Source organism: Hermetia illucens, chromosome 2 (genome assembly GCF_905115235.1).
Source record: "Hermetia illucens chromosome 2, iHerIll2.2.curated.20191125, whole genome shotgun sequence".
Taxonomy (NCBI): domain Eukaryota; kingdom Metazoa; phylum Arthropoda; class Insecta; order Diptera; family Stratiomyidae; genus Hermetia; species Hermetia illucens.
In genome coordinates this window covers 30721721-30793221 of record NC_051850.1, presented here as the reverse complement: position 1 = coordinate 30793221, position 71501 = coordinate 30721721, and the positions used below count along the sequence as shown (strand labels likewise).

The window sequence follows — 71501 nt, the reverse complement described above, 5'->3', positions numbered from 1 at the left end:
TGGACCTCATTCAATGGTGCAACAGGACGTCTTCAAAATCCCATGGTTAATTACCGAGGAGGAACTACGGGAGTTCTTTGGACGAATTGGGAATAATAAAGCTCCGGGATTGGATGGGATTCCGAACAAAGCCTTTTAGTTGGTAGCTAAAATCAGGCCCGCATGGTTCATAAGCACATTTGAGTGTATGAGGAGTGTGTGGAAAGGCAGAGGTGTGTTCTGCTATCGAAGCTCCAAAAACCACCTGGCGCATCCTGATCATATCGTTCTATTTGTCTTTTAGACACTATGGTGGTGTATACAAAAGGCTGTATGTATGGTGGTATACAAAAAGCTGCTTCCGTTCGTCGAGCTAGCGGGTGGTCTATCGGAGCGACAGTATGGTTATCGCAGAGCACGATCCAGTCGATGCCATTGCAACGGTCGTAGACATAACTCGGAAGGCATCGGCCGCTGGTAAGTGTTGCGCGGTGGTGACCCTGGATATCAAGAATGCTATTGTTTTGATCTGTAAGGGCAAATATGATGATACCCTATGTGACAGAATTCAAACCGAACTGCGAATCACTATTAATTGGTGCATTTAGTAGGAAGCATAAGCTTAATTCCCTGAGAGTCATGAGATAACATGGCATGAAGGTGAAACGATTAACAGAGTCAAATATTTGGGAATAACACTATAATGAAATCTACTCTGGAAAACACATGTTGAAAATCTATGCCGAGAAGCCACAAGAGCTCTGATGACTTGCAGGTCCATAGCAGGGAAAAAATGGGGATGTACTCCGAAAATGTTGGATATATATGAAAATGAATTCCGTCGTATAATTCGCACTCATGTCGTGTTTGCGATCATATATGGAGCGATTACCACCTGTCACCACTATCGGTCACGAGTTGCCTCTTCCTGGACGAAACCGACAGTCAAGATTTTTTCTTTTTTTTAACTTTAACCCAAAAAGAGAAGTCCGTGGATCATAAGAGAGGAAGAAAGTTGCTTCCGTAGTGGTATGGTCCGTTATTAAGTGTATACGGACCTAGAACTCCCAGCATCCTCAACAAAAAATGGGGTAATGAGAACATGCCCAGCGGTATCCTTAGAGGTCCTTCTGGGAGTAACTCCTCTCCATTTGCACGTACAAATGCAGGCAAAAAGAGGCGGGGAGCTAAATCCGGAAGGAGGGGGAAGAGCGATACTAAAGGATAACATGACAGCGAGGTTCCACTTCGATAAGAAGTTTGAAACACGTTAGAGCAGCACAGCAAGTTGAGAGAACATGGCAGTGACATTGACGGCTTAAACAAGCAACTAATTCCTTGATACACTGACGGATCCCTTACGACAGAGGGAGCAGCCGCTGGGGTACGTGGTCCAAGGAAAATGTACTTTAAACCAATGGATAAGCATACCAGTATATTTCCGGCAGAATACGCCATAGATAGATGTTTCTCCTTCAACCCCGGAAGGAAGTATAACGGGAAGAATATTGCTATTCGAACCAACAGACAAGCGGCTATTAAGGCACTTAAGTCCTACCAGGTAAACTGATATGGGAATGCCTTAACAAAGTGAACACGCTCGGCTCAATAAGGTCTGGATACTCTGGGTTCCAGGCCACATTGGGTTAGAAAGCAATGAGCAGCGGACGAGCTGGCCAGAAAATGAGCAACGACACCGCTGTACGCCGCATAGCCATTCTGTGGAATCGGAAATGGGCTCATGGCTACGACATTGATAAATAAAGAGGAACGGCTGAGAGAACTTTATTGGGCGAGCTTACCAGGAATGGAACAGTCCAGGGTGCTCATGGGGGGGATACGAACTCAAGCGCTCGAAAGATTGTTTAAACCTCACCAAGAAGAGCCTTTGGATCATAGTGGAAATACTCACTGGTCACTGTGCGCCAAACTATCGTCATCAGAAGTTAGGGATATCAACCTGTCTGTAGATTCTCTGAGGAGATTGATGAAACCTTCACACATGTTCTGGGACAGTGCCAGGTTAAAACACTTGGAAGTTGGGAACATAATAAAGCTTCTGCCGGTTATAGGTTTGAACAACATACGACATTATAGGCATGCTATAACCAGTTAAGGGGCACAATAGTTCTTTTAGGATGTAGTACGACATACGTTGAATATTATTACTAATATGTCTCGGTAGTCCCGAGAAAATAGAAGAAGCACAAGAGGAAAGTCGAGGTGCTTTTAGTGAATGTGAATCCCCTAAGTGACCTGCAGCAACAACGTCTTTCTAAAAATACCCTTCCTTCTAAAAAGAACACTTACATAGCATAACCACCGTCAGAAATCCTTTGGAAAATAGGAAACGGCAACCAGTCTACCGCGGGATTGAAAAAAAGGAAAATTAGTTTTTTCTCTCGCGCTTTCCAGCTCTATCGAAATTGGGTAAAAAATCTTTCGGCAAACTTTTTCAGCTCCGTTCTTGACCATATTAGATGGCTGCAATTTTTTTCTGTCCTTGAATCTAACTTCAGTTATTAATATATATATTAAAGAGATTTGCTATCAAAGCGGTACTCAATCAAGTTTTTGGTATTTTACCTGGAATGGCGTCAATCATCAATTTAAAAAATTGATTTAAATTCTCCTAAAATTGCCTTCCAATGCTACTTTTGGTTAAATATAGTAAATTCCTTAGCTATGACTATCTAAAGATATGCACCCCCGGCAGGCGCAACGGAAAGCTCCATCAAATCTGGTTGAATCTAATTCAATAGTTAATGTATTAGAGATAATTTTTTTTATACCGGTCCGTCTGATGGTCGCTTATCTTAAAACGTAAACCCGTGGTACTCCAAACACCTGTACGCTCTGAGCGGTTCCATTCGGCCTTAAACCAACTAATCTGTCCACCTATCACTAAATGGCATAACATTTCACCAAACTATCTGAATCTTAGAAACGATTCGTATGCGATAACTGGGGACCATATCGGTCCCCGATAGCAATGGTCAGAGACGCTGAATCTTAATGGTCTCACCTTGTTTGGGAGGCTCAGCCCCATAATCGCATCTATCAAACACCTTGTCGCAGCCTTGGTTTTTTTTCCCACGTCGGTGATGCTTAGATGAAAAGTGCAGTGTATCTTCCGAGGAAGCAGATTGAAGATAGTAGAAAGTGATAAGATAGTTTGGGTCCAGCGTTCGCGACCGATATTTCCTTAATCGGTTTCAAGCTAAGGCTCGTATTGGAACGTGTTTGTCGTTTCTTTGAGTTTTTGCGACCAGCCTCAATGATCCATTGAATTTCTGGGCGCATCTTATAATTTGATGAAACTATGCCGGAGATAAAAAAAATTGAATAATTTATGTATGTGAAATAAATTCATTTGGCCTTTTTTTCCTCGGGTGCGTCGCCCAGGCCATTTTCCGATTTTTTCTAGTTATCGAAGATGAAAAAAGTGCTCGTCTCTTGTAACATTTTTATAGATTTCGGTGGCATTTCGTAATTCCGTGATATAAAAGCAAAGATATGTGACATTATCTCCCAGTTGATTATATGATTTACACCTGGGACTGACATAGACGTGGTTTCCGCTAAGATGATTTTGAGAGTGTTTGTAAGTGTTCCTCCTATTTTCAATTCGTGTCCTTCCGACGAGACGCGCGGATAATTGTCTGATGTGTTTGATCCTTAGTTTGATTGTTTGTTGTTCCTTTCAGTGTTTTTGTTGTTTTTATTTAAAGTTAAATTACTACCCAAAGGCTAATCAGTGCGAATCTATATATTGCAGTTATTAATATTTGTGATCCGTTCGGTTCAGTTGGCTCCTGCCAAGCACATATACGAGGGTGCTGGACAATTCAGGCGAATACAATTGAGGAATGGTCGTCAAGCTGTTTCCCTTAATGGATTTGGACATGGTACACTTGGTGCAGCTGGAGGACAATTAGGATACCAACAGCAAGCCTTGGCGGGTCAACAAGCCTTAGCAGGGCAACAAGTGCTAGCAGGCCAACAAGCCTACTCCCAACAGTATCCTGGTGCTGGAGGATCGTTTGCTGGTTTTGCCGCCAATGGATTTGGGCAAGCACAAGGCATCCAATCTGGTCTTTTGCAAGGACAAAATTTAGGATTTGGACAATCTCTTGGTTTGGCTAATGGCTACGGCGCCCAAGCTCCGAATATCGGGTTCGGACCAAGTGCTGTTCAAGATCAAGGCCTAGCTCAGCTCCAAGCTTTGCAACTTGCACAAGCTCAAAGTGCTGCCGCTCAAGGTGCTGCCTTACCCCAAGGATTTGATCAAAGCCAGGCCTTAGGACAGGGGCAAGCTGCAGCTGGTCTCAATCAAGGATTTGATCAAAACCAAGCTTTGGCTCAAGGATTAGGACAAGCCGCCCCAGCCTTTAATCAAGGATTTCCCCAAGACGGTCAAGGTGTTAACCAAGGATTCGCCCAAGATAACCAAGGGCTTATTCAAGGTTTTGCCCAAGGCACCCAAGGTCTAAATCAAGGATTTGCACAGGACAACCAAGGCGTCCAAGGTCTAAATCAAGGATTTGCACAGGACAACCAAGGCCTTGCTCAAGGATTCGACCAAAACGGACAAGGACTTAACCAAGGTCTAGGTTTAGCTCAAGGTTTCAACCAACAACCCTTGGATGCTGGCGTCGCTCTACAAAACAGTCCTCCTCCTGCTCCGCAACCATCTTTCGCTGATTCAGGTGCTGCTCAACAACAACAATTTCCACCATTAGGAGCAGGCGCTGCCAACCCACCTAACCAAGATCTTATCAACTCATTCGGCGGTCCTAACGATAGCCAAGAAAAACCTGTGGAAATCGGCGGAAAAGTCATCAAAAACCAACAACAACAATTCACCTCACCTGATTTGTCTGCCGCGAACAATGAGGATTCTGAAGCTCCAATCATTACTAAAGATTTCTTCTTGCATGCCGCACCCGATGATCTTGAAGATGATGAGCTTGAGCTCAAGAAGCTCAAGTTGGGACCATCAAGAAAGCATTTCAACGTTGTTTTCATTAAGGCTCCTGCACTATCATCCAAATCGGCTGCAATCAAATTGTTACAGGCCAAGAACGAAGAGAAGACTGTTATCTATGTGTTGAGCAAACAACTTGACCCATCTGAAATTCGCTCACAGATCAAATCACTTCCTAGTCACGTTAGCAAACCTGAAGTATTCTTTATTAAGTATAGAACACCTGAGGAAGCTCAATTTGCTCAGCAAAAAATTCAAGGTAAGCATCCATGAGGCCTGAATGCCACTTGGGCTCTTCAACAAAATTTAATAGTATTTTATTCAGCAACTATAAGAATGTATTTTTTAATGAGATTGAAATTCTAAATTTGGAAACGAACAACTGAATTTCTAAGAAATAGGTCATTCTGACTGAGAGCCAAATTAACGCACTTTTCTTACAACTTTCAGCCCAATTTGATTCCCTTGGAGGAACAACACGTGTATCAGATGAAGGTCTTTCGCCAATTACATCTGTTGTCGGAGCTTTGAATGGTGACGGCCCAGATCAGCAACAAATCCCAGACGGAGGACAACAACAGTTTGCCGGTGACCAAAATCAACAATTCAATAATGGACAACAACAACAGCAACAACCACTTGATAATGGAAATGGTCAACAGCAACAATTCCAAAATGGTCAAGATCAGTTCCAACAAGGACTGAACGGCAATCAACAGATTAATGCCGGAGAGGGAATAATTGAACCTCGCATAGGCGGAGGTGATAAGCCTGTTTTAGATGGAGAAGCCATTGGTAAAGTACAAAACTTCGGAGCTGCCGGACAGGTGGATTCATCACTTTTGAATAGGAGGCTAGCACCACCTTTGAATAAGCCACGCCATTAAGTTATTTGGAGACTTGTGTTTCTCAGAGTATTAGATTTTAATTTTAGTAAGAATTTTTTAATGCATTAGACTCTATTTATATGAAAAAATAACAATCGCCCATTGTCGTCTTCTTATTTAATTGGATTTCCGCCCTCCTAATGCTTTTGCTCTCTGAAGCACACTGTGTCCAATCGGAACTACCTTTGATAAATTGTTGATCCCTACGGATCCCCAACCTGGTAATCTTATGCGCATAAAATGTCATTGACTCTGCTTGAACTAAAACTATATAACTGCAGTTGACAGGTGGTTAGTAACAAGCAGAACGGTTGGATCTGGGATGAGGTCCATGCACATCAACACCAAGAGCAACCTTCGTTTTCGGAAAAACTCATATGTTCGAGAGTCTTCATCAAGTCTGCCATCTTCGAACCAAGAAAACAAGAGGATTTTTGTTAACACACAATATTAATCTTGGGGTGTCTTCATTTTCGATTTTAAACAAAAATGCGACGGTAGATTTATCACCGCTAACACATCAGATGAGATCGAGGTCGACGTCTCCGTCATCACAAACAAGATTTTCAAGATATGCAAATAGTTCGATGCCATCAATGTGCAGCTCCTTAATGCTTTATAGAACAATAGAGTCATAATTTTTTGAAATTCTTCACTTTCTCCAGCGTGAAGGACGTCGCCAATTTCAAAAAGAAACAGTTTTGGTGAGAAAATGCAGCCCTGGCAGACACTGCAACTACAAATTCATCTGAGAGTTTTGCCTAGAAGCTATATTTTATGCCACAATATATAACGCTTTATTGTCGCAGTAGAAATCATTCTCTCTCATCAATGAAGAGCAGATGATACGGATATCTAAATTCCGCGTATTACTACTATGATTCGAAGTTTGCATTGATGCGTTCAGTAAGCAAAGGCCACCAACTTTTGGAGGTCTCACCAGATTTATATTTCTCTATGAAGGAAGAGGGGAAGAAAGGGGGCTGTGGATGTGGGCGTAATATATATAATGCCGGTATGTGACAATAGAGCCATTCGGGCCGGACACATGAACGTAGGAAGGCTCCCAACCAATGGTAGAGGAAACCACTACAAAAGAAGGCGAAACTCCATGGGACATAAATGTGACTGCACCACCAATGATGACAGAGTGTTCAGAGAAATCGGACTCAAAGTAGCGGAATCTTCGGCAGAAGGCGGGAGCTAGCTGATAACCCCTATGACACCTAGAATTGAGGCAGCAGATTCTTCAGTCAACGGAAGGGCGTACAAAAAACGCAAGACCAACTCAACTATGGTGGACAACATTTCATTTCACTTCGCTCTAGGACCTATTATCACGATTTCCACAGCAAGTGCTACGAACAATTTGTCGGGCGACGATAAAATCAACGAGAGAGACCTCAACCAAGCTGGCCCCGCCCAAGTGAAATAGAAGAGAACGTATGCACAAGTACAAATCTCCTTTCTGACGAGGGTGTTTCATCCAAGGACAACAAAATGTCAGAGGGACAATTTGTTATCCTGCGGAAATGCCTATAGAATAAATGGCGGAACCTCGGCAGAAGCCAAGGTTTAATAATCGAGGTTTTCGTGTTCAGCTCCCCCATGGAGCCAACTTAAGCTGGCTCTAGCAGACAGAGCTGTTAGTTCTGGGGGTCGGCCCAAATTAACTATCGTTATCACCGAGCTGAACACCACAAATCATGTCATTTTGGATGCCCGACTCTCCAAGGAAGGCACCGGACATAATTCGTACTCGTATCCGGAAATTGATTGGTGCTGCCTAGAAAGGGAAGTCCGTAAATGTAAAAAATTTCAGCTTGGTGTTCGAGCTGGACCAACAGATTTTGAAAGTGGCCGAAGAAAGTCACCACATATTCAAAAAAAAAGTGAAATTCAATTTTATCTGGAAAGTATAGAGCATCACTTTTATTTCGAAAGTGAGGAACGATGATGATCTTTGACTCATATAAAATAAGTAATTTTCAGCATCTTGACCGCGCTTCTCCACAATACATCCACTGGCGAAAGCCCCGTATGAGGACTCGAACTAACCAAAGAACTACAGGGCAGATCCTACTTGTTAGTACCTTCTCCTATCCCTTCAACGAAACGGAAGACTCATCAACACCCTCGAATTCTTGACCAGGTCGCTCATCAGAATGTTCTCTAGAGCTATGTCTAGTACTTCTACTTGGATGCTGATCACGAATGTTGGTATCTTCCCTACATTATGCATTTTCAACTCATTATTAACTATGAATTCACTTACCTTTGCGTTTGAAGTCGTCGCTTGCTCAGACCTCATGACTAGTTAGTTTCATGACTAATTCCGGTGACGTATTGTCTCCTGGGAAGTATTCTGCTACTACGACTGCCTCTGGGGTTCTGCGACCGACTTCTAGTGAGGCTTGGACAACCCCAAGGACTCCAGTTAAAAATTCTGAAGGACATATGTATTTTAAGTTTTGGTTGGTTTTTCACAAGATGGATCACAAATGACCGGCATGCTTCTTCCTTGCAGACTGCAAATCTGCCCCCGGTACGACCAGGGTTCTTGGCCCAGCTCTATTCCAATGTTATCCTTAGAACTTTCCCTTGAAATTACTGCAAGTCCAGCTTGCGAATGCTGGTGGAGGTTTACCTAGCCTATTTTAGCGTTGGCCATCGGCTGACGGATCATTATCCTCATTCTCCGACGTGACACTTCCTTGCGTTTCGCTGCGCGACTTGAGATCTTAGGCCGAGGTCGTCCAATGGCCTTCGAAATTTCTTCAATAGGCTTTCCGCCCTGCCTGCTCCGAAGTATCCTTCCTTGTATCCTGCCTGTGCACGTGCACAAGTATGCTACCAAATCTGTGATTAATGAACGAGTTACGAAATTCAATTGCTTCCAGGAATCGGTTATCCTCCCCAATAGTAAGGTGTCCGCCTTTGCCATCCTCCTTGCTTCTAAAATCTCTCCATAACCACGTGTGCAGATCCATGTTTTAAGTGATGAGGAAGCGTGGAACCTTTCCCGCCTCAATCGATGCGGTTTTTGGGAAGGTAGACCGTCGCAGATGTCGGCAGTTCCATTCCCTTCCATCCTGTCTCCTGACCCCTGCGTTCACCCCTGACCTCTCTGAACTTTATCCCTTCTTGAGCCCGTGTTTAGGTTTCTTGGCAACATTACCCTCTTGCAGGCTAATTTCCGCTGCTCTTTACTACCTTGGCTCTGGAGCTGAAAGCTTAAGTCTGTCCTGTCCTTCTTAAAGACCTTCTCTGATTTTAGGCCTTCCTTCAGATAGCGATACCATTTCCTGACGTCTGATATGGTGACCTCAGACGAACTTTTGCTCGTCCCTGGTTCGCAATAGGTCAATGTTGACCTTGCCTCCATTGCTTTACTCCCCAACTTCTACCTTTTTGGGGGTAATCACTTGGATCTAAGTGCTATGGAGATGTGCCTCTCCCTGTGGGGCAGTTTGTATGCGGTAAGTGGTCCCGTTTGTTTGCTGTTCAATTTTTTAACCTTTTTAAGGTTTTGTTTGTAAAACAAAACCTTATTAAAATCGGTTTACTGTCTGTCTGTCTGTCCGTCTGTCTGTCTGTCTGTCTGTCTGTCCGTCACACGCATTTTTCTCGGAGACGGTTGTAGCGATTGACACCAAATTTGGTGGAAAGGTGGAAACTGTGAACGCTCACGCATATAGTGAGTTACATCCTCTTACGACGAATTTAAGGGGGGGTCCCCATACATGCAAAAGGGGGGTGTAAATTTTTTTTTCATCAAATATAGTCATGTGGGGTATCAAATTAAAGGTCTCCGTTAGCACTTTTCGAAGCCGGTATTAGTTTTGACTTTTGCTGAAAAGGTGGGGAGTGCAGGGGGTTGAAAGTGGTAATTTTTTTAACGAACCCATTCTCAGGAACTACCCTACCGATCTGGAAAAAATCAGAGGACTGCCACTATATGGTGCCTAGGCTCCGAAATACCCTCCATATCGATACCTGTTCAAATAAAGTTAATAATAGTATATTACTCTATTTTCAGTAATTGACAGGAAAACCCCCCTTAAGTTCACCCTAAAATCACAAAATTTTGCAGCAATGTAGGCTACAGTATAGATCATGATCCTGCCTGGTAAAAATCGCACTATTACTAACAAAGTTATACTAGGTCAAATCTGCGCTCCTCTGCAAATTCAAGACTGTGAATGTCAATATTACTTGAAAGTGGCTATTTTCACATAATATATGCATATTTTACGTGCTACATGCTAATGGGACAAATGCACACCTAAATCTCTTTATAAAAGAAATACACAAAACCTTTCATACCTGAAGCGTCTAGCTTCCGGTTTGCCGACTTGTTCTTTATTACCAGTGTACTCATTTGAATCGCACGAATATGGTGATTAGGGGGTCTGTCGTTCCCCCATGATAGTAAGCGGCTACTGGAGGGTAAAGTCCATTATTGCCTAGAAGGATAAGTCCATAAATGTAGAAGATTTCAGCTTAGTGTTCAAGCTGGAAGACAGACACCACATATTCCCAAAAAAAATAAATTCAATCATATCAGGAAAGTGTAGAGCATCACTTTTACTTGGAAAATGAGGAACGATGATGATCTTTGACTCATATAAAATAAGTAATTTTCAGCATCTTCAGCGCGCTTTTCCACAATGCATCCAATGCATGAGGGCTCAAATTGACCAAGGAACTACAGGACAGATCCTACTTATTAGTTCCTTCTCCTACACCTTCGACGAGACGAACGAATGAAATGGAGGGTGGAGACGTGAACGGAACTGTCTCGATGTTAGCTTCTTGAATCAGGTCGATGCTAACCAGAGACCACCAACCAGAGAAGGCGTTACATTGAAAACTGAAGAATACTTTGTGTTTGGAGACGAGACATTACTGCTGCACCAAATATAACTATTCCCAGCGAGAGAAATCATGAGGGAAGCAAATCTTTGACGATAATAATGATTGATCGTCTTCTTCTTTTGCCTTTGTTCCGCTTAAAAGCAGTGTTGCTTCGTCTGAATTGACTGTACAGTTTAACGCGATCATAGTCATCAACTTTCATGCTTAGGCCGATCTTATCTCAGCCAAGATGCCCCTTTCATAATTTTTCCACGATGGGTGCAATCCCATATTCTCTAAAATTCGGCCCATCCAGATAAATCGTCAGGGTGCTCCTCACTCTCTGCCACTTTCTTGGGATTAAGACATCTCGCATCTCTGTGTGTAATGTATTATCGAATATTCGTTCGATGTCCAAAAATACAGTGCCATTTTCTTTGTTTCTATGGTATCCCGTACTACACCCATCAGCTGATACAGGGCAGTTTCGGTTGACCATCCTGACTGGTAAGTCTGCTGACATGGATGTAGAGGATGGCGCATTAGAAAGTTAGTTTTAAGATAGGTATCAATGACCTTCTCCACCGTTTTAAGTACGAACGATGTGAGACTCTCGGAATAAAGACCACTCTTCCCCGTTTCCATGCCCTTGGTATACACATATATCCCAAGGCTGTGCAGCCCGTTCCACTCTTAGGAGAGATGCTTTGTTGATTTCTAGTCCTCTCTGGAGTAATACTAGGAAAAAGCCATCTACTCCGAGTGATTTCACTTCAAGACCCTGATGCAATATGGATTGCTCCGCCAACGATTATTATTATTATTAGTTTCTAAGAATAGGCCCATAAAAGAAATGATAATTTTCGGTGTGGGGTGTGGGGAGAAAGGACATATTGCTAAGGATTGCAATAGAGACCCCGAATGCATTTTGTACGAAGGAAAGGAGGGACGGGTTAACCGCCATATTGCCGGAAGTGGTAAATGCCCAGAATTTAGCAAGGCATTAACTGCAGTGAAAAAATGAGGTTAATACAAATAAACCTCAATCATTGCAGGGTCGCACAAGTTTTGCTTGTGCAGACCACTTACGAATCCGCAATGGATATTGCTATCATTAGCGAACGGTACAGCAATCTTGGCGGTGGTGTATGGGTCACAGATTCGACGGAGCGGTGATATGGTCGTGCGGTCACCAAGCCATACAATATAGCATGGGTCAGGCGGCTAGTGGCTTTGTGTTGGCAAAAATAAGCGGTATAATAGTATACAGCTGCTACGCCCCACCGAGCCTCAAACTGCCTGTGTTTGAAGACCTGTTAGCCGATCTTATTCACGACGCAAGGGGACAAGGTCCAAAGGTGATAGCCGGTGACTTTAATGCGTGAGCTATCGAGTGGGGCAGCAAAGAGACTAACGCAAAAAGGCGGTGCTTATTAGAAGCATTCGCCCAGTTCGATGTAGTTCTGGCCAACGAAGGTGTCGTAAACACTTATCGGAAAGGAGGATCTGGTTCGATTGTAGATCTGACTTTTGTCAACCCTGCGCTAGCACGTGACATGTCCTAGCAAATTAGAGAGGAGTTCACGTACAGCGACCACCAAGCAATCACCTTTCAACTAAAGACAGAGCCACAAGGCAGGAGACCCCCACCCCGGAAGCCAAAATCCAAAAGAACACCAGGATGGTCTCCAAAAGCAATAAATGAGCAAACATTCATGGAGGTGTTGCTAGACCTGGCTTGTAAAGCAGGCGCCTCCACGGATAGAGCACTCCATGTTATACAAAGCATCTCTAAAGTATGTGACGCGTCGATGCCTAGGAGATGCACATTCCCCACTAGAAGACCCAATTATTGGTGGAATAGTGAACAGCCTTCAATCAATTTGCCACAGAGCCAGACGAACGGTTTAGAGGGCAATAGGTAGGATCGATCAAGGCCAAAAGGAGCATGCCTATAGGGAAGCTCGCAAGAACCTTAAACTCGTCATCCAGCAGAGTAAGAAGGAATGTTTTAAGGTCCTCTGTTTGGAAGCGCACATAAATCCAAGGGGCAACGCCTATAAAATCGTGACAGGACGATTCAGAAGCCGTTATTTCCCCAGCAAGAGCTGTGTACTGACACCTTCCAGCGCCCATTGAATGTGACGCCCATTCCACCAGTCACCAGGGACAAACTGCTGGAGATCTGCAGTCGAATAGGCGACAGCAAAGCCCCGGGTTGGACGGCATGTTCGAATCGTGAATGTCCGAGAGTATCTTTCCTGCACCATGGAAGGGGCAGAAGCTGGTGCTGCTGGCTAAGCCTGGGTTCCGTAAAGCGAGATCAACCGTTGATGCCATCCAAATGGTTACTGGCTTGGCCGAAGATGCAATTCACGGAATAGGTTGTACCAGCAAATATTGTGTGGTGATGACCCTGGATGTGAGGAATACATTCAACTTGGCCAATTGAAACCTTATACAAAAATCTCTGGCGACAATTGGTGTTCCTACCTATGTCGCCGCTCTTCTCGATAGCTACTTGCAAGAGCGGGCACTCTGGTATAATACCAATGATGGACCCAAGGAGTAAGTTATCTCCGCGAGTGTCCCACATGGCTCTGTACTGAGCCCAGTACTGTGGAACATAATGTATAATGATGTACTTAACTTTCGGGTTCCAGAGGAGGCCACGTTGGTGGGTTACGGCGACGATATAGCGCTGGTTGTGATCGCAAAGCATCTCGAGGATGCTTAATTGTAATCAAAAGAAGCAATCAGTGTTGTTAGAGCTTGGTTAGAGAGTGATGGACTGGCACTCGCGGAAGTAAATATGAAAGCGGTCCTCATCACTAAGAGCCGCAAGAGAAATTACGCCTGCATTGGAATCGCGAATCGTATCATCACTTCCAAGCCGGCCATCAAATACTTGGTGGTGATCATAGATGGAAAACTCAATTTCAAGCAGCACATAGAGCATATCGTGATGTATGCAATCCCAGTTTGGGGAAAAGCACTGCAGGTTTTAGGCAATGCACATAAACTGAGTACGGTTTGGTTTACAGAAGAGCAGCATTAAGGGTGTGTTCTGCCTTCAGGGCCGTCTCAGATGATGCAGCATTCGTCATCTCGGGAATGATGCCGATTGACATCCTGGCAACCGAAATGATGAACATTTATAACACCAGGTCCATCTCTCTCCCTTTTCGCAGGTGTAAAAAGCCGGAAGGGAGAGATCCATAACCAGATGACAACAGCGATGGGACCAGTCAGAAAAGGGTCGTTGGATTTAAAGGTTAATCCCTTCCATCAGCGAGTGACTGGAGAGGTCAATTATAATCTCACCCAGTTTCTCACTGGCCATGGAGAATACCGTCAATACCTGTATACATCACCTAATTATCCAAACTGCGGCGGAGTCCCAGAAGACCCAGCGCACGTATTCTTCGAATATTCTAGGTTTGTGAAAGAAAGGAGGAACCTAGAGGAAACTCTAAGTGAAGTACTCTCACCAGAAAATTTTACCCGGAGAATGGTAGCTTGCAGGAAGACTGGGATGCAATCAATTTCATGGACGCAGTAATTCAGGGTAAGCTGCGAAATGTAGAAGAAGTGAGGAAAGCGCGGTTACGAACCCCGCGGGTAGCTAAAGTAAGGAAACTCCACCCCGTGGTGTAATACGTAAAGATGGTTCCACGGGGTAGGGATGAAGTTGAGGGTGGTCCCAGGCCAGAGTCTTTTGAAGATTTTCACCTCCACAGACACAACGACAGTAAATCGATTTTAATAAGGTTTTGGTTTATACAAAACCTGAAAAAGCTATCCGCAAAGTGTCCATCACTAACTAAAGTATGTTAAACACGTATTTCTTCAAGACTGACAAAATATCGCATCGAATACTACGAAGAAATTAGTTGAAAGTATGCCTAGACGATTGGAAGCAGTGATAGATGCCCGAGGATACCCAACGAAGTACTAAAAGGGCAACAAAACTGGAATATTACAGATTTAATTTCTTTGTGTCTTCAATTTTGTGTTGCATATTTTGTTTTGTTCTTAGTCTTTATATCACATGTATATGTTAATTTAAATGGATGCTCTTTTATTATGTTATTAAGAGGAATATATTGCTTTTGAAAACACTAAAAAACTGTTTCATTTGCCGCAGTTTTAATGTAATATGATCCAAAGCAATAAATTACCACTTGTGCCTTCAATTTTGTGAGCATCTGTACCTTCACTGGGCAGTGGCTTGGATTTGACCATACGTTATTTATACAGATTGCAATTCATATTTTAGACTGCAGTCTTAATGACAATCCAGAGTTTATTTCATTACCCCAGATATCACAGTTGAGTTGTTGCGATTTTAGTATTTTAGGGAGTAATCTTTGTGTAAAAAATTGAAATACACTGTGGCAGCTAAACGGTTGGGAAATCGAAAAAAAATAATTTAAATTGTTTACTTAGAATTACATGAGGGATACCTTTTGCCCGATTGTTTTGAAACACGCTGTATAGAATACGTTGTGTATGTACAGGGTGCGGCAGCATAACTTCCTTTTTTCAAAACTCAATAAAAACTATTGTATGCATCGGAAAATATTTATTTACTTTTTATAATGTAGGTACATGTTTAAAGTAAAAACTTTACATTTTACATTGTTTTGAAGATCAAATCTGTTAGGTGACGTCCCCCATTCTCCATACATTGCGTAAACCGATTTCTGGCGTTTGTCATGACTCTTGTTAGCATAGCAGGTGTTGTTGGCAATTTCTTCTTGGATATTGGTCTTCAAATCTTGTAGGGTTCTTGGACGGTTCACATAAACACGGGATTTCAAAAAACCCCATAGAAAAAAATCACAAGGGGACAGATCGGGAGAGCGTGCCGGCCATTCCAAATCGCCTCTAATTGAGATAAGGCGCTCTGGAAAGTGTTCCCTCAAAACAGCCATCGATGCTCTTGAAGTGTGTGCTGTTGCTCCGTCTTGTTGGAACCAAGTGTCCCCCAAATCCAAATTTTCTAGCCGTGGGAAAAGAAAACTCTGTAGCATGTTTACATACCGGTCCGAATTCACTGTCACTGTAACCTCATTTTCCTCAAAAAACCAGGGACCAATAATTCCAGCTGAGGAAATTGCACACCACACTGTGACTTTGGGTGAATGCAAAGGCTTTTGATGCAATTCTCGAGGGTTGGTGTCAGCCCAGTAGCGCATGTTTTGTTTGTTAACCGACCCACACAAATGAAAATGGGCTTCATCGCTAAAAAAAAACAATAGCACCCCCGGGAACGACATCAAGAAGAAGCTCACACGAGTTCATCCGAGAATTGAAGTCACGTTCTGAAAGTTCCAGCACTATCGCCATCTTATAGGGATGAAAATGAAGATCATCATGAAGAATTCTTCTCACAGAACGATCGGATAGTCCAAGGGCAGATGCGTGTTTGCGCGCAGAACGCCGTGGCGATCGCAACATTGACGCTCTCACTGCTTCAATGTTCTCAGGTGATCTAACGGGCCGAGGGACTCCAGTTCTTCCTTTTGTCGCACTTGCAGTTTGTCTGAATGTAGTGACCCATGTAACAATTGATTTGCGGTCTGGGACGGGAGCCAACGGGGCTAAATTAAAGCGGTTCCGAAATGCACGCTGTGTTGCAATAACCGAACATCCGCTTGAAAAGTAAACCTCAACGGCAAAGGCACGCTCGTCACTATTCCAACGCATGATGGCGACTCAACCGTGTCGGGACAAAACTTTACAGTATCCCCTCTTGAACGAGACCACTAGCGCTCCGCTATGACATCAACTAACTGAGTGGCGCGCATTTTAAAAAAGGAAGTTATGCTGCCGCATCCTGTATTAGCAGCTTCATAAAAAAATAAAAATATCATTTGAATGAATTTTCGGCATATTTGAAAAATTCTAATATGGAAAGGTTTCCCTAGAAAATGACTACATTGTATTTTTCGCTCCAGCGAGATACACTTCTCAACTTCTTCCTGAAATATTCCATCTGATATATAAATGGGGAAACCCCGGCCGATAGAAAATTAAGAAATTATAATCCTAAGGTGCCCCCTATTTCTCAATTAAGGAACTAAAACCCAAATGTCACAATTGACAGTGCCAACCATCTGACATTCGTGTATTGTTTTCTCCCCTTCCCGGGTGTATAAGGAAAACTTTACGAAACTGTTTACAATTCTATTTAAATCAACGTACATTTTACAGTGCACCCATCATCAAATAAATTATTATCATTCTGACCACCATTTTCGATGAAACCTTCACGCAGCATTGCGAATGGGTGAGTGGAATCTCTCTGAAAAGATGCCTCAGACATTGTTGTAGAATGAGGTTAACTAAACGCTTCGTTTTCAATTTTCAGGCGAGATAGGGATCGGGAAAGGAGACGCTCGCGGAGTCGCTCCACTTCCATGGATCGGGAAAGGAAGCGTCTGAGGCGTTCCAGAAGCCGCGGCCGCGAAGACAACAGACGCATCCGGCGGAGGTCACGGACACCGTCACCACGTATGAGGCGGAGAAGCCGTTCGCCAGTGTATCCCCGAGACAGAAAACAGTGAGTTGAATTATTATTATTCCTCTTAAGCGTGCAGGGAGGCTGCTTAGCGAAAACTGGAGAAAAGAGGGCCTATTAGGAAGATATAAAAATAGGTCTTCAGTTCCCCTTTTCTGCTGCTTCCAAGTTGAGGCTACTTCTAAGTGGCTATTCGCGGCTTTTGCTTGGGTCCCGTTTGAGTCCTTTTCAGGCCAATTGAATTTTCGACCCCAATCGGAATCCCGCAGTGATTGCCACAGCGATACTTATCAGTGTCTACTTGAGTGGCAGCATTGAAGCCTCTGGATATGATGCGTGTCTCTCATTTCCGCCACAATTAGGTGCTATGGTCCTCAAGTTCTAACGAAACCACAATTAATTGTGCCCGCGGCATTACAGAAATCTCCACCAATTTCTACCAAAAAGCTAACCGCAAATAATTAACCTAAAGAAACCGTTTCAGAATTGAGAAAGTTTTTCAAGTTACTCAAAATGTTATTTCTTCTCCTTTCAGCCGTCGCTCCCGATCCCGTGGTGAACGCGAAGAAAGGCTTGAACGTGATCGTGACATCGACCGCCACCGTGAGCGAGATGCTCGCCGTGAAAAATCGCGCTCTCGAGAAAAGGAAGACATCAAAGAAAAACCAGCTCCGGAACGCATAAAAGAAGAAATCAAAACTGAACCAGAGCCGGAGCCCGTTATCGACAAAGAAGAAGAACAAAAGCGCCTCGAGTTGGAAATGATCAAGCGTCGCGAGCGAATTGAACGCTGGCGTGCCGAACGCAAACTCAAGGAGCTTGAAAACAGCAAGAAAGAAATCAAAACGATCGCCATTCCGGCTGCCAAGAAATGGAGCTTGGAGAACGATTCAGAGGACGAAGAAGACAGCAAGGACAAGAAACAGGACAATGGGGATGATAAAGTGGAGGAGGAAGAGATCGATCCGCTCGATGCCTTCATGCAAGAAGTTGACAAGGAAGTAAGGAAGGTCAATAAGATCTCAAAGCCTGCAACAGCTGCTCCTGGAGCAGCTCAGAATTCAGGTGGCGTCATGATTGTTACGGGAGTGGCGAAGAAAATGACCACAAAAAGCAAAGGCGAGTTGATCGAGCAGAACCAAGATGGCTTGGAATATTCGAGTGAAGAAGAATTTGAGGACATCAAGGACGCCGCTGCGAGCTTGGCGAATAAGCACAGAAAGGAATTGGCGAAGATTGACCATTCCGGGGTTGATTATGCTCCTTTCCGGAAGAACTTTTATGTTGAAGTGCCAGAGATTGCACGGTTGACGCAACAAGAGGTGGACAAATACAAGGAAGAATTGGAGGGGATTCAAGTGAAAGGCAAAGGATGTCCGAAGCCAATCAAGGTGAGTGGTTGTAATATAAGAATCTAGACTAAGACTTTGTTGGCCAGTGGTAGTGCTGGACAACTTAGCTAAATTAAGGTTGGTTTACCACTGAAAAAAAGTAGTATGCAACCTTCGAAAATCATGTTGTCAAGAGAGAAAGCTCGCATAAATAATGTGCACTTTCTAAACTTGAAATCGCAGATACTATTCATTAAGCTATGTTAAATAGATGTAACGTCCACATTTCCTCATATCGCCACGTTACAAGACCTCCAGTTTTTATGGACCGGCCCAGGTCCATCACTCCCGAAATCGATCTGCCTTCTGTAACTGATCCGTCTAAGGGGAATGTTATGTCATTAAATCCAAATCTATCATCGAAGTACCCTGGCCTGATACTATCACAAATGAAGAACTTGGTCGACGCACAGGCCTGGCACTCGTGCGCACTGATCGAAAGGCCGAAGTGGCAATGTATAGGTCACACATTAAGGAGGGGCGACAATTCCATTGCGGGCTACGCCATGCAGTGGAATCCACTCTCCCAAGATGGCCGACTAATGGGTGGCCCCAAGGGCACTTGATGCAAAAACCGTATTCACGAAATCGATGAAATAACCGTGAATCAAGCCGCATTTATAAAAAATTGCGGAACTACTAACACAATACACGCTACGCGGTTACTCATCGAGAAACACCGTGAGAAGCATCGCCCTCTTTACATTGCATTTCTGGATCTAGAGAAAGCTTTTGACCGTGTGCCACATGAACTCATGTTATGCTCTACGACAACATTTAGTGCCAGAAGAACACGTGCGCTGGGTTCAATTACTCTATCACGATCCGAAAAGAAAAGTCCTCGGACGTGGCCGGTATATCAAAGCCGCTCTGTTGCTGTTCATCAAGGAAGCGCTCTCTCGCCACTCCTTTTTTTTTTGTTACGGACGCTGCCACACGGGACATCCGACGTCCTGTGCCCTATACACTGCTTTATGCAGATTTTGTTTTCCTAGCATCTGTTAGCAAAAATGATCTCGGGCAACTTGTCCTTCCATCCTAGAGTATTTTCCTCAACGTCGAATTGGCAAATGATGTGGTCCGCGAGCATCACGATTCTCTAATGTTTGTCGAATAGATGCATTGTCGTATCAATTTATCCATTATCAGAAGTCGTAACTAAGAAGAGTCAACCTCTTCCTCGACACGAATCAAGATCTCTGGGACCAACGTCCACGTTTTTCGCGGGGTTGGCGAGTGGTAGTGGCTTCAGCTTTAGCACTGTGTACTTGAGTAGACGCAACGAACCGGTGGTCGCCCTTATGTCAAGCCCAAAGTCGCTGAAGGGGCTCAATGAGGTTTTCGAGGTATACCAGTTCCGCCGGACTTACAGCGAATTCCTCGCGATTGGCCGTCCGAAGGCCAAATAAAACAAATGGCAGAGCTTGCGACGGCGATTGCATTATAGCTGCCTTCAGGGTCTTATTCCACCTTTCAAACATTCCCTTGTGCTGCAGATGGTAGGCGGTTATATAGTAGCATTTGAAGCGGAGAAGTTTGTCCAACTCTAAGAAAAGCGGGGACTCAAAGTGGGATCCACTATCGAGAAAGCACTTCACCACAAGATTGTTCACAAATGTCTTTCAGAGGTATCGCGACAGACCACTGCGTGAACCTATCGATGATTGTCAGGGAATATCTAAGACGCCCCATCCCAAATACCCGTGCCCGTGGAATGTCGCGAGGGTGAACATCGGGCAATTCGTCGAAGCTCTTGGAGCAGGCAGGGCCGCGCTGGAAGTTTCGGTTCTTCCCGTATTCCAGCATCATAATTTAATTGGACTCGCGGCAGCAAATTCTTCTTCGATCCGCACGTATGGCTACAGGCAAGTAGACTTGCGTTTAGGACTTCGACCAGCGTTTTCTGTGGCGCTTCATTATCGCGGACATCAGTATACCCATTTTAGGCGCAGATTGGATATGGATTGGGTGTGAATATACATGATAGGTCCCTCATTGACCCCACAAGTTTCTTTAAGTCATCAGGAAAAATCTCAATCTCACTTGCTCACCGTATTCGCGCACTTCTTCCAAAATACCGCAACATCACTACCGATCCTGGTCTTTCTGAACCCGTTGTGCATGATGTTCAGTACCACATAAACACTACAGGCTCCCCACTTTTCTCTAAAATGCATCCATTACCACCGCAGAAACTGGCAGTTGCGTGGAAAGAGCTTGAAGTACTTCTTAAGCAGGATATTTTTGCAAACCTTCAGACAGTTGCTTGTCTTCGCCACTTCGCACGGTACCTAAATCCTATGGCAAATGGAGACCTTGTGGCGACTACACACGTCTAAATGATCAGACGATTACAAATCGATACCCCATCCCACTCATCTACGATTTTCCCACTCTATCGCAACCTACCGTGTTTTCTCGACCTTGGACTTAGTCAAGGCATACGGAACGGACTTTTCAGGTTAACTAGGATGGCTCTTGGACTGAGCAACGCGGTACAAATCTTTCAGAGATTCATCCACTCTGTGGTGCGAAACCTCCACTTCCGTTTTGTATATTTGGATGATGTTCCGATCGCGTTTTCCTCTGAGTCCGAGCATTCAGAACAACTCGAGTGCACTTTTCAACGTCTTTTTGAGGCCGAACTAGTACTTCACGTCGAAAAGTGCAAATTCCTACAATCGCAGGTGAGATTCCTCGGCCACCTGGTTAACTCTGAAGGTATCCAATCGGACCCAGTTAAGGTGCAGGCATCGTGACGGACGCAGATGGTCGTGCTTTCTTTCCAGCCAGATGAAGTTCTAAACTCCTCGATTATAGAGAAGATTGAAGAACCCATTGAATTCACTCGACTTGTGGTGCCGACAGATGGAATTGCCCCAAATATCGGCAATGCCTCCGATAGTGGAGAGCGAGCAAATTCTTCCATTGAAATTTGCTCCAAGTGTGCGCACCGTCGGTTCGTTGCCCCTCGTCGGTCAGTAAGCAAAAAACCGCTTCTGCCACCAACGTAACAGAATTGTTCGGCTTCTAACAAGTCTCTTTGTAATTGGCTGCCCGGGTAACAGCGATCGATTCTTTTGCTTCCCGGTTGGAATTGGAACAAAAAATTTATAACAAAGGTCGTTGTCCTTGCAGTCCTTCTTTTGGACATCATCACTCCAGAGGCAAGTATCTCGGTTGATGAACCACTTATCAGACTTGGCGACTTTGACTATTGGATTGTACTTTAAGTTGCTGTTCAAATGGCTTAGTGATCAGCCAAGCAGAAGGTATACGAAAAGCATATGCCAACGAAGGGATAGCGAACATTTAGTGCATTTATTTTATTCTTCTCGAAGAAATGCGATTTGGGCGGCATTTTTGTGACAGAGCAAGCAACTTGCGTGCCCCATGCATGGAATTTTGGTCGAGTCTGCCTTGACTTCCAAAAGCCAACCAATTTCCGTTCAATTGTCACGGCAGGAAAACATTTCTTTGACCTCTAGTTCTCCGACCTGCAAATACCGAGTCGATAATAAGTTTATATTTGCAACCCCTTGATCCAACACAGCAAGCCTTTTGTTTGTTGAGCAGAATATCGCTAGTTTCGTGGTGCGCGTTGACCCTTTCGTTAAAAATGTGCGTTATGAACTTGCAGTAGGTCAGTAAGCAAGTAATCTGCCTCGTGTTTGCGGGATTTTGCATCGTGTCTTTTTTAAGGTGGATTGAAGTAATCCCCGCAGTAAGGAAAGCTGGAAATTCTTCTGACCTAGACTAGAGCAACTTCAGTTCTTCGAGCTGTTTATGGCTCGTTAAAGCTATTCGGTATCTTTAACAAAATCCATAGGCGGAGTAGGTAGGTATCAGTGGTCGCTCGGAGAAACTTTGAGATCTTCAAAGCCAGCCTGTAGCATTCACGCAGGGCAGTTCTGTCCTATCCTACAACGAAAGATTTCCCCTTAGGTCTTCAAAGAATGTAGTAATCCGTAGCTTGGCTCTAGCTAAAGCTGGGCAATTTCTAAGAAAGTGCCTGAAAGAACTTTGGCCAGTGCCACATGCCGACTGTTGCAATCCTGTAGAAATCTACAAGCGCGTGTCTCAAGAGCTCTTCTGATTTCAAATAGGAGGGCAAAATCCTCCTCGGTTTGGTGCACGTGGTGAGCCTTCTGAGATTAGTAAATTCCATCTTTAACTGTCGCGAGCGCTACGCTGGCTACGCCTGAGTGACTGCCAGTATCCGAGAACGGTGCCCCACCGACTCCACAGACCATCTTTAATCCGCCAGTGAACACATCGCCGGCCTTTCACTCTGCCGCGGTTTAAGAGCCCAAAGCAAATTTCTTCTTGAAGCTCGGCTTGCGTGTGGTGCAGTGCATTGAGCATGTTCAGAATGTCCGAGATACTTCGTCTAGGAAGATTCATTTTTCAACATCCGGACTCATGTAGTTGTAACCACTGCACGCTAAGGCGTATTTAATGTGCATGCCCAGAGGAGGAGGTGTAGGAGTATATTGACAGTAGCAGCGTTATGCGTTATAGTTTCTTTCCTAATAAATATTTAAAACATTTTTCAGACCTGGGCGCAATGCGGTGTATCGAAAAAGGAGCTCGAAGTTCTCAAAAAACTCGGTTTCGAAAAACCAACTCCAATCCAATGCCAAGCTATACCCGCAATAATGTCAGGACGTGACCTCATTGGTATCGCAAAAACTGGCAGCGGTAAGACTCTGGCATTTATTCTTCCCATGTTCCGACATATCCTCGATCAACCACCATTGGAGGATGGGGACGGACCAATTTCTATCATCATGACACCAACTCGTGAGTTGTGCATGCAAATCGGCAAGGATATCAGGAAGTTCTCTAAATCTTTGAATCTGAGGGCTGTGTGCGTTTATGGCGGTACAGGAATTTCAGAGCAAATTGCAGAGCTGAAAAGAGGAGCAGAGATAATCGTTTGTACGCCAGGACGGATGATTGACATGCTGGCGGCAAACTCGGGGAGAGTAACGAATTTAAGACGCGTCACATATATTGTGCTGGATGAAGCTGACAGGATGTTCGATATGGGTTTTGAGCCACAAGTGAGTATTGACTTTTTTCAAGATAAAAAATTGCGGTCCAAAAGTTATGAACAATTATGACACAATCTCGAATTGCCAGGTAATGCGCATCATCGACAATATCCGTCCCGATCGGCAAACTGTTATGTTCAGTGCTACTTTTCCACGCCAAATGGAAGCCTTGGCGCGGAGAATTCTAAAGAAGCCCATTGAAGTTCAAGTTGGAGGACGTTCCGTCGTATGTAAGGATGTCGAACAGCACGTCGCAATATTGGAGGACGAGGCGAAATTCTTCAAGCTCTTGGAACTGCTGGGTCATTATCAAGAACACGGTAGCATCATTGTATTTGTCGACAAACAAGAAAACGCCGACATCCTTTTAAAAGATCTCATGAAAGCATCATATCCCTGCATGAGTCTCCATGGTGGAATCGATCAGTTCGATCGCGATTCGACCATGTTGGACTTTAAATCTGGAAAGGTGCGTTTACTCATTGCTACTTCTGTTGCGGCCAGAGGTCTCGATGTTAAAGATTTGATTTTGGTTATCAACTATGACTGCCCGAACCATTATGAGGATTACGTTCACAGGTAAGAAAAATTCGCTCACATTCATACCTTGTTGTTGATATTTCAAGGGTTAAGTCTCCACAAAGGCGAATATTATTTCTAAGGACATTCCACCTTTTAGAATTTTTGAGCTGAGAAGAGTGCATTGAAATTCAATTTCGCTATTTCTTTTTACTAATTTAGATGCGGTCGCACAGGGCGAGCTGGCCGCAAAGGCTTCGCGTGGACATTCCTTACAGCAGATCAAGGACGCTATGCAGGTGATATAATACGCGCTTTAGAACTTTCAGGTGGTAAAGTGCCTGATGATTTGCAGAATCTGTGGGACACTTACAAAGCAACCCAAGAGGCAGAGGGTAAAAAAGTTCATACAGGCGGTGGATTCAGCGGCAAGGGATTCAAATTCGACGAACAGGAAGCGAACGCCGTCAAAGAAAGTAAAAAATTACAGAAAGCTGCTCTCGGACTGGCCGATTCGGATGACGAGGAAGATATTGAGAATGATATTGACCAGCAGATTGAGAACATGTTCGCCGCAAAGAGGAACGTTAAGGAGGCTGCTGTGGTCCCAGCGAATGGCGCTGCGCCTTCTACCGCTGTTGTTTCTGGAACGGCTACAACTACCACAACGACGGCCACTACTAACCCGGCAAGTCTTTTGGATCCGGCAGTACTTGCTGCCGCGGGTGTCGCTCCTGCAGCTCCTGGAACGCCTCCTGGTCCCATTTCAACCGACAAGCTTGAATTGGCTCGTCGTCTGGCTTCGCGAATCAACGTGGCTAAAAATCTGGGTTACGAAGCCAAAGGCGCTACTCAACAAGCGGCCGAAGCCATCCTCAAAGGAGCTGGTTCGCAGCCTCTAATAACCGTAAGCAATCGATTTTTTTTTATTTAATGTAAATTAATTTTATTTCTTCCTCCAGGCTCGTACCGTTGCCGAACAACTTGCTGCGAAACTCAACAACAAACTCAACTACCAACCGAAAGAGGACGAGGAAGGTCTTCTCCCCGGACAACAAAATCTGTTCACCAAATACGAAGAAGAATTGGAAATTAATGACTTCCCACAGCAAGCGCGGTGGAAAGTCACGTCAAAGGAGGCGCTCGCACAAATTTCCGAGTATTCGGAAGCCGGTCTCACAGTACGTGGTACTTACGTTCCACCTGGCAAGAACCCTCCCGAAGGCGAGCGGAAACTCTATTTGGCTATTGAGAGCTGTAGTGAATTATCTGTGCAGAAAGCTAAAAGGGAGATTACGAGGTTGATTAAGGAGGAGCTGCTAAAATTGAGTTCGGCGCATCATGTATTCAACAAGGGACGTTACAAAGTTCTGTAAAGTGTTAAGATTCAGAACAATTGTAATTTACTTGGGTTTAGTATATGACTATGATGATATGCAGTGTGAAATAGTAATGGATAATTATAAATAAAATAATTTTAAGTACTTTGAGCCTTTTTTCTTCAGATGCATTGCGTGTGTAGTTTTTTTTTTGTTTTTGTGCGTAGGGTAGGTGAATGTGTTGATGCACAGAGTGTTGAACTCCCGCAACGGTACTTTGTCGAACTACCGACCTGGCACCGTTTAACACATTACTTCGGACTAGCCCTCCCGATCTGCCGGCTTAAGAAGCCTTATCAAGGAGTTCTTGCTACCAACAGGCAGGGAGGGGAGGAACGCAGTTATTAGTTCAAGGAAGCACTTGCAAGTCGGTCCCTTCAGCGACCTTTCACAAGAAAAAATGGTATAATCGGCGTTGTCTACCACTCCATTGCAAAACACACAGTCAGATGATCGTGCCTTCCTAATCTTGTGCAAGTAAGACTGAAAACCTCCACGCCCACTTAGAAGTTTGGTAAGGAAATAATCAATCTCAGTATGCTTCCGATTCAACCACATGTCTAAATTAGTCCATCTGCCTCTTGGCTCATTCTGCTAAAAGTGTTGCTACTTGATTACTGTTCTTTACTGGCAACTGCCTCTCTTGAGTCTTCTCCGCTGTGCTTGTAGAAGGCTTTACGATCCTTACCATCACGGCCTGTTCAGAGACAGTGTGATAGACAGTCGACACCCGCACAGCTCCTCTCTGCACTTGGATAAGGCGCTTACGATAAACTTCCAAGCCGTAGAGCTGGACGGACTAAGTTACTTTCATATGAATACGTCCCCTGGTAGATATACAACCACCAGAATTCGTCGTTACCTGCCTTTAGGCCGCGACTCAAGCTGCAGCCTTGTCTACTTTAATTTGCTCGAAAAAAGCTCATCTTCGATTCGGGTGTTAACCCAAGATACTTAACTGTTGGGTTCGCCGCCAGCCAATATGGGACGCAGATCGAGATTATCTTTCTGGTCAAGATGACAATTTCAGTTTTGTTTTCAGTGCAAGGTAGAAATCATGTGCAGTTGTCCATCCGTTTCCCCGTCGCGTCAACATACCAAGTCTGTTTTGCGCTTGTTTAATAATGCGGCCGCAACATCATCCACATAACAGACCAGGTGCGACTCTCCCAGCATATTGAATCTTAGCAGACTATCGAAGTAAGCGTTCCAGAGGTTCGGCCCTAGGATAGATTCCTGTGCAAGTCCAACTTGATCTTTATCTTTGTTTGACCCTTTAACATCTCATAGAGCAAAAATCGATCTCTCAAATAATCGACCAATTTTCTCAAGCGATAGTTCGACACGCGGAATAAATTTTCTAATGTGCTTAAAATATCTTATGGAATTGAAGGCATTTCTGGCATCGAATGTTACGCGGAACACTACCCGTCGAGATCGATGGCAATGCCATCGATAAACCACATCCACAAACTCCATAACAGGATCCACCTTAAATTTCCCTACTCTAATGCCGAACTGCTTTGGGGATAAGTTCCCAGCAGCACGTATCGCTTCAGCAAGTCTACTCCTGGTTAGCTTTTCGAGCATTGTATGAGCGGCCGGTGTATAAACGGCAGCTCAAAGACTGCTTTCTCTCTGCCGATCAGTGCGAGATCCGTCACCTTCGAGCGGCAACTAAAATTGCCACCTTCAGGCAAGCGCTAAATGCATCGAGAAGAAAGCCTGATCGATAGTGGAACAACAGTTTACTCGTATATACTTCTATCGGGATGCCATCAGGGCCTGGCGCCTTCGTATTTTTCATAGTAAGAACTGTCTACTCAGACTCATTCATGGTGAAAAATGGGCTTAATCTGTTGTTGCCATCGACCCGTACTTAATGTTTAAGGAATAATGCCCGAACAATGGGGTCCATTTGGTCAATATTAGGCAGAATCCCATTTTCCTTTCCTCCTTCCTTCTCCCTTGTTTATAACCAAGTCCCCACGAATTCCCATTTACCCCGTCAGGTCCGGCGAGCAACGAGTTTTGCTTTTGTTTATTGTTTGTTGCGAACTCTTCTTTTAGCTGATTTGCACTCTGCTATTTGGGTACATTCCTCCTCTCGGGCATTTTAACGTCGTGCCAAACAGCGGAGCTGATAACACTCCATCCGCAGGTTGGCAGTTTCTGCCGTCCATAAGAACATAGAAGGGTTGTGATGGCTGTTTACCCTTTGGAGTATAAACGCTTCGTTGACGACAGAATTCGCCACCCGTTACCGATTCAGAAGCTTAAGTTAGGTCAAGGATACGCAGTCCTAGCGCTGGAAAGTTGGCGTGGATCCAGTGTTTGAAACTAAGGACTTCATTCTCACCGCCATATCGAGAATCTGTTTCCCCTTGAGTCTGGCCATCTTTAAGTCTTAGCCTACCTCAAAGACAAATCTATAGAAACCGTTCTTTATTTAATAATTAGTAATTAGCAGCGCTTGAGCGGTCGCTATACTATAAATACTACACATACATACCGTAGCTGCCTTCCTGGATATAGATGAAGCATTCAACAACGTTGGCACCCACTAAATCAAGGAAGGATTGGAGGGATATCTTACACATTGGCTAATATCCATGGTAAGAACTAGGAGAATCCAGTTTGATCTGGAAGGTAGCGATTTGACCAAAACTGTTAAAATAGGCACGCTTCAGGATGGTGCCATCTCTTCGGTGCTCCATACCAGTGGCCCCAAACTAAAGATGGCGTCCCCACTTAAACAGCTCTTTATCTCCAGGCTAGCGTTCACAACTTCTACGGACGATGTTCTGGGTTATATAAAGAGCAAAGTTGGTTTACTTTCTCCTCTGCCCTGCATTAAAATGACAAAAAACAACAACACCGATCGGGTGATTGCATCTTTCAAGGTTACTTATCCACACGAAGTTGACATCCTCGGCAACCCTTCTTTGTGACCTGAAGGTGTATTCATCAAGCCATACAAGCGCCCCAATTCGCGGGTAAATTTCAGGGCAACCCGCCCGCCTCGCCGAGGTATATAACTGGATCCATGTTTACTGTCCGTCTGTTTTATCAGAACGTTAGCAGTTTAAGAACCAAGCTGGGGGCCTTCAATTTATCCGCGCTGGCTAAGCAACACCATGCCATCTGTATCTCCGAAACCTGACTGGACGGTGTCATATTAAACTCCGAGCTCCCGGAAGGGTACTCCACTTTCCGCTGTGACAGGGACCGGGATGCATCTCGTAAGTCCACCGGCGGTGGGGTCCTAATTGCAATAAAAGATACACTCCCCGCCGAATTCGCCTTCTCCTCCTCTGACTTTCCTTTCGATTCTGTTGCTTTTCGTGTCTCTCCGCTCAACTTCTTCCCGTTCATTGTTTCTTGTGTATATGTCCCCTATGCAAACCCTTCCCACCTACGTGAAGAATTGTTCGACAGTTTGTCTGAACTCCTTACCGTCAGATTCCCCACCCTTTCTTCCTTTGCGGAGATTTCAACCTCACCACGCACCACTGGCCTAATCACTTTCTTCCTTTATGAACACTAGCTCTGCTCTGAATTTCAATACCACCAAAAACTCCTTGGGCCGCGCTCTCGATCTCTTCCTCTCCAACCTCCCCGAGCGCCACCTGTGTTTATTTTTCTTGCACATCCCCGTATGTCAAAACTGACGCTTACCACCCCGCGGTTGAATTTGAAGCCAAGCTCCCCCGTTCAAAACCCAAAACCATACGTAAATCCACCAAGTTCAACTTCCGCAAAACCAATTTTAATAGTCTGAACTCAGGTTTAGCGTCTGTTATACAACTCATCGTGTGATCAAGCTCAAAACACCTTTTAGAATATCCTGTCTGATCGCCCCTCCTGTTATGTCCCTTCTTCGCCTCCCTGCCTACGTTCGTACCCAACTTGGTTCACAACGGAAATTCTTATTAACATTCGCTTGAAACATACACTACGGAAGAAGTTTCGGGCTTCTAAAAATGACGCCGACCTTGCTCACTTTAAGGCTATACGCTCTACTGTGAAGTCAATGGTCAGAAAAGCGCGTAAAAGGTACTTATTGAGCGTCGAAGCCGCCGTTGCCCGAGGTATCTTAAAACCCTTTTGGTCTCACGCTCGCAATTCTCGTAATCCCACTCAATCTCTCCCTTCTTGTATCAGTTTCACTAACTCCACTGCCAACTCCCCACAGGAACCCTGCGACCTTCTCTGCACCTACTTCTCTTCAGTCTGAGTGAAATTATGCGGTGTTTCCAACGATTAATTAATTGAAGTAATAAAAACTTGTTGTTTCTTTTTCGTTGGTGTGGATATTTATTCTTGCAAATATCGATATTTCGGGAAACACTTGTTCCTTTCATCAGTGCTAACAAGTTGAAACTCAGTGCTAACAAGTTGAAACTTGTTAGCACTGATGAAGGGAACAAGTGGTTCCCGAAATATCGGTATTTGCAAGAATAAATATCCACACCAACGAAAAAGAAACAACAAGTTTTTATTACTTCAAGTCTCTTCAGTGTTTTCGCCCTATTACTATCCTTACGCCTTCCTTGGTTGAGTTCCCCATTGGTAATCTTGACTCCAATGTCGGACCTTGCCCCGATGGGCTTTCTAGTCTCTTTCTCCTTAACTGTAGAAAACACATTTCCTTCTCCCTGAGTATAATCTACAACAAAAGTCTAGATGAACGCTACTTTCCTCATCTCTGGAAAAAGGCCCTTATCATCCCTATCCTCAAGAGCGGAGACCCTTCCCTTGCTGTGAACTACCGCCCCATTTCTTTTTTCTCCTCTTGCTCCAAAATCCTGGAAAGATACGTCAACGATTGCTTGACCACGCACTTCGGTCACTTCATTGTCAAAGAATAGCATGGTTTCGTGAAACATAGATCAACGGCTTCAAACCTTCTGGTCTTTACCAACTTTGTTGCTAAATGCTTGAATTCACGACAGGAGGTACATGCTATTTATATCGATTTCTCCAAAGCCTTTGCTACCATTGACCATAACATCCCCTTCTTTAAACTTTCATTACTAGACTTCCCTCCCTCAATCATTTCCTGGCTTTCCTCCTATCTCTTATACCGTTCCTGCAAAGTTTCTTTTCATGGTTACTCATCTCGTTCCTTCTCAACTTCCTCTGGTATTCCCCAAGGCTCTATACTTGGCCCGCTTCTCTCCCTTTTTTTATCAATGACCTCGCCTCCATCCTCACCTGCTCGTATTTGCTTTACGCAGACGACCTTAAATTGTTTGCCTCTGTTTCGTCTAAGTTGGACTGTGCTCTCTTACAGTCCAACCTTGATAATTTAGCCCGTTGGTGTTCGGTCAACAAGCTAACACTGAATGTCAACAAATGCCACTGGATGCGCTATTCCCTTAAACCCTCCCCAACATCCTTTTCCTATTCTTTCAGTGGACAACCCCCTTCACTACTGACCTCCTTCAAAGACCTGGGTGTAATATTCGACGACAAATTTCGTTTCAATTCCCACTTCGTTGACATCATCAATAGAGCTTCCAAAATTTCGACTTTACCTCAATCCAGCCCTCCTTAACACTCTTCAATTCCCTTGTCAGAGACATCCTTGAATATTGCTGCGTAGTCTGGTCTCCCTTCCGCATCCGTGACTGCCACGCTCTTGAATTTGTACAACGAAAAACCAACCGGGCCCTCTTTTACAAAAAGAACTTTCCACGGGTTGATTATTCGTCACGACTCCACCCCTTCAATATCCCCTCCCTACAGCAATGCCGTATCTTTCTTGATATGTGTACTCTTTTCAAACTCTGCAATTATCTGATGGATTGCTCCGCCAGCTCGGATATTACTTTCTGTATCGCCTCGTCTCATAACACATGTAGTGCGAACATTTTTGATGTACCCTTCGCGGAGCTCGCGATTTACTTCCACTCTACGATCCTGAGGCTTTAGCGATCCTACACTGCCCTACAGCTTGGGTCCTTTGACTCTAGTTCCCTCTCTAGTTTTAAGCGTAAAATAAGCCATTCACTTGCTCCTCCCTCTGAGGACAATATGTAATAAGGAATTTGATTTCTGTGTATTGTCCTCATTAAATAAATAAATAAATAAATAGTGACGGACGAAACTCTATATATATTGGATAAAAGCAGGGTTGTAACGTTTACCAACGGTTTGGTGTCAGGTATGTTTTCCCCATTATAAGTTAAATTATGGAGGGTATGTTGGGAGAAGTGCGGACTCGGCATAAATCCAACAAAGACGGAGCTGTTGCCATTCACCACCAAGCCAAAGATATCCAAATTCCACCACTCGCGACAAGGTAGATAGGTAGGTAGGTATCAGTGGCCGCTCCGGGAAGCCCAATTAGCGCTTTGTTGCGTCGTTTTGATGTCGCAAACTCCTAAGACCGTGACTGTTGTTATGGGAGCAGGGAGACAGAGTCCAGCCGGCTCGGATCTTCAGAGCCAGCCCGTAGCATTCACGAAAGAAAGCAGCTCTCCAACCCTGCAGCTAGAAATCTCTCTGAGGTCCCCAAAGAATAGTTTACCCAGTGTCCGCAGCCTGACTCTAGCCAGCTGGGCAATCGTGAGAAAGTGCACGAGGTTTTCCCTTCCTTCTCCGCAGCTTCGGCAATGCGAGTTGTAGGGTATGCTGAGCCTAGCGGCATGGTCTCCTATGGGCCAGTGCCCCGTGCAGACCGCCGTAATCTTGAATACATTTGCGCGCGTCTGGCACAGAAGGTCGCGACAAAGTGAACAAGGATTGCTTCTTCCCTCCTTGTAAAGTATGTGGGTGTGATCCTGGATCCTCAGTTAAATTAGAGACTGAACATAGAACTGAGAATTAAGAAGACATGTGTAGCCTCCTATGCCTACAACATGTCCTTTCTAAGGAAATGTGGTCTCCGGCCGAGGATGGTTTCTTGGATGTACACAACCGGGGTTTGTTCAATCTTAACGAACGTTTCTAATGTGAGGTGGCAGACGCTGAGCAACAAGTGCTATAGAACGAAGCTTAATAGTATTCAATGAACCGCATGTACAGTACTGCCGGCCAGATTTTTTAAATGTACTCCTACACCCTCTCCCCTTGAACCTCTATGTTGTAGCGTTGCGGTCGGATGTTAGAGAGCAAAGCTCTACGGCTGTAGCAACATCATAGACAAAGTACCTCGGGAACTTTTGACGTTCCCAATGGACAGGCCGAACTTCACGAGGAACTGCGCCATGGACTTTTCAACTAGGCAGAGTGGAGGACCAGCGACGTGTTTGTAAGGTTGTGAGACATTATTCTTCACCGACGAATCAAAGATGGTCTGTGGAGTCGGTACGGGAGTTTTCTCGGATACACACAATGTAGGCGAATCGTACGGTGTTGCAATGTATTCCAACTGGATCCAAGCCCCAAGCGTAACATAGCTATTCTGACCGACAGTGGCATCATCCTTAAGGCTAGTAGAGCAGTGTAGAGATGCGCTGAACAGTCTGGGCGGCACGCTCAAACTCAGCTTTCACTGGGTCTGGGGTCATAGTAACATAGAGGGGAATGAGCGGGTTGACCTGTTGGCCACACAAGGGTCTGCTCTTGGCAGTCCCTCGGCAGGAATAGTCGGCGTTCGGCTGACAAATGTCAGGAAGTTTCATAAATTCGATACACATTTACACTTCGGTCAAAAGCACCAGTTTTAACTTTTTTTGGTCGTCAGTTTTTATTGGATAAAATGCTAAAAAATTTAAAACAATTACGTTTGATTTTCATCAATCTGCTTTATTAATTCATTTAATGTTTGTTCATTATTTTTTTTCCTTTTTTCTTGTTATGCGACTAAAATACTACCTACTTTAAACTTAACGTGCTTGTCTTCTCTCCAATCGGTGAAATTGCTACAATATCGTTTGCCTTATTAAATACACGAACATCTTCCCTATTTGGTCCTATTTTTTATAAATCGACTCGAACATTACTTCCGGATAATTGTAGGATGTATAAAACGAATCGGGTTTGTACATGGTTTTCATCATCCAAGGATACTTGTGGTACATTCCACTACCGAATTTGTCAAAGGTTTTGTAATAATCATAGTCAATGTCCTTGTAATCGTACATGCTGCTTTTATCCGTCATCCATGGATATTGGTAATATGATATATAGTCCTTTTTATCTAACAGTTTGTAGTCGTAGTCCATGTCCTTGTAACCTCCAAATTTATCTAGCGAGTATGGGTATTTGTAATATGATCCGTAGTCCTTTTTGTCGAAAGTTTTGTAGTCGTAGTCCATGTCCTTGTACACTCCGAATTTATCTAGCGAGTATGGATATTTGTAATATGATCCGTAGTCCTTTTTGTCGAATATTTTGTAGTCGTAATCCATGTCCTTGTACACTCCGAATTTATCTAGCGAGTATGGGTATTTGTAATATGATCCGTAGTCCTTTTTGTTGAAAGTTTTGTAGTCGTAGTCCATGTCCTTGTACACTCCGAATTTATCTAGCGAGTATGGGTATTTGTAATATGATCCGTAGTCCTTTTTGTCGAATGTTTTGTAGTCGTAGTCCATATCCTTGTACACTCCATATTTATCCGGTGAATATGGATAATCGTAATATGATATGTAGTCCTTCTTATCCAGCAGCTTGTAGTCATAGTCTATATCCTTGTACGATCCAAATTTATCCGGTGAGTATGGATATTTGTAATATGTTCCATAGTCCTTGTTATCGAATGTTTTGTAGTCGTAGTCCATGTCTTTGTAGGTTCCAAATTTATCCATTACCCACGGGTATTTATAGTACGATATATAGTCCTTTTTATCTGTTAATTTGTAATCGTAGTCGTAGTCGATGTCTTTATACTGTCCGAAAGGATATTTATAATACGAGCTCACTCCGTAGTCCATTGGTTTGTAATCATAACCCAAGTCCTTATAATCGTACATTCCATAGTCCTTTTTACCCATCAGCTTGTAGTCGTAATCCATGTCCTTGTAGTCATACATTCCCATTTTGTCCATCATCCACGGATATTTGTAGTATGATCCACTATCCATTTTGTTCATCATCAAATCCTTGTAGTTGTACATGCCGGGGTACAGTTTGTACATTAATCCTTTGTAACTGTCAAAATCTGAATACTTGGGGATAGTATCCAAATGGTAGATGAACACGTCCTTGAAGTACATGTTCGGAGTATAGAAGAAGCCTTCATCAATCAACCGATCAAATGGATATCCAAGTGGGAGATCATCAAAGAATCGAGAGCCAGATCCAATATAGGATGAGAACCAGAATTTGGAATATTGTTTCACATCCTTGAATGGAGTAATGATGAAGAAGAATTGCATTGGCATGCCGCTAACCCATCCCTTAGGCAAGAGGAGACGATCAGGGAATCCATTGTGTGCCTCGAAAATATCGAATGAGAAGCTCTTTCCCTTCAGGCCCATCATGACCATCTTGTAGAGATCTGAGTACATGGTACGGTCCTTAGCGCTGAAGTAGAACTCACGAGATTCACGATAAACTGTGTTGAGTCCTGATTTGAGATCGTAGATGAATTTATCGATTTCTACAAAGTTTTCACGGTTGTCGTTGATGTTGATCAGTTTTCCCATGCTATCGAATTTCGGTCCCATGTAAATACGGAAGACAACAGTTTGTGGTTTGTCTGATGCTACATCGAGGGTCATCTTGAAAGGTTTGTGGTTGAGACGATATTGGCGGACTTTGTATTTGTAGTTGAAGGAATCACCCCACTTCCAGTTCATTTTGTAGTCGTATTTCATGTCCGTATCCATATATTTATCCGGGATGTAATCCTTGTCAAAGAATTTACCTCCGTATGGGAATTTATAATCCATATCTATGTAATCTTTGCTCATATAGTCCACATCCTTGTAACCCTTCTTGAAATAGTCCATTGGAATTTTGTCGACTTCCATCAAAGTTGATACATCGATATCAAATTCGTCAAAGTATGTAACCAGCTTGCTGATATCGACTTTGTTGATTTTTACGCCAGGGAGCAGTAGGTCATCGTATTTGTAGGGTGGAAGTTTTAGCTTGTATTGGAACCAGAACTTAAGGATCCTCTTGTAGAGCTGGTAGAAGATTGGATCCCTCAGCATAGTTTCATAGTGTTCCATGGCCCCAGGAATAACCTTGTATTCGAATAATTCATAAAATTTGCCGCCACCTAACATTTTATGAGCGAAGGCAATCAATTTTCCGAAATATTTCTCATTCAATGAGTCTGGGTTTGACTGGATCAAATTTCCAAGCAGGTCGATTCCTTCCTTGCTCCACAGGTCTATTTTGGCTCCATCAAAGCCAATGATGTATCCCAAATCAATGGCATCTCGAATCCTGCGTTCAAAGTCCTCAATACGATTAAGAGGGTAGTAATCGCCGGTGGTGAAGGTTTCATAATAGTTCTTCCTGACGGTGAAAGGCAATCCATTGTAGTACTTCATATGTGGATCATATCCTGTCTTAATTTTGGAGTACCAGGAGAATTCAGGGATATCACCCATCTTATTTGAAAGACGTTCCAAATAATAACGAGCCAGCAATTGTTGGTGCATGTACAGGAATTGTTCCCCACGTTTGTCCTTGTACAAGTTGAAGTCCTTGCCACCTAACCAGTATGGGTAGTCAAGATTGAAGAAGTAGTAATACATGTTCCAGCCAATATCCTCAGTGAAGTATGACAATTTCGATTCCTCGTTCATTATGTTGATATCATCGGTGTATTTGCTAAGGATCACAACATCATTCTCCATTTTGCTGAATCCAAGGGTCTTGTACTTCATGATTTCGTCGATAGTTAGACCGTTGAAATACATGTATGGAAGGACTTCGTAGTGCGCTGGTAGGATTATTCCTTGCAAGTCTTTACGATGGATGACAGCGGCATACAAAGCATAGACGAACATGCCTTCGTTTACAAATTGACGAGCGTATAGGACATTGTGATAGAAGGTTGGCCAGTCTCGTGAATAGTAGAACAGGTAGAAGAGACCCTTCATTTCGGTAATATGACGATAATTGAATATGCTGAAGACAAAGTTGCGAGGAAGCAATCCGTATTTGTACATCATGAAGAATTTCACGACTTTGTCGTAGTCCTGGAATGTATAGTAAAAAAAATAGAATTGTTGAGTGTCATGCCAAACTATGTTGGGATTTTTGATTGTTTGGATGAAAATTTGGGAGTCTTTACTTTGAATTTTAACTTCAGGTAGTCACTCGCAAATATCTAGGCCTAAAAATTAAGTAAGTGGTCTAGGTTCCAGGGCGAAAGAGCAGATTGGTACCCCGGATGGAGCGAAAAATTGCAAACGAAGAAGGATAAAGGAGAGTCTCTCACGTCTACAAACAGCGTAATCTGTGACAACTAGTCCTTTGAATTGGAGTTTGGTGTAACATTGAGAATCCTATCTGGTAAGACTACTTATCACGAAGTCTGGGAAGCAGCCTCGGGCTGAATTGACTACCGGCAAAGAAAAAGAGCAACAGCAGCTAGCCGATACCCTGTCCCAATATAAAGCTGATATTAACGTATGGCAAGGAATGCACGCTCTACAGACACAAAGGGGAATCCTGGAAATCAACAGGTCTGTGAGTTCGAAAAGTATAGAGAGAAACCTCACCAGGCATACAAGCTTCGCCAACAGAAAGATGACGCCATATACACCCCGATGCCTTGTTTCCAACATCTTTGTGACTTGCTTGAAAGAAGGAATATTCCCTTTTCAGGGGAATCTTTGAAAGCGGTAATAACTTATCAGAGCTTGTGAATGGGTTTCGACGTGTCCACTTGACGGTGGATACAATAAGCATGGTAGTGAGCCTGACAAAAAAAGGTCCAAATTCCGGTTGCTTCTCTGCCGTGTTGGCACTGGATGTATGAAATGCATTCAAATCCGCCAATTGAGACCGAATTAAAGGCCCATCGGCTGACGTGGCCGTTTCTGGATATTTAGTGAGTCTGGTCGACTAACCCTCAGAGAGAACTCCTTGGTACCCGGCGGATGAGGGCGGACAGAGGTTTGGAACTGTATCCTCAACTGTGGAATGTCAATGGAGTGCTTGTGCTTCCCGTCCCAGAGGGGCGTACGATTCTCGGCTCTATCGATGACTTGGGTGTAGCTGTTGCAGCAAAGCACCCAGAGAAGACCTGGATCGGAAACGCGGGACTAACACTGGCGGATGAGGAGTCTTAATAACAGAGAGAAGGTGTACCTAGAATATACACGTCGAAAGGTAACTAGTGCCACTGCAATACTTGCAAAAATATTGCTAAATGTCGGCGGGCCGAAACACTATAGAAGATTCCTAATCATTCTGATTGGGCACCATCTGTGTGGGCGCACAGATTCATTCCAACTACCACATTGCGGTTGTTGCTACAGGCGGTATTGTCCTATATGCGGCGGCATATGGGGGGATGCAGAGCATGTGACGTTTCACTACTCAAGGTTTGTAATGGAGGAAAATAACCTGAATCAAAGGTTAAGAAGAGTATAGTTGCGTAGATACTGAGGTCGAAGGAGAACTGGTTTACGGTTTCCCCCGCAATTGTGAAAATCTAAAAGAGCTGGAAGAGGAGGAAAACTTAGAAGACGATAAACACGAGTGCCTAAAGGCAAATTCACCCCGTGAAGTAATTCCTAAATATTGGTCACGCGGGGCTGTTACTGGAGAGACCAGGGGTGGTTTTTAGTGGGTAGTAATCCCACATGTGTTTGCTCGTGCCTTCTTAAATCTTCGTGAACGCATAGAAAAGAACACCTCGATGAACTTTAAGCAGATGGATAAGCATCCTGCCGAGACAGGAAAGGGCCTGGAATAGAGACTTTAACAAAATTAGGTAGATATTTTGGCAATATAGGGAGTTTTCGGGAGGGGGTTTATTCTCATTCTGGGCCCCAATTTCCTCTTGAAGGTCCTGCAAGGTCCTGCTCAAGTATCAGTACTCTGCTAAGATATACAAAATGTTACTAGTCAGTCCGTCCAATGCAAGGAGCAAAGCATATTGAGCGGAGGAAAAGAGGGTCTATCTAATAGCCACATTGCTGCCAGCGCCAAATACCCAGAACTAAGTAAGGTGTTAACTGAAACAGAAAAAGGTTCTGCAGAGTCCGTCAGGATTTGCAATACTAGACCCTTTCTGAAGAGAGCCTTACAGGAACACTTGTAACGATGTATGGATTACGGATTAGACTGGAGGAGACGTAATGTGAACGTCCGACTGCCAAATTATACGAGATCACAAGGGGCAACTTTGTGTTAACTACATCCATGATGAAAAATTTTGTAGAGGTGTGGTTAAATCGGATGTCCTCACAAAGAGGCTTTCTATAGAAAAAAATGCTACTCAACGTTGAAATGATGTACGTTTGGTAGCAGAAAACTCAACTTCTGCTGGAATAGCGAACTCTCCAGTTTTTGCTGGCATAATTATCGAGTGGAATAATCGCCAAGTTCTTTATTTATTGCCGTAAGGGACACTGTTGACTCTATCCAGAGATGAATTGAAATTCTGTCCTCGAAAATCATACGATAATCAATAATCGAATGGACGTGGGGGAAACGAAACCTTGGGCTCAAAAAGAAAACCTAATAAGGCCTTCGAGCTTGCGGTAAAGACAAAGTTGGATACGTTCACCTAGTTGTGCGAAATACACATCGCGAAGGGAATCTCCCCAGCATTAACGGAATGACAGAAGCTTGTGTTGGTACCTGAAACTAGTAAATCTCCAGGCAAATCATCAGACTATTGTCTTATATACCTTATATACCTTTCAAGCACTATGCGAAAAGTGCTGAAGTGAAGTGTTGTTGAAACTGATGGCCTGGAAGACTTTTTTAATCGGCATTTTGATTTCCACGAAATTATCTTACTATTGAAAGCACAAAATTGGTTACCGGATTGGCTGAAGACGCATAGGAATGAGAATGCATCAAATTTGATCAACTAGAATCAAATTGGTACGACACTAGGGGCGACTGATATTCCCAGTTAATATGTTACTTTCATCGGCAGCTATCTGGAGCAAAGACCACTTTGTTATGGTTCTGATCATAGACTGAAGGAATATATTGTCTTCACGGGAATCTTTAAGGGCTATGTACTGCTGGGTTGTCATGAAGGTCTACAGGTTTTGTTCCGGTGAACCTATGGTCAGCCAGACCGAGAAACTTTTATGCTTTTCTTTTGACGAAATCTCAAACGAGCTCTGAAAAGAGCTAAAGCTTCATGTATAAAAATATCCTTCTCCCTCCTTTACACACAAGCAAACGGCAGGATAAGTGTCGGGGATTGTGCTATCTGCTGATCATCGGCAGAGATGAGATGTCCAAAGGAATCATGGATAAGCAGGGTTGAGTAAGAAGGTGGACCTGCTCTGTACTACGGAGAAAAGGCTGGGTAGTCTAGAACTGAATTCCCTAAGGCTTGATGCAGATAACAGGTCACAAGGAAGTGACATATCAGAGAAGGAGGACGCTTCCTCGACGTTGAAGAAGAGCTCCAAGCGTTAATAGCCTAGGTGGACCTAAATCATGGAAAACTGCATCTACAATAATTGCAAAGGAAATTTCTAAGGATGACATTGCCAAAGAGCGCCACCCTACTGGCCCAAAAGTCATGGGTATACCGGAGGCAGATTCTTGGTCTGCCCTTGTAATTTGAAGTTTTTCTTGCGAAAAACCAGTTATCATTTTTAAATTCAAAATCTTTCGGAGTTTTTTACTGGGCAACTTAAAGCTACTCAATTTCCATTAAAAACCGGAGAGATATTTCGACAGGACAGGATTCCACCGAAACAAGCCCCTAGGGTGGTAAAGTACTATGACAGAAAGGCGCTACCATTTCTTCTCGGCCACGATTACCATTCGAAGAGTTGGGTACCTTCTTGAATTTATCCGTATGGGTAGGTTAGAAGTATACAACATAGGACGCTCGTCACCATTGTGCTAGCATGGGCAAGAGGTGCTAGACATAGCCAATCTTTTTATAAACGCGCTAATCAGGAACTGATTGGTATCGGAGGAACCGTCTATGCCGAATAACAGAATAATAACACTCTAAAATTGAGAGCAAAAAAGGCGATTCCCACATAAGGGACTTGAGCAATAACAGTGCTCATTTAAAGATATTTGGAGATATCAGGAACTGAAGCAAGAGTGGTAGAAGACATCAGCAAATCATTATTGACGCATTTGAGGCGAACTGTCGGGTTAAGGTAGTTATTTTACCAAGGGACGTTCCTTGGTAAAACAGGAACCTAGCCTGAACAAAAGAGTTTTGAAAACCCTTCAGCCGAGGAAACAAACCGGGGACTGGTGAAGGTTTTGTGCCAGCACGAATGCTGAAAACTAATGGTAACGAGAATGCATCCCTAAGAGTGGCTGATATTCCCAGCCAACATACTACTTCTCAAGGAAAGACAGATTTATTATGTCATTGATGATGAACTCAAGGAATATGTTGTCTTCACGAGTATCTCTGAGGGCTCTGTATTGTCCTCAGCATTGTGGAATATCACCGATGTATCCAGTTTTCAGCAAGCTATGGTAGAGAATAATTTTACAGCTAGCAACGACAGTATAGCCCAGGCAAGGATGATACTCTGCTCAAGCATGAGGAGAGGAGAGCAAAAGGAGATGGCTCTCATTAGACTCAGAATTTTTACTTGGACGTGGAACTTGGGTTTTTGGCAAGAAAAAATGTGAACTCTTAGCGGTGTTCGGAAAGAGATATAATGATCATATGAGTGAATATGATCCAGCCTTTAAGAATAAAAAAAGACGTGTTAGATCCTGCCTCAGATGAAACGATTTGGCAGGCCAGGACGCCAAAAACCTATTAGGGCACAAAACTGGGATTTTTAGACCGGACACTGGTTTTTGCACATTCAATGATAATGATTATCAATGTGTAATCGAAAATCGTATCTTTCAGGTTAATCCTGGGAAAGCTTTGGGATTTCTGATGGTTTTAGGATTTTTCAGAAACCTTTTTAACTTGGAATTTTAAATACTTACATTGTAGTATTCCTTGCCCTCAATAAAGCCGTGTACATCCTTCACGTATTCCTCGCCGAGCGGCATGTGGAGATGATACAGTACATCAAAGATGAACTTCTGTTTCAACAGAAAATCTTTGCTATCTGAAATTCAGGAAGAAAAATATTTAAAATCAAAGTAAGATACAAATTTACAAAAAAAATCCCTTACCAATTTTGGTGCCAAAGTCATCCTTCAAACGAATCGCATGCCCTGCACAAATGGCCAAAATGGCCATAAACACCAAAGCAATCTTCATCCTTGCCGGTCTCGTTGTCCGTTAGATGCTGGTTCTATTTTCCGTGTTCGTACCAAAGAACAGCCACGAGTGGGAATGATTTCCTCCAGATTTTCAGCATCTTTTATACCAAAAATTTACTGTGATTTTCTAATCAGGTATACGACAATTAACACCAAGATTGCTATTGTGAAAAAGAATCCTAATGTGCCAAAAACCATCAGAAAAAAATTGTTATTAGCCTCGCGTAACGTAGATAAGGTACTCCGAGATACTTTGTTGCGGGCATTAGTGCACCAAGACAGATTTAGAAAAAAATGTCTTGAACTGAGATAGAAGACAAATGCTAATAAATTTAATAGAAAATGTTGCATTTCGGTCTGAATATAGATTAATTGAATTTTTTTTGTAGTCCAAAGTTGGCATAGGTGAATTTGGTTCATATTCGATTCGTTAAAAATAATTATATTCGCCTTTGCAATTTAGAATCTTTGTACTTGGCATCATGGGAGCACTTAGTAACAGAATCTTTTTTTATTTAAAAATGATACCAACGATGCTCGCTTTTTGCTACTATAGCTGAGGCAAAGGTAGAAATTACTGATAATGCACAAATAGAAATGTTTTCGTCCGTTATCGCGGCTAATCAGTTGCGCCTCTGAGAATATATTGATACCTTTGTAACCTTTATTAACTAATGGCGTAATCACAAAAAAATATTTTCAAGAAGGCAAATAATGTTTGGAATTTTAGGTAAAGAAAAATCTATAGCAGATCTGTTGAAATAGGGGATGAAACTAGTAACTTTCTACTCCGAAATTGGAACTAGAATTCAATAAAAATAAAAAAGATTTAAAGATAACTCATTATTTCCTCAAACAACAAAAAAAAATAATTTCTTTTTCAGTAAATACGGCAACATAAAATATTAAAAAAATATATATATAAAATATGTGATAGTCCTGACAAAATAAAAATATCTGACCATGGAATTTTCACATCACATTACAAAATTGAATGAATTATGAAAATAAAAATAAATAATTTGATCTCTAAGGCAAAAAGATGTTTCTTCATGCTTCTTAAAAAATTCTAATATTATAATTAATAAATATACATACATGGAAGATAACCAATCTTTATCATTGAGAGAATATTTAGCATTCATCACTAATAATATTCAGAGTTCCAATTGCACTTATGGGTTCTGGTTGTTACATTAGGCCCCCCATAATTGACACCTTATCTTTAAATTCAACTGTAACTTTACAATATTAATTAAGATATATTTAAGAGAACGCGAAATGATCATGTAAATTAGTTAAAATACTATGAAAGAAAAAAAATATCACTCTGTTCCAGGTCCTTCGTTCGCAAAAAAAATACTCATCTGTCCTTAAAGAAATAGTAAAAATCGAGAAAATTATTTATTCTGGACGGGAGTTAAAAAATCCTCCCAAAGAATGCTGGCGGTCTTCAAAAAAGTAATAAAAATGGTGGAAAATATTTATTCTACTTTGGAATTTAAAAAATATCCTTTTATTATTTAGATTTTATAAAAATATATCATAAAGAATAAAAAATAAATAAATTAAACTAAAGGAAAAGTAAATAAAATGTAAATGAAAATCAGAAAACGGGACAATTTTCAAATACATATTTTGACGCATCTCTTATTTTTCCTAATTTTTACCAAATTTTTCCATGCAAAACATATTCTATTGAAAAGATACTCACGATTGTTACCCTCCTACAGGATCCTTATGACCACCAGCAATTACATATTGGAACCAACAAAGAACTGTCACAATAAACATTATTCTTCCCTATTCAAAAATATCCTTACAAATCACCGGTCTCTTCAGCACCAAAATTTCAACTAATTAAGTAACTAAAGATTGGCTAAGCTCTCCTGCCCCTATTTATAAAATAAATGAATCCATTAAAAGACAATGTAATAAATTTTTTCTCGATAGGAGCCATGTTGATTGGCTCTAATTACCCAATTAAATTGATACAATGAGACTAATGAAGGTACGAGTTGATGTAATTTGTTTATTATTTTCAAAAGAAATTCTGAGCTAAGAGGTTGGGTGAAATTGCTCATCATTTTCTATCCTTGTTTGTTTTTCATCATGATTCCAATTAGGGGACTGGACGATTATGTTAACTATATCTTTTGTCATTCAAAAATAGGAGTGACTTTGTTGAGTTGGGCTGAAACTTTGTTTGGAATAGAAAAGAAAGATACAAGCATAAAATTGTGGAAAGTGTTGCCGAAAAAGTGTCCAAAGTAGACGATTAATATTTCTGACTTGTTTGAAGACAGTAGAAACCTTTCCGTTGGAAAAAATTACGTTCTTAGATCCACCTAGTAATCCTTCCTGTGATATATATATGGTTGCCATGAACCCATATATAGGGTACAGCGCTATCGCTGTTAGTTCTTGGCAATGTGTTTCACCTCCCTTCATGATTTTTCCCATAAGCTTGCACTTCTCCTCTACTGTTCCATGCCACCTAGTTCCAGGACAAATCATTCGTCGCCGGCCATCCTGGGATAATGAGTTCATATGCGTGATACAATCTCCAATGGAGTTATCATCCCTTTCTCAATATGTGACCTATCTACTGCCTCCTCTACCTTCTCATCATCAGATTCACGGGCCTGGCCCCCACCTTGACGAAGTAAGTTGTTATTGTTTCAGGTCAGAATACCGCGATAACATGGCGCAGATATATAAAAGGAATTGTGTACTTCTAGAACAATGACTTCTCCCATATAACAGCGCAGAGAAAACATTATCGTGGAAGAACCTCAACTCGACGTTAGTGTCGAGCTAAATGTATTTGCAAATTTGGGGTAAATCCGCGATCGAATTCAAGTTTGATGCCACTCCCGGCACTTATCGTACTTTCTTATGGTAACAGATTTTCAGTGTGTTGGACTCTCCCCTCTCTCAACTCTTTGCGTTCCTCGATCCAGCTCCACGTTTCCGAAGTTATCCTGGTCATACAGTGTCCTTTTGACATGTTATCGATAATCTCACCCGCGCTAAAGATAAAAGTGGCCCAATGCCTATCAATTCTTTAGAGTTTGTTTCATTTGCGCAGCAAGAACATTCCCCTACTGCTGGAGGACAGCCGATTTTGCTGGGCTCACGCTCTGTTCTCCGGCAAGCAGATCTAATTGCGACATACAACCAAATGAGGTAAATAATTATCTGGTGATGGTCCCTCTTTTATGCCGATGTCGGCACATCCTTTGTTACCCACCCATTGAGAAAAGAACGATCTCGATTAGATCTGATTAGATGTTCATTGCCGGTCACGCGGAATCCAGGTGACCCTGTGGTAGGACCTGTGCTCGAACACTCATTACGATTACAATGTCTCCTGAACTGTGCCTATTTACTCATAGAAAGCATCTCTCTCCTTTATAGCTATATTTCTCCTACATTGTTGCGTAGCATTGTTAATTTCTAGGACTATCCCGGTTCCTATGATACCAGTATACCCCTGATGAGGTTTTGTAACCGAACCCACCTCAGTTACGCCTGGCGGGTGGCGTGGAGGCTCGGGTCTAACTATTGGAGCATTTGCCTCCTGCATCATGATTAGCAAGACATAATCATGGTGATTACAGCGTTTACCGGTGTCATTAAGTGAAGGTTCTCCTCAGCCACTTGGTTTTGGTCTAGTCGATAGGGTTGCTGCCGCCTTCCTCGCCGCCACCTTAGAGCATCGCAGCATTGAATATTAAAATATCATGAGAGCCCGTTTTGTAGGAGCCGTCTACAAGAGTCTAACAGCTTGTTCACGTCCAGAGCATAAAAGCATAGTGCCGCAAGAGGGTGAGATGGCCAGAGTCCGACCTTCTCACTTCGCCTAAGCCTTTCCACGAATTTCCAGTTTACATTCCAGAAAGGATCTTAAAAATTTACGTTAAATTCGTATCATTCTCCTTGTGGAGTTCAAATTTTCCTCCATTGAATGGACAAATTCTGGCAGTCTTCCCATCTTGGCTACATATATGACCGCCACATTTTCTTGTTCCGATGGCCGTTAAAATCGCAATCACAACAACCACATACTCAATTTGGTATTGACCAACATTCTTGACTATCGCTTCACTTTCTTTACTAGCAATTATTATTTTAATATCTTAAATTTATTGCTCACCAAAAATAATCCTAATTCCGTCACCGCTCTCAGCTTCAAAATCTTTTGTTCCTTTCCGGAGCCCTTCAATTGTCGATTTGTTTTTCCAACAATGTTGACGAAGGTATCTTTCTGAAAATATAGAGGGAACCTATTATCCCCATACACAAAGAAAGTGGAATTGGACCGGCCGATAAACACCGCCCTATATCCCTCCTTTAAACCTACTCTTGGTTGGCCACCAACCAATGCTACTGATACGCCAATTGCTAGTCCCGGTTCGTGCATAAGGCACTGTACTGAATCTAGAAATAGAGATCAGACGATTTCAGCATTGCTGAACGATTTTCCAGGTGATCAAAGGACTCCCAAACGCCCTCAATGCATCCTGGCTATCGCTGTAGATGGTGATGCAACTGCCTTTCAACTGCTCGTCAATCACCCAGGTTGTCACTTCAAGATCGCTAATGCTTTAGCTTGAAAACCCGTTACATATTGTCCCAAAGGAAAAGCTTTTATTCGATAGGTATACTCCGCCTCCAGAGCCCTGTTCTTTTTTGGGACTTTTGGGAGAAGACCCCACCATCCATTCCTCTGGGACTTTCCAGTTCTTTCTAAGTTGCTGGGTAACTTTATCTCTTCTACCAAACAGATGTATGGGGATCCGAGAATCGAAAGGCATTGCGAAAACAGGATTCAGCTCTCCCAATGCTCTGTGCTCCCCACGTCCGTTATTTCCCCGAAAGTGAATTAGGCAATGAGCTGCTCTCACTGCAGTGCTTCGAATAATATAGCCAAGGGCTCCAAATTGAGTAATGCATTTAGATTGGCGCTGAATTTTGTGCTTTTGGCACAGTTCTTTACAGTGAAAACCTTTTATCTCAACCTACCATCTAACCCACCACATTACGAACGCATAAGTGAACATCCGCCTAATGATAGCAACGTATATCCGCATTACACCGTGAAGCCTAATTCCCCTTGCCAAGGCATAGGTCCGTTTGTGCAGCCCATAGGTTGTCAGAGCCCGTTTCAACTTTATCTCAACATGTTTGTTCCAAAGATGCCTTTTATCTAGAGTGATTCCCTGATATTTTACTTCTCTGGGAGGTAAAGTCCATCCAGTTTTCTCCATTTTGTAATTATTTACCAGCATACCAGCATGGTTTTATTTGAATTGACTGAAAGTCCATGCCTGAGACACCAACTGGCAGCCAAATCAAAAGTGCGTTGTAATGTATATCTGTGTCCTTGTTAACTGTAAACTGTGTATTATCTTCAACAAAAGTTTAAACGAATGCTTCTTTGCTCATCTTTGGGGAGAGGCCGTTATCATGCATATCCCCAAGAGCGCATTTCAGTCACCTCATTGTCAAAGAACAGCATGGTTTCGTGAAACACCGATCTACTGCTTCAAACTTTTTGTCTTTACCAACTTCATTGCTAATTGCCCTAATTTACGACAGGAGGTACACGGTATTTATTTCGATTTCTCCAAAGCCTTTGATACCGTTCACCACAATGTTCACCCCTCCAAACTCTCTCTACTCAACTTCCCTCTCCTCTCAATCATCTCTTGGCTTTCCTCCTACCTCTCGTACCGTTCCTGCAAAATTTATTTTCATGTACAATCATCGCGTTCCTCCTCTCCCTCCTCTGGTGCTCCCCAAGATTCCATACTTACCCCCATTATTCCTGTTTTTTTTTCTAAGGTCTTTCATCCGTCCTCACCAATCCATATTTGCTGTATGCTGACAACCTTAAATTATTTGCCTCTATTTCTCTGTGCTCTCTTGCAGTTCAACCTTGACACCTTGGTCTGTTGGTGCTCGGTTAACAAGGTGACTCTAAATGCCAGCAAATACCACTGTGTAATGTGCTATTCACTTAAATCTTCCCCAGCATTATTTCGCTAATTTCTTGGTGGACAACCCCTTTCGCTACTGACCTCCATTTCAAGACCTGGGTGTAATTTTCGATGACAAACTTCGTTTCCGTTCCCACTTCATTGACATCATCAATCGAGCTTTCATACCTAGTATTACCCTACGTTTCTCTTCCGACTTTACCTGAATTCAGTCTTCCTTACCACTTTTCAACTCCCTTGTCAGAAACATCCTTGAATATTGGTGTGTAGTCTGGTCCCCCTTCCGCAACCGTGATTGTCGTGCTCTTGGAGCTGTGGAACGTAAATTCACCTGGACCATCTTTTTCAAAAAGAACCTTCTTCGGGCAGACTATCCCTCCTGGCTCCGCACCCTCAATCTCACTTCTTTGAAAACGCCGCATCGTCCTTGATATCTGTACCCTTTCCAAACTCTGTAATTGTCTGATGGATTGCTCTGCCAATTCCGATATTATTTTCCGCATCGCCTCTCGGAATACACATAGCGTGTACATTTTTGAAGTACTCATTGCGGAACTCAATATCCGCACCCCCGATCCCGAGGCTATGCCGGTTCTACAACGCCCTACAGCTTGAGTTCTTCCTTAGCTTTAAGCGCATGCTAAGCTATTTACTTGCTCCTCCCTTTGTGGACAATATCTAAGTAGGAATTTACTTTCCAAATATTGTCTTAATTAAATGAATAAATAAAGACTATCTTAAGCTTCTGCCAAGAGGTAGGCACGTAGCCAAAAGCAAGACATGCTACAAAAATATTTCTTATCAGTCGCTCTAAGTGCTCTATCATCATCATCATAATCAACGGCGCAACAACCGGTATCCGGTCTAGGCCTGCCTTAATAAGGAACTCCAGACATCCCGGTTTTGTGCCCAGGTCCATTAATTCGATATTCCTAAAAACAGTCTCGCGTCCTCACCTACGCCATCGCTCCATCTCATGCAGGGTCTTCCTCGTCCTCTTTTTCTACCATAGATATTGCCCTTATAGACTTTTCGGGTTGAATCATCCTCATCCATACGGATTAAGTGACCCGCCCACCATAACCTATTGAGCCGGATTTTAACCACAACCTGACGGTCATAGTATCGCTCATAGATTTCGTCGCTATGTAGGGTACGGAATCATCCATCCTCATGTAGGGGGCCAAAAATTCTTCGGAGGATTCTTCCCTCGAACGCGGCCAAGAGTTCGCAATTTTTCTTGCTAAGAACCCAAGTCTCCGAGGAATACATGAGGACTGGTAAGATTATAGCCTTGTACAGCAAGAGCTTTGACCCCATGGGGAGGCGTTGTAAGCTGAAATAGGCTCTGTTGGCTGTCAACAACCTTGGCCGGATTTCATCATCGTAGCTGTTATCGGTTATGATTTTCGACCCTAGATAGGAGAAATTCTCAACGGCCCCAAAGTTGTCTTCTCCTATCTTTATTCTTCCCGTTTGACCACTGCGGTTTGATGTTGTTGGTTGGTTGTTCTTCGGTCCTGAAGGTGCCACCATATATTTTGTCTTGCCTTCATTGATGTGCAACCCAAGATCTCGCACCAATCCTTGCCTGCTCGATCTGGATGAAGGCAGTTGGTACGTCTCGGGTGGTTCTTCTCATGAGGTTGATATCGTCAGCATAGGCCAGTAGTTGGGTGGAATTAAAGAGGATCGTACTTCTTGCATTTACTTCAGCATCACGGATCACTTTCTCGAGGGCCAGGTTAAAGAGGACGCATGATAGGGCATCCCCTTGTTGTTGATGTCAAATGATCTTGAGAGTGATCTTGTTGCTTTTATCTGGTCTCGCACATTGGTCAGGGTCAGCCTAGTCAGTCTTATTAATTTCGTCGGGATACCGAACTTTCTCATGACCGTGTTCAGTTTTACCGTGGCTATGCTATCATAGGCGGCTTTAAAGTCTATGAATAGATGGTGCAACTGTTGTCCATATTCCAACAGTTTTTCCATCGCTTGCCGCAGAGAGAAAATCTGATCTGTTGCTGATTTGCCTCTTTGGTGTGGGCCTAAGTGTTCTATACCCTCCGTTAGTATTGCTGGATAGATGCCATCCATGCCAGGTACTTTGAAGTTTTCAAAGGACAGTATGGCAGCTCTCATCTTTGTATAGGTAACAACCGCTTTCGCAGTGTTCTGTTCACCTTGCAGCATTTGCATGTTGAAGTGGTTGCAAAAACCGTCATCTCTCCCCCTACCACTTCTCCCACCCGTCCTCCGGGATGGTGTACTTCCAGGAGGGTCTGTACTGATTCCAGTCTGGAGCTCTTGAAAGTACCGTCGGATCTCTTAGTTCTTGCATCAACGGCGGATACAGGGGACCATAGGATAAGTACACAGAAACCACTATGATGTTTTTCCTCTTGCCTTTAACTTGGTGTTGTAAGATATCCGCAGCTAGGTCCTAGGTATGAAATAGTCACAGCATGGTTGCTTCTAACAATTTCGACATCATGACGCTGGCTCTCGATCATGTAGACCTTCCATTGTAAACCGTCCTTGCCCCTTTAAAAGATCCAATACCAGTGAATTTGGTACACCAGAAATAAATAAGAGTAGTCTTGCAGCTTTGTAAATCTTGCTGCCAGTATAAAGGAAGGGGTCCTGGCATGTTGCAGGTTGACTTGACCAATTTTTTGTTGTGTAATATACCTTATATTATTATAAAATATGTATATCATATTATAGTTGAGGATTTATGCATTTTCTCAAAAACCAAAAAAATGCTAAGAACATCTTTTAAAATTTATTTTTTTATTTTCTTGGTTAGCTCAATAAACTGGGAAAAATTTGAGCTCCCTTTACGTATAAGTTCCAATCTTTATCTCACTATGTTCACCTATTTCAATGAATGATAGATACTTCTGACTTCTTTTCATTTGCGCCTCACTTGTATTTATTATTTTTCTAAATCCCCTTAGTATCTGATTCAAGCTTTTTTTTCAATATCTTTCACCACTATGCGAATGGAGACATTTAAATGCAAAAACTTTATGAATTTTTTAAATTCTCTCTTCGTGAACTCTAGATTTAAAATGATACAGCAGGCATTATCGATTGACAAGAACGTCTTCACTGGTATTTAACTAACCCGAACTAATCAAGAAAACCAACCCTGCTATTATACTTTCACTTTTAACCTTGCCTTTAATATCTATGGAGGGAGTAAAAAATATCCCCAGCACAACTGGTGCACAATAAAAAAGAAGTAACCAGCATTGTCAACAAATGTCCTTATTCTGCTCTGGATGCAGGCTTACCGTTTATATGTATCTTTAAGATACAGAGAAAGTAACCGTGAAGCTCTAATCTGTTCCTTTTAAAAATATCTTGTCCAATTTTTAATAGATCAATTAGTGTTCATGCAAAACCCGACGTAGATACTCCAATATAGGCTCATATGTAAATCAGTGAAAAAATTAAATTAAACTTCGGGTTTTCAATATTTCTCTTAGAAACCAGCTCTTTATAACAGCAAAAAATTACAATTTCGAAAATTTCTCTTAATTTCTTTCTGCTTGACCAATTTTTTACATTAAAAAAATAACAATTCTTTGCCTGTATTGGATGAATATTTTGCTTCATTTGATATAAACATTGGAATTATTTTAATCTAATCAAAATAAAAGCAAATTTTATTTCAATAAGCTTTACTCATATTTATGGTAATTTAAAAGAAAAAGACCCGGGTGAGAATAATCTGTGGCACTTCTGCATATTCGTTAAATATATACATCTCGATTGCAAATTTATATTAAATTTATAATTCTTGACCCAGAGATAATGATTTGTATTGTGTCAAAGAGAAAGTTTTCCAGAATATTGAGCTCAATTTAAATGCTGTATTACGAAAATATTATTATCTGAGCATTAATATTAATAAATAGCCGTAGGCAAGAGTTCATTGTGAAAATACAAATAGCAGTTGGCTGGCGGATACGAAGGTGTTTGTTACCATAATCGCAGATGATATAAATTTAAGAAAAAAATAAAATACTTATGTATATCGTTCACAATTGTAGGGAAGATGATGCGGTGCACTTCGGCCCTGATTCCATGCCCTGGATGGAACCATACTCGTCTGAAGTTCTGGAAGAGGTTTTGAGTAAACCAATCTGGTTCCCATGTACCCCTTTGTCGGGATTACACAATCGATGCGATTCCTGTTAATTTTCATAAAAATTGCGTCTCCTAGCTTTCCCCGAGAGGCCTTATTAAAATCCACCCAAGCTTTAAGAAATTATACACATGCATATGCCTCTACGTCTCCTAATACCGGTTCTTTCTCTAATGAAGTATGATTGAATTTTTCGAAGAGCAAACCTCAATTGATAGTTAGTTTCTTCGAAATGTCCTTAATGCGCAGACCGCTTTAAATGCGATCTTTGTCGATGCTTATCAAACATCATCATCAACGGCGCAACAACCGGTATCGGGTCTAGGCCTGCCTTAATGAGGAACTCCAGACATCCCGGTTTTGCGCCGAGGTCCACCAATTCGATATCCCTAAAAGCGTCCTCTCCTACGCCAACGGTCCATCTTAGGCAGGGTCTGCCTCGTGTTCTTTTTCTACCATAGATATTGCCTTTATAGACTTTCCGGGCTGGATCATCCTCATTCATACGGATTAAGCGACCCGCCCACCGTAAGCTATTGAGCCGGATTTTATCCACAACCAGACGGTCATGGTATCGCTCATAGATTTCGTCATTGTGTAGGCTACGGAATCGTCCATCCTCATGTAGGGGGAGGATTCTTCTCTCGAACGCAGTCAAGAGTTTGCAATTCTTCTTGCCGCACAGAGAAAATCTGATCTGTTGATGATTTGCCTGGAGTGAAGCCTCTTTGGTATGGACGCTATCCGGCCTAGCAAAATAGTGGAGAATATCTTATAGATGGTACTCAGCAATGTGATACCTCTATAATTGCTGCACTGTGTGATATCTCCCTTTTTATGTATGAAACAGATAATGCCTCGTTGCCAATCGTCAGGCATTGATTCGCTGTCCCATACCTTAAGCACAAGTTGACGAACCACTTGGTGTAACTGGTCGCCTCCATATTTAACCAATTCGACTGTAATTCCATCGGCTCCTGGCGACTTATGATTTTTTAGCCGATGAATTGCACGGACTGTTTCTCCTAAACTTGGTGGTCGCAGTATTTGTCCGTCATATTCGGTTGGCGGGACCTCCAATTCGCCGATGTGCTGGTTGTTCAGTAGCTCATCAAAGTACTCAACCCATCGCTCCAATATGCCCATTCTGTCGGAAATCAGATTTCCCTCTTTGTCTAGGCAGGATGAGCATCGCGGTGTATAAGGCTTCATCCTGCTGACTTGTTGGTAAAACTTCCGCGCCTGGTGCGGTTGCTCCCTGTACTTTTCTTGCTTATCAAAACTGGCCCGAAATCAATGAAATGCAAGTTTACGGAGAAACCTGAATTTCGTACACAGCTTCGATATGGTCCGCGAAGTTTGATGTGCCCAGCACAGGAGTATCCAGAGCGGATGTTAATCTAATCCCTTTGCACTACGCTTTCGCGATGTCACACCCCGTTCGAATTGGGTATTTCCTTCTTCAATGCCAAATCTTTCATATTTCCTATCTTCTATGTATATCCTTGATTATCACACTCAGGACGGCTCTTCTTCTTCGCGATTTTAAAGACCCTATTCTTCATAACACCAAGACTATTCTGTTTGTGTTGCCCTGCTGTTGTAAGTTTGTCGCCTATCCAGCATTAAGTGTGATGAAAATGACATTGAAGCACACTCTTATTGAAAACTAAGATTTTATGGATGCCCTATGTCCATAAAAAAGGGAACAGACATACTGTTCTTCTCAGTTTCACAGGATAACAAGGTAATTGAAAATAACAGGAGCCGTAAGTTCCAGGGAGGGGCTATTCGGGTAGATGACTTTAATTCGTTGAATGCTTTAATAATCGAAGTTTCCTCGTGTTTAGAGGAGCAGTTCATATCCACTTGTTTCAGTTACTAGCCATTTTTCAGCAAGAGATAAGGGCTTCGCCAAATATTCTGCGTCTAAGAATCTTTCCTCTTTTTAAGTTTCTCATTATGGTGGAAGAGAAAACGAATAATTAAAGCTTACGGGCTCTTTTATAATACGACAGAAGCTACCATCGGTAGCAATTAATAATTTTGTCCTCCCTTACATTTATCAGCCCGCCTCGAGGTGTTCGCACTCAGTTAAGTCTTTTGGAAGAAGATCGAGAACTTAGTTCATATCAGAAATAAATACGCTTTCGTTGGCGGTCCAGTACTCATAAAGATTCTCGTGCCGACTCTTTAGAATTCTTGTCTTTCACCAGCCACGAAAGGATTCGCAATGCTGAATGGAACCTGAATAATGGAAGTGACTAGTGCTGAATGGCGGAGCTGAAACTTTCAATGTCTATAAGCAAACGCAAAGAAAACACGCAAACGAAGGTAAACGGTAACTAAATACATACAAACATAATAGTATGTTTCGATATCAGCACTGTCATGTCGCCCACGCCCAGAAGGCAATTCTAAAATTACTGACAGGCGATATGATCGATCTGATGAGAAATTCGTTATCGATGAATGGCTCCGTGGTAAAATATTTTGGTAAATCCCTCACCCTCTTTTAAACTCAAATGAAAACTAAAACTTCTTTCATAAAGTAGTAATCAAGACCTTTCACGTGATAATCAGCTACATATACACATTGAGAAGAACAATCTCCTTTTCTATGTGTAGGGACCTTCGGTCAACTTAATAAGTTTCCCTAAGAATTTTAAGTCAGTGACACATGAAGCAAACTCAATTGAAACATTTACCACAGAAAGCTTTCCTGCACTTTTGGTCCTGGCATTTCCATGCCAATTGGGATCGTTTAGGGTGTGGCATGAGAGAATACTCCGTAGATTTTTCTTGACTCATAGGTTTATTCCATACATGCATCTCCGCTTCAAAACGCGTGCTTAAGGTTCACTCCGTGCTTTTGAACTTCCTTCCGATCATCTGCATATGGTCTTGACTGTGGAGTAGAATCAATATTTGAGTAATATAAAATCATCAAAGCTATCAAGTTGCTGAGTTCCAACTATAAAATATTCTCCGCTATCTTGCTAGGCCGGTTAGCCACATACGCCCAGAAGAAAATCATTGACCCATACCAAAGAGGCTTTACTACAGGCAAATCGGTAACAGATCAGATTTTCTCTCTGCGGCAAACAATGGAAAAACTGTTGGAATATGTACATCAGTTGCACCATCTTTTCATCGACTTTAAAGCTGCCTATGATAACATAGCCAGGGTAAAACTGTACACGGCCATGAGGGAATTCGGTATCCTGACGAAGTTGATAAGACTGACTAGACTGACCCTGACCAATGTGCGAGGCCACATAAAAGCAGCAGGATCACTCTTAAGACCATTCGACATCAACAACGGTCTACGACAAGGGGATGCCTTATCATGCGTCCTCTTTGACCTGGCTTTCGAGAAAGTGATCCGGGATGCTGAGGTAAATGCGAAGGGTACGATTCTCTGTAATTCCACCCAACTACTGGCCTATGCTGATGATATCAACCTCATGAGAAGAACCACCCGAGACGTACCAATTGCCTTCATCCAGATCGAGCAGGCGATGTTTGGCGCGAGATCTTGGGCTACACATCAACGAAAGCAAGACAAAGTATATGGTGGCAACGTCAGCGCCAAAAACCAACCAACCAACATCAAACCGCAGTGGTCAAACGGGAAGAATAAAGATAGAAGACTACAACTTTGAGACCGTTGACAATTTCTCCTATCTAGGGTCGAAAATCACAACCGATAACAGCTACAACGACGAAATCCGGGCACGGTTGTTGGCAGCCAACAGAGCCTATTTTAGCTTACAAAAACTGTTCCGCTCGAAACGTCTCACCATAGGGTCAAAGCTCTTACTGTACAAGACAATGATCTTGCCTGTCCCCATGTATTCCTCGGAGACTTGGGTTCTTAGCAAGAAAAATTGCAAACTCTTGGCCACGTTCGAGAAAAGAATCCTCCGAAGCATTTTTGGCCCCCTACTTGAAGATGGACGATTCCGTAGCCTACATAACGACGAAATCTATGAACGACACCATGACCATCAGGTTGTGTTCCCTTCATCAGCACTCAGCGTAAAATCCCGGCCACTTTGTTCCACAGCTACCAGCACAAAATGGCTGCCTATGGCACGATGATCCACCGCCCTCTAACAATTCCTCTCACAGAGGGGCGGGAAATTCGCCTTCATCCTTCTTTGTACGCAGCTTAAGGGAAAATTTCCAGCTATCACCACGTGGAAATGGTGATAGGCTTTGGTAGAGGAGCTGTTAGTGTTGGTTTAGTGGGCGTTTCATAGACTTTATGCTCCATTATGGGTACTAATCCACGTTTTAGCTGTGGGACTTCGTTTACTATCATAAGATTAGCAGCGCATCCAATGCAAAGTCCCACCATATAGGTGATATGTATATGGCAGCGGAATTTCACCACACAGATGTGCATGAAGCAGTCTACAGCTGACATCATTAACCCAGAGAAGGTTATAGAAAGTGATGGATTGCGAGATTATTTTTGAATCCAAAGATCCTGGAATCTACTCCACATAAAACGAATCAATGAACCAAGAACAATTATTGAATAATAAATATCAAATTCTAACCAGTTAATTTCATAATGCAAACAAGAAAAAACTACTTTGAATTAAACCAACTTTGCCGACGGCCACAAGATAATAAGGAAACAAAGTGAACATCTTTTTGCTGACGTGGTTAGCTACACTGGTGACTCGCCACAGAATTTGATGGAAGTTGATAGCGAGTCCCTGCAAGGTGTTATGCAAGACGCCTATTATATCCAATCTTCTATCTCAATTGGAATTGGAAGGCTAGGATGATTAGGCCAGTGGAACATGGGGAGGTTAAAATCTTCACAAAGGAAGAAAGGGAGGGAAGGAAATCTGACAGTAAGAAGTTCAGACAAACTTGCAAACAATTCTTCATACAGGTGAGAAGCGCAAGCACAGGAGGCGTATATACAAGATAGAATTAACAGGAGGAAATTGGGCAGGGATACACGAACGCAGTCACACAGTCGGTCTTGCTAAGAGGCCTAAAACTACATACATGCGTAAGGAAGAAGAGTCACGGGAGGTGCTTACGTGTGAAGAACGGCTAAGTACACTAAATGAAGGACAACTCTCTTGACCAAATAAGACAAAAGGCAGATGGGCTGCGCGACTGATTGACAACTTAGGGGCCTGGCTGAATCAGAGCATAGTAAGACAGACTATTTCCTTACCCAGATCCTAAGTGGTCATGGAGTTTTTCAGTCTTACCTGAACAAGACTGGGAAGGCATGATCTCCTGATTGTTCATTTGGCAATGGGTTTGTGGTTCAGACGTTTTTTTCCTGTGGAAAGTGGGATGGGATTCGGGGGGATCTCTCTACAGATAACATTGTTGAAGAGATGCTAAGGAGCGCAGACAGGGGGAGCCATGCTATGCATTACATTCGGATTCTTCCCATTATTTGTACTAACAGTTCCCTTCTACTGCCTTAATAAAGGCACCAGGAATTGCAGGCCCTTTGAGGGCCAAATACCGTCCCTTCAATAAGATATATACAACCGTGGCCTGCAAACAAATTGTCAATCCAAGGGTAACTAATAGGTCACTTGCTATAGGTTCGAAGATGGGGTGAGGATGTACTGCAATACAGATGACCACAAAAGCGGGGAATCTCCTACACCTGATTGCATTTACAGCAATTGTTAGTATTGGTTATGCTTTTCAGATTTTCTTCTCCTATGAGAGTTGTTGGCCAGCTATCTCTACAAATTCCATAGAGGTCGTCCTGCACAATAAAGATTTATACAATGCAGTCAAACGCTATATTTAGATTGTGACTTTTTTTCGAAAAAGCTGTGGCATAATACATTGTATTGTCCTAATTAGTTCCAGATTAATATTCTAAAAGAAGAGAGAAGGTAAGTGCTTCGAATTGCGGCTGAGACCAGAATTTCCACCGGTTTGTGCGTCAATCAATTTCACCTACCCTCCTAAAAAACATTATTTGAATAAATGAATTAGTCACATCAAAACATCTCTGAAGGTCAGTGAAGACAGGCCACCAATCAGCTTATCTCTGTTTTCGAAATTCGTATGTTTATATAAGAAAAATTCATAGGTATGCCAATTGGCGCATTTCAAATAATCAAATTACGAAAATCTGAAGCATTATAGGCCACATCGAAGCTGTTTCAAAATATAGGAGATTATACTCTAAATTTTAATTTTATTAAATCTAATTTCTTTGAGCGATTAGGGAGCAGTTACACAAATTTAGAAATACAATTGTTGAAACGATTTAAATTACATGAGAGATTAAATGTTAATGGATTGATAGAGGTTGATCCGGTAGGAAGGAGCTGCAAAAATTTGGTGACCCTAATTAAAAAAATGCGTTATAAAAATAACTAACAAGCTATTGTTATTTTATTTACATCTGCTGTATCCCCCTTTGTTTAAATGCCTGATAACATTTTGTTCTTTAGATGCTACCATCATTAAAGTCCTTAGCCGACAAAATGGTTTACCTCGCTATCGTCGTACCGCAAACAATGAACGTGCTTCAAAAAAAAAACTGGCAGACCCCTCACCTTTCCGTCAGAAAGAAGAAAGATTACAAGGTTCTATAATGAAATCAATATAATAATTGTTCCATTAATGTAACCCCCATTTTATTCTTGAAAAATATAATAAATCAGCGGGAGATAATGATTAATAAAAATATTACTCCGCCCTGGTATGCCTGCAAAATATTGGGAAGGTATAAAAAAGATTGCAAATTGGAAGCATATGCAGTGCAAGAGTAGTCCGCGTCTGGAAGTTAACTAGTCGGTGAAGGAGTCAGGCGCTTGTGATAGTCATGAGGATCCTTTTCGTTTTCCTGGGCGGATTAGCCCTTTCGGCTGGATTTGGACCGAATAGTCGAGGTGATATTTACCGTGGTAAGATATTCAGTATCTTTCAGAATTTTATAAGGAATCCTTTTAAACGTGGATCCTTTGAGATTATTTATGAATATTTTAGCGGAGTCCAAATAAATTTGAAAGAAGTTCTGTCTATAATAGATTACATTTTTGTTGATAAATTATTTTGTATTTAATCTGAGTGCATAATTAAAGCGTTGGGGTCAGTTTAAAATGTTGCTTGTTATCGCTTTTACATTCGTTAATTGGTCACATGAATATATCTCCAAATTGGTGTACCAGCCATAACTTTTGTATGGAATGTTGACAAAACTGGATGCTAAATTGGTATTTTTTAGGAAAAAAGACAATTTTTACGACATGATTGGCTTAGTCAAAATAGTCCTTCATAATAAAGGAATCTTTTTTTTTGCAGGTGGCTATGGCTATAATGATATGACGCTCAATTACCTAGGAATGGGTGAGTAATATAATTTATTTATATTTGATTAAACACTATTTCTTCTATTATCCTACTTCCGCACCGCACCCAACTTATATATTCAGAATTGGGACCCTCATGTCTGCTAGCGAAAATTGAGATTTCTTTTTTTCTCTATCTTCATCCCTCAGTACCTTCCAATTTTTCAGTCCTTTTTTGCTTTGAGACCCCCATCTCTGGATATCCTTCCAATTGACATTTTGTTTTAACATGAATAAGGATGCAACTGAATACTTGATGGGACCTCAAATTGGTCCTCACTTTACACATGAATGCTAACTCTTGGTTCATGTTGGTCAATTTGGCAATGAAGCCTATTTTTTACAATACACATTCCCTTCAAGTATTGGACAGAGCTTTTCTTCGAAAGTTATTTATCCTTTCTCGAAGGTATATATATGCATGGGATTTCGCCCCATCGCACCAAATAATGGTGCGTCGCCCGTATTGCGGCAATAGTGTAGCTGATGAAGCCGTGAGTTTTATGTCCTCGGTCTAATGCCCTGGGTTCCAATTTCAGCCTTTGGTTGGTTCCCCTTTTAAAAAAATACCTACCATAACACATTTCTTCTTGTGGGCAACTCTTTGCTGTGACAATGTTTAACCATAAATTCTTTCGTTATAAATTTATTTACATATTTTACAAGGCTATGATCCTCTTCAATGTGGTCTCCTCCACCATCGATTCACCTCTGGTTCTGGCTCTTAAATTCAAACTCGGCTTTGTTGGCTTTAATAGAGCGGGGTTTTTCTAATAGTCTTCGTCCTTCAGCTCTCCCTACCCATTTAGTTATCCAAATGCCGTCAGTATGTTGAACGTCCACTGTATCTTCCGAAGTTTTATTAATTTAAAGACTTCAGGGTTAGCACATGCGACGATTTGACAGGCCTTATAGAGCAACGTAGTTTTTGGGTCCAAAGATAACTTTCAAATAACCTGTTCCAATGCCAGATTGAAATATAGAGGTGAAAGCCCATCTCCATGTTATAATCTGACGTATGTCTCAAACGCATCTCCCAGGCTATTGTTGACTCTGACCTGCACTGTTGTGTGGAACATTGTCATTCTCTTTAAGGTTTACCAATTTTGCTGGAATTCTCAAGCCAAGCATTACTTTGTACAATACATTTCGATCAGTACTATCATATGCTTACTATCATTGCTTGAAGTTCACGAATATTTTATGGACATCGATGTTGACTTCCCAGCATTTTTCTAGCACGTGTTTGACCATAAATAGCTGGTTCCAGTTCCAAAAATCTCCTTGGTTTTTATTCTGCGAATCTTTGAAATTCGCCATCTATAGATGCTGTAATTGTCAGAGTCACAGTTTGCCCCTCGATATAATCTCATATAGATGCTGGATGGCCATCTTTTGGTGATGAGAACGTGGTTTAGCTGGTTGAAAGTAATACCTTCTGGGGACGCCTCTTGTAAATACGCTTGTATAGAAAGCAGCGATTTTAAAGCGATTTAATAACCAAGTTCTTCCGGTCTTTTGTCTTTAAAGTAATGATTCTTTATCTAACCAGTAAATCACAAGAAATTTCTGGAGATTCAACATGAGAACCTGTCGTGTAGGAATAATCGCACATCTCTACCGAACCAAGGAGTACCATACCCAAGTTGGAAGCGCAACTACACGCTTAAAGCTCGAAGGTCTCTTGTCCGCTTGGACATAATCACATCTCTATGAAACTCCCACTATTAACCGGACTCAATGTATATGCCTCAAGGATTCTCCCGAAAAATATGGAGTTGATTTCTTGTCCAAAGCTACTTCAAATGAGTCCCCATGCAGACTCGGGTCTAATCCTTATGGAGTAGGGCAATTTTCCGAGCTGGTAGGCCTAGGGACCATTGATATGAATATCAAGTGTACATTTGACATAGACTTTTTCTTTCACCTTTTATTGGAAAGACGCTGAGGTTTTCTCTTTCCTATTTTCAGCTCTTTCATGGAATTGAAGTTCTTTATTCTGCAGATCACAGTTGCCCCGATAAGAATATTGCCGCAAATTACTCTCCATAGTCTGTAGAATTCGACTTATCTAGTGATATTTTTAAAGAGGCTGCAAACAACCTTTCGTTCGTATCTTAGGGCTTTAGTATTTCGTCTCATAATGATAGCCCGTTAATCGACAACGCCACAGTCCAATTTGAAACTACGCTTGGAAGCGCGAGAAGGCAATATTGCAGGACCGCACTGGGCATGGATTATTGTTCCGATTTGACTCATTCCCTGCTGAATTGACTGGTGTCCGACACCCAGACTACGTTACAAAATCCACTGTCACCAGTGGAATATTAATCACTCTAACCACTAGGCCATCCGGACATTATGGCTTATTAATGTGTTAAAACAGTTTGGTTTGAAGACTGCAAAAATGGTTTCGCTATTTTTTGATTCCAGTGTTGTGATGTTCATTTAGGATTTCGTCTAGTGCCGAATTCCTTGGTATGTCCTACATCGCTATTAAAATAAACCTTATCCTTCCTCAAGAATTGATGGTGCTAAATCTCAACAAAAAATGATCTAGTTTTCGAAGGATGCCAGAAGTCCTCCCCATTGCCCTTAGGCAATCATCTACTCATGAACCAAGAATCTACGTACAGTTCACATATGGGAACTATTCACAATAATTTTGATTACTTTAATTAACGTCTTCTATCTTGGAATCGAAGCTGCAACCGTCCTAAAGTGCCTTTAACCACAACGTAATCGTCAAAAAGCAACAGCAGTTCGTTATATCATGCTATTTGGCTTTTCCCTTCCACGATTAATTTCCACATTTTATTACCGATAATCAAATCAATGATTGCAAATTTCACTTCCCTTCCAATTGCTGTTACGCCGGCTGGTAGCGGCAAGAAAGATTTGATCCCACTGGAACAGATCCCTTCCTTTCGCTTTTTTTCTGGGAGAACTACATAAAGTGAGATTTCCATGAGGAACTGCTAGAATTGAGGCAACCGAATGGTTGCGGAGAGAATTCTCTGCTTTCTTTGAACATTTCTTTCACATTTCACCTCTTACAGTTCCAACTGTAATCTCCTTAATGCAGAGTTCAGGCCGGCCCCTTTTTATCTGACCTCAACATCTCCCGATAATATTTTTCTGGATTGGTATAACTTTCAGTACATCTTCCAACCTCCCCGGGCTTGGATTTGCAAGTGTGTAATAATAACCAGGACAATGAGGACGATCGGCCAACGTGAATCAATACATATACCTCTCCTCGAGAAACTGTGTAGGTCCAGAGACATTTTTGCGAACTGTTTCATTCTTATTGCCAACTTCAAGTGTTTTTTTCTGCCACTCTCCGATATTCAGTACCCTCTCCGGGTAGACTTATTCTCTTTTTCCCATACAGACAGTGGGCCTCACTCATGACAAGTTCCATTGAGACCATTCGCACAATAGCACTTGGTAACCCGCTTGAGGTTGATCTGCAAGCACTGTGTACCCTTATCGCCGCTAAGTGGTAACTTCACACCGGTGTTGTACCAATAGCAACAACCAACTTCAAGATCATGAACTCTTGACAGCACCTTATAAAGCGCATATCCATTAACAACACCTTGCTCGAACATGTGATGGAGAAGCATGGGCTTAAGGATGTTTGCAGATTTCTGCAGCTTGCACCGCCTCGTGATTGGTGCCACATTGTTCGAGAGTAGAGTCTACATAAAGGCAGTAGAAAACTGACCGACAGTACGAGCAATCAGATCGATCACTTCGCGATCAGTAGTAGATTTAGCAGTTGTTTTTTTTTGGATGTACGTAACAAGAGAGTCGCTGATATCGGCCTCGAAAGGGGTCACCATTTGATAGTCGCTTACGTTGCATCCGCCACTTATCGCTGGTTTGGAGAGTTATGACCCCCAAATTTACATCGACCGATGCAACTGTCGTTTGACAGTGTGAGAGCTATCTTGCTAATTGGACGACAGATACATTGAGTAACCTGCCTGAGAATACCGATGAGAATTGGGCCACCATCAGAAAAGCTTTTTTGTCGAGTACTTCGGAGGTCGTTGGCCACGTCCCGAAGAGGAGTTAAGTATTGGTGGTTTAACTTTAAATACCGTCTCGTAGACTTAACCACACGGTCTTTTTGAGACACGAATTGATTTTGTGACCACACTTAGAACCCCACTGTAACGAGGACAACGATAGCCATGATCTCCCACTCCCAACCTGAAAGTACATGAACCTGGAATTCCCTTGAGACATGTAAATTCAGAGGGCTATCCTGGTTCGCATGGTACCAGTGTACACCTGATAAGGTTTCATGGCCAGGCACGGGTCTGATCGTCGTCCCAACAGCATTGTCGTAGACAGTAGAGGAGCCTCTCTATCCCATTTGCCATGGATGTTTGCATTTGGCTTTGCGCTTGCCCCGAAGCTGAAGGCTTATCATAACGTCTAAGTGATGATAATGACACTAAAACACAGTCTTATTGAAAAATAATGACAAAAATAGCAACAAGAACTAAGAAAATGTGTGGATGCACTAGAAAATCTCATCTCTCATGAACTACATGCAGTTTACGAGCAAAAGAACTAACCCAATCTGCTACCATATGATCAGAGATCCACAGTCCTCAATTTTTGGCTTCGTCTTATTAAGAAATTTGTATAAATGCAGTTGAGTGCCTCCTGAATATTTGACCATAATGTGGGGCTCCTAATCAGTGTTCTCGAAAAGGACTGTAAAGCTATGAAGAAGAAGAAAATTATTTTCCCCAAGAAGCTACCAATTAACTTAAATAAATTTCTCACTTGAGCCACTCTTTTGACTTTCAGACCGCAACGCTATGAACTATGATCAGAATTTGGATCAGGCCATGTTACTTGACAAGAACGTGATGAACCGCGTGGATACCAGTAGAAATATTTTGACGAGGGACCGTTTGAACATCGATCAAATGGGCATGGGTCGGGATTTGAAAATATCCATAATGAGTGAGTATCGACCTTCTCCACTAATGTTCCTACTCAAAAACTCACAATTTTACCCACTAGACGATAAGGACATTTTGCGCAAACAGAAGTTCATTCTCGACATCATGCGAAATGTTTACACAACTTTAATCATGGATGATGTCCGTGATGTGGCCCCAATTGAAGGAGAGATGAATTACAATGTAAGTTTGTTCGTCTTAGATATCCCATGATTACTTATGTTATGATCATCAATTCCTTTCTTATAGAACTACGACCGTGTCATCCCATTCTTCCGCATGTATGGAATGAAAATGTTCCTACCACGTGGCCGTATTTTTGCCGTCAGCGACCGTGTACAACTCCGCCAAGCAGTTCTGCTATTCAATCTTTTCTACTACGCGAAGGACTTCAATATCTTCCAGAGAAACGTCTTGTGGGCACGTAACAATGTCAACGAGGATATGTTCATCTACTCTTTGACTGCAGCTATTTTCCAACGCCGCGATATGATCGGAATCAAACTTCCATCGCATTATGAAGTCATGCCACATAAGTTCCATACAGCCCTAACCATTACCAATGCAGTGAACACGCGAATGGGAAATCTCCAGGATAAAGTTCTTATCGTTAAAAACAACTACACGAGCGACATTACCTTGATGAATGATGAAGCTAAGCTCGCATACTTTACTGAAGATATTGGCTTGAATCTCTACCACTATTACTTGTTCCTCCAGTATCCTTACTGGTTGGGAGGCGAAGAGTTCGGACTGTACAAACAGATGCGTGGAGAAGGATACCTGCTATTGATTCAACAAATATTGGCTAGATACAACATGGAGCGTCTATCTCATGGAATGGGTCCTATTAAGGATATATCGCTTAATATTCCTTTGAAGAACGGCTACAATTCCTTCTTGAGGCATTACAACGGACTAGGATATTCTGTTAGAAAGAATTACTATGATGTTTACACCACTGGCGACTACTATCTAATATCTCGGGTTAAGGATTACGAACGCAGAATTCGGGATGCTATCGATAAAGGCTATGTTATTGGAAAGGACGGTAGCAAAATAGATTTATATGGCAAAAATGGAATTGATCTCCTTGGAAATATAATCCAATCAAACAAGGATTCGGTCAACGATCGCTTCTATGGAGGTTTAGTACGACTGATGCGCAAGCTGATCGGCGGGGGCTATGTTAAAAATGTCGACCACAACAATGTCCTGCCAAGCGTCATGGAATACTACGAAACCGCTCTACGTGATCCTGCTACATATCAAGTGTACAAACGCGTCTTGAAACTTCTATATCAATACAAAAACACTTTGCGGCCCTACACTACCGAAGATTTGCTTGTGAAAGGTGTTCGCATCATGGATATCCGTACTACAAAATTAGTGACCTACTGTGATCAATTCGACGTTGATGTCTCCACGATTGTTGACCATAACATCCGCACCCAGACGAAGGATACTAACGTTGACAACGTCGTGGGAGATAAATTGGTATTCGCCCGTCATACCCGTCTCAATCACAAACCCTTTGCCATTAACCTCGATGTAACATCCGATCGTGCACAAAAGGTAGTTGTCCGTCTCTTCATTGGACCGAAATACGATCAATTTGGAAAGAAGATCCAATTGAAGGACAATCGCGATAACTTCATGGAATTAGATAAATTCGTATTTGATTTACCAGCAGGACGCGTGACTATCAAGCGTGATTCTCGCGATTTCAACTACGTTGTTCGTGATCGCACTACATATGTGGACCTCTACAAGAATATCGTTCTCAACAAGGATCTTAATAAGCTTCTTGATCTCAACATTGTCGAATCTCACTGTGGATTCCCTGATCGTCTTCTATTGCCACGTGGCTGGGTTGGTGGCATGCCACTGCAAATTTTCGCTATTATCACTCGCGCCACAAACTTCGGCAAAGGACCCACCATTTTGACAAAATGCGGAAGAAACACCCAATTGTTCCATGTTGATGACTTCAAACTCGGCTTCCCATTCGATCGTTACATCGATGAAACTGAATTCTACACAACAAATATGTTGTTCAAGGACATCCTCATCTACCATGAGGGAATGGATACCAATATTGGAATGAACGACTATAATGGAATGCGTGATATCACCGATACAATGGGTAATCTGAACCCTGGGCTTGACGTAGCAACGATACAAAATATAGGTGGAGGCCGAATGATGCAAGATATGATGGGGGACCGAATGATGCGCCTTTAAATTTTATACAGTTTTATTAAAATTAAATTTGTAATATCATTTTTTAAAAAAATATACAGAATTTAGCAGCTCAATATGTTTGCCTTTTTATCATAGGAGTCTGCAGTCTCTTTAGAGATCATAATTGAAGAATGAAAGCTTCAAAATGGTATCTTCAATCGATTCGTGAATTCCTTTTCTCTTACTTATCTCGATAAAGTGCATTTTTGGCAATAGTTCCGGTGAGAAATCAATTACTAACTTCTTAATTGGGCGACTTTTACCAGCTTGTTTTCATGCAGGGCTTTAACAAAATTGTATTCCATGCGACCTCTCCAATGCCGTATTTACAATGTCCATAAGTAGTATAGGTTCCAAGGCGAAACGTGAATTGTTACCCACGAAGGAGCATAAAACCTGGGAAACGCCTGTTGAACCAACAGTTCTACTACCAAACCCTATCTCTAACTACATGTGGTGACCGCTGGGAGGAGCTCTTTCTTAACGAAAAGCTGCAGACGGAGAAGGATGAAGACGAGCCTCCCGCGTCTAAAAAGGGGACGAATTGTACCAACTGGTCCTCCAGGTTGGGGTTTGGGTAGGGCTGATAACCTTACACGGAACACCGTGAAGAAAGAGCCTCGGACTGGACTGATAACACAACGACGAACCCGGCAACGACAACGGAATAACGACTTGCGTATTTTCTCATGAAACGTGTGCTCCCTGCAGGAACCGGTTTCCTGGAGAAGAGCCACTACACCATATACTATAGTAGCCATCCAGTAACCTATGTGCTCAGAGTAGGTTTCTTAGTCAGCTAAAAAATGAAACCTGCTGTTATCGGCTTGAAAACATAAGCGAACGGCTATGCGCTCTGCGTTTGCGAGGCAAATTTAGAAATATAAGCCTCATTAACGTTCACGCCCCTACAGAGGAGACTGCAGAGTCGGAGTACCTTCTATGAGGCAATTGAGCGGACCCTCGAAGCCTGTCCCATGTATGATATGAAAATATATTTGGAGATTTCAACAGTCAACTAGCGATAAGTCGGCTCCCATAGCTTATATAGGGATACTAATGATAACGGACTGCGGATTATTCAGTTAGCAGTATCGTACGAAATGGTTGTTGGAAGTACCTGTTTTGCGCGGAAAGCGGTCCACAAACATACGTTGGCCTCTCCAGATGGGACTACTTTCAACCAAATTGACCACATGCTGATCCATCTTAATCTTGATAAATGTCAGAACACATAGGAGGGCCAATATAGACTCGGATCACTATCTGATTGCAATCCACCGGCTTAAAAACCATAAGTTGCCAGGAACCAATGGAATTACAACCGAATTGGTCAAATATGGAAGCGATTGACACCAAATTTGGTAGAAAGGTGGGAATTGTGAGCGCTCACGCATATAGTGAGTTACAGGGAGGTGCACATTTTTTTTCATCGAATATAATCATGTGGGGTATCAATTAAAGGTCTCGATTAGTACTTTTCGAAGCCGGCTTTAGTTTTAACATTTTTGAAAAGGTAGGGAGTGCAGAAGGTTGAAAGTGATCATTTCTTTAACGGACCCATTCTCACAAACTACCCAACCGAAAAATCTGAAAAAATCAAGAGGCTGGGGGGGATATCACACAGTGCAGCAATTATAGCGGTATCACGTTGCTGAGTACCGTCTATAAGATATTCTCCTCTATTTTATTAGGCTGGATAGCCGCATATGCCCTGAATATCATTGGCCCATACCAAAGAGGCTTCACTCCAAGCAAATCAGCAACAGATCAGATTTTTCTCTCTGCGGCAAACGATGGAAAAACTATTGGAATATGGACATCAGTTGAACCATCTTTTCATCGACTTTAAAACCGCCTATGATAGCATAGCCAGGGTAAAACTGTACACGGCCATGAGAGAATTCGGTATCCCGACGAAATTAATAAGACTGACTGAGCTGACTCGGATCGATGTGCGAGGCCAGATAAAAGCAACAGGATCACTCTCGAGACCATTCAACATCAACAAAGGTCTATCATGCGTCCCATTCAACCTGGCCCTGGATAAAGTAATTTGCGATGCAGACGTAAATACGAGAGGCACCATCTTCTTCACGTCCACCCAAATATTGGCCTACGCTGACGATATTGACATTATGGGAAGAACAACCCGAGATGTATAGTCTACCTTCATCCGCGAAATCTTGGGCTGCACATCAATGAAGGCAAGACGAAGTACATGGCGGCAACGTCAACACCGAAAACCAAAGAACCAACCACATCAAATCGTAGTAGTCAAACGAAAATAATGAAGATAGGAGACTACAACTTTGAGACCATTGATAATTTTTCCTATGTAGAGTCGAAAATTACAACCGATAACAGCTACGACGATGAAATCCGCACAGGGTTGCTTGCGGCCAACAGAGCCTATTTCAGCTTACAAAAGCTTTTCCGTTCAAAACGTCTCAAAGGGGACATGTTTTCCTCGAAAACTTGGGTTCTTAGCAAGAAAAATTGAAAAATCTCCGCCGCGTTTAAGAGAAAAATTCTCCAAAGTATTTGTGACCCCCTACATGAGGATGGACGATTCCGTATCCTATATAATGATGAAATCTATCCCGTATCCTATAGAATCATGAAATCTATGAGCAATACAATGACCGTCCGGCTGTGGACAAAATCCAGCTCAATAGGTTGCGGTGGACGGGACACTTAATCCGTATAGATGATAGTAATTCTCCTTTTTATACCTGTCTCACCCACATAAAATGGCTCCCTTTCCATGCAACAGCCCACATATTATTTACGTCCTATGCCCGGTCCATCTCCTTTAACGCCATCTTTCCCAGAATTCAAAGGTTCTAAAGCTCCTGTGGTAATCATCATCTGTTGTATCATTTGATTATTTGCATATAAATCGAACGCATACCTAAAGGATAGGTGGATCGTTGGACTTCCCTCGATATGTTCTAGTAGTTGGCGCAAGGCCACAAACTGAAAGTGTGAAGGACCAAAGTCAACCCGTTGACTGAAGTAACAAATCATCCAGTTACTCAAATACATGATACATACAAGTGAGTAGGGATAACTTTATTCATAACTCGCTGCATTATCTGACATGTATTGCGAAACTCAAAAGACATGGTCAAAAGTTAATAGAGTAGTCGACCTGGAACCATGAGGGTTGCTTATCCTCAGATGCCTCATCTAGTGGAATTTACCAGAACGCAGCCTTCAGGTCAAAATTCATGATAAATCTAGCTCTGGCGATCGTAAATGATAGGTAAAAAATAAGCTTCCTTTAAATCGACACTGTTCACCTTATGCCCATTAAGGCAAAGTTTCACCACAAAAGTGATCGAGTGGCGAAGACAAAGCCCTTTGAACTCCCCTCCTTGTCTACGTGACAGTATAGTTTCGCAGAGCTTAACTACCCATCTTTGAAATTTGCACTATTTTTGCTTCATCTTTCTCCTCTGTCTTTCGCATCATTACTACTACTATGTCATGTTAACCTGCGTTACGATGTCTTGCAGCAAGCATATCTGTCGATGATGTAGTAGTCCAATTATTAAGGCTGAAAATCGAGTGAGTCCTCCGAATTCTTTCAGTCAAAAGCGCGTAGCATGAAATTTGGGTTGCGAGTAGAGGGAGGCATAAGAAAAAAAAGTTATATAGCGCCGATGTGCGCACACTTTCACATTTAACATTTTCAATAGGGGCATAGCACATGGAAATGCTACTCAGAAGCTCCAAGCCTCCGTCAAACTTATCGGCGACGGATTATCAGGGTAAGCTGGTCTGATACTATTTCAAAGAAAGTGCTTGATCCGCGCACAGGCCACTTGCTCATGGGCGATGTGATGTGATTAGCCTACACAATGACGAAATCTATGAGCGATACCATGACCGTCCGGTTGTGGATAAAATCCGGCTCAATAGGTTACGGTGGGCGGATCACTTAATCCGTATGGATGAGGATGATCCCACCCGGAAAGTCTATACGGGCAATATCTATGGTAGAAAAAGAAGACGAGCAGACCGTTCCGGGAAATTCTGGAAGAAGTTGAAGCGCATTTCAGGAAGTTTGAATACTTGCTTCCTGAAAGGCGAAATTCTGAAACCCACTCGCGAAAAAATCTCTCTGAATAGAAAATAAGGTGTGAGAGAATTGGTGTCAAACATTTCAATCTGACAATTTAGATGTGAAAGAAATGCTTCACATTGGCAAACCCACATTTAAATAGATGAGCAATTTCTGACATCTAATTAACTATAATACATAGTCGGCATTGACGACAAGAATATAATACTCTGTGCTAGTGGTAGTGAAAGTGAGTATTCTACAATGAGTTGTCCTACCACCATCAATCGAGTAATTTTGATTTCTACTGCCAGCATGTGAGAGAAGTGCTCAGAGATGGCGAGATCTCAAAGTGTTACCTTCAGCAGGAAAATAGCATCAATGGGAAGAGGCCTACCTGTGAAGTTTTTAGCCATCTACCCCCTAGTCTAGCCATTGTTCCGTTCTTTAAATTTCATTGTAGAAGGGCAACTAGGATTTAAAATGTAACTGATTTCTTAGCCAAAATCTATAGAAATTAATTAATGAAAATGAAACTATGCGGCTGTTACCATTTCATAAGATTATTTAATTCAATTCCGACGAAGCAGTCCTACCAAATAAAAGTCGCAAAATTAATGATTTTCGATTGGCAGGATAAAACAATTTCATTCATAAGCTGAGGTCCTAATTGGCATTTTGGACAGATCAGATCAGGCCAGCCGAAAGAAAAAGAAAGTAAGTTTTACAAGAGTGTCCCTATCTGAAAAGAGAGCTTCTCATAAAGTTACCAAAGCAGA

General features: G+C 42.4%; 4 protein-coding genes and 1 long non-coding RNA gene across 6 annotated transcripts; 3 read left to right on the top strand and 2 right to left on the bottom strand.

The window, feature by feature from the left end:
• The first annotated feature begins 3484 nt into the window (after positions 1-3484).
• Positions 3485-5953, top strand: LOC119650310. 2 transcript variants are annotated; one of them, XM_038052967.1, is made up of 4 exons: positions 3485-3583; positions 3758-4466; positions 4509-5225; positions 5417-5953. In XM_038052967.1, the coding sequence occupies exons 1-4, from the start codon at positions 3566-3568 to the stop codon at positions 5851-5853; spliced, it is 1881 nt and encodes a 626-aa protein (XP_037908895.1). In that variant the 5' UTR covers positions 3485-3565; the 3' UTR covers positions 5854-5953. The 2 variants fall into 2 exon arrangements, with proteins under 2 accessions (XP_037908895.1, XP_037908894.1); XM_038052966.1 differs by having other exon boundaries at positions 3758-5225.
• Positions 5954-16838: 10885 nt separating this feature from the next.
• LOC119648647 (probable ATP-dependent RNA helicase DDX46) lies at positions 16839-25687 on the top strand. Its single transcript, XM_038050419.1, has 7 exons — positions 16839-17005; positions 17087-17278; positions 17772-18627; positions 23184-23693; positions 23773-24263; positions 24426-25110; positions 25166-25687. The coding sequence occupies exons 1-7, from the start codon at positions 16977-16979 to the stop codon at positions 25577-25579; spliced, it is 3177 nt and encodes a 1058-aa protein (XP_037906347.1). The 5' UTR covers positions 16839-16976; the 3' UTR covers positions 25580-25687.
• A 7629-nt stretch (positions 25688-33316) lies between these two features.
• Positions 33317-41982, bottom strand: LOC119647829 (larval serum protein 1 alpha chain-like). Its single transcript, XM_038049069.1, has 3 exons — positions 41810-41982; positions 41618-41742; positions 33317-36693 (listed from the first exon to the last, which is right to left on the bottom strand). Exons 1-3 carry the CDS (start codon positions 41895-41897, stop codon positions 33505-33507), a joined length of 3402 nt encoding a protein of 1133 aa, XP_037904997.1. The 5' UTR covers positions 41898-41982; the 3' UTR covers positions 33317-33504.
• Positions 41983-42799: 817 nt separating this feature from the next.
• LOC119647830 lies at positions 42800-43816 on the bottom strand. The gene is made up of 2 exons (XR_005248945.1): positions 43614-43816; positions 42800-43350 (listed from the first exon to the last, which is right to left on the bottom strand). It is a non-coding gene; the product is annotated as an uncharacterized LOC119647830 (long non-coding RNA).
• A 15001-nt stretch (positions 43817-58817) lies between these two features.
• On the top strand, positions 58818-66727 carry LOC119648206 (larval serum protein 1 gamma chain-like). Its single transcript, XM_038049810.1, has 5 exons — positions 58818-58977; positions 59375-59419; positions 64252-64410; positions 64471-64592; positions 64659-66727. The coding sequence occupies exons 1-5, from the start codon at positions 58896-58898 to the stop codon at positions 66651-66653; spliced, it is 2403 nt and encodes an 800-aa protein (XP_037905738.1). The 5' UTR covers positions 58818-58895; the 3' UTR covers positions 66654-66727.
• Positions 66728-71501: the final 4774 nt, after the last annotated feature.

What these genes read in the sequence shown, in the direction of transcription:
- LOC119650310 (XM_038052966.1), top strand. An exon ending in TGCTCAGCAAAAAATTCAAG is followed by an intron (nt 5,226 to 5,416) that starts GTAAGCATCCAT and finishes TACAACTTTCAG; the next exon opens with CCCAATTTGATTCCCTTGGA.
- LOC119648647 (XM_038050419.1), top strand. Translation starts at nt 16,977, where the DNA reads ATGAAACCTTCACGCAGCATTGCGAATGG. An exon ending in TCACGCAGCATTGCGAATGG is followed by an intron (nt 17,006 to 17,086) that starts GTGAGTGGAATC and finishes TTCAATTTTCAG; the next exon opens with GCGAGATAGGGATCGGGAAA. An exon ending in GTTCGCAGCCTCTAATAACC is followed by an intron (nt 25,111 to 25,165) that starts GTAAGCAATCGA and finishes TTCTTCCTCCAG; the next exon opens with GCTCGTACCGTTGCCGAACA.
- LOC119647829 (XM_038049069.1), bottom strand. Translation starts at nt 41,897, where the DNA reads ATGAAGATTGCTTTGGTGTTTATGGCCATTTTGGCCATTTGTGCAGGG. An exon ending in TGACTTTGGCACCAAAATTG is followed by an intron (nt 41,743 to 41,809) that starts GTAAGGGATTTT and finishes CCTGAATTTCAG; the next exon opens with ATAGCAAAGATTTTCTGTTG. An exon ending in AGGGCAAGGAATACTACAAT is followed by an intron (nt 36,694 to 41,617) that starts GTAAGTATTTAA and finishes TATACATTCCAG; the next exon opens with GACTACGACAAAGTCGTGAA.
- LOC119648206 (XM_038049810.1), top strand. Translation starts at nt 58,896, where the DNA reads ATGAGGATCCTTTTCGTTTTCCTGGGCGGATTAGCCCTTTCGGCTGGA. An exon ending in TCGAGGTGATATTTACCGTG is followed by an intron (nt 58,978 to 59,374) that starts GTAAGATATTCA and finishes TTTTTTTTGCAG; the next exon opens with GTGGCTATGGCTATAATGAT. An exon ending in AAGGAGAGATGAATTACAAT is followed by an intron (nt 64,593 to 64,658) that starts GTAAGTTTGTTC and finishes CCTTTCTTATAG; the next exon opens with AACTACGACCGTGTCATCCC.